At 39.0% G+C, this 72089-nt stretch overlaps 2 non-coding genes across 2 annotated transcripts; one reads left to right on the forward strand and one right to left on the reverse strand.

The window, feature by feature from the left end:
• Positions 1-12514: 12514 nt before the first annotated feature.
• Positions 12515-12618, reverse strand: LOC130938216 (small nucleolar RNA R71). The gene has a single exon (XR_009069390.1). It is a non-coding gene; the product is annotated as a small nucleolar RNA R71 (small nucleolar RNA).
• A 20929-nt stretch (positions 12619-33547) lies between these two features.
• LOC130938238 (small nucleolar RNA R71) lies at positions 33548-33655 on the forward strand. The gene has a single exon (XR_009069411.1). It is a non-coding gene; the product is annotated as a small nucleolar RNA R71 (small nucleolar RNA).
• Positions 33656-72089: the final 38434 nt, after the last annotated feature.

The following is a 72089-nucleotide window of genomic DNA, read 5'->3' on the forward strand; positions in this document are numbered from 1 at the left end:
CCTCACGTTTTTAGCTACCTATAACCTACTTGTATACAATATTTTTTTTTTCAAATATTCTGAATAAAAATTACATATGTGGCTCAAAAAACTCATTCACTTTTTTACTTTAATTTATCTGACCAATATTGAATTGCATCAAACTAATTTGACATTATAAGCAGATCATGTGGCTTGAGATAAACTAAGAAGACTTTAAAGAAAAAGGCGCAGATCTGTCTTATTCCTATCAAATTGAAAAGGGATGGTGGAATTAATGCAAAACGAGATCCAAATAGCGACCGCTTCATTATTTTTCAACCTCTTTTTCTTGGAGATACATTTCAACTTCTTTTCCCCTCTCTCTGTTTTTTCCTCTCCTTTATACTTTTCAATAAACAAAAGTGGAATTGAATTTGATGAAAAAAAAAAAAGAAACATTTTAGGTTTAATATATATTTATAAAAAAATTTTATTTTTACATCTCAATATTGATAAGTACATTAGATTATATATGTATAGTAATTTTTAAAAGACATAATGTCGCACAAATAGACACAAAATACATATGTTTGACTTTTTTTTTTATTTCTCACTAATATTTTTATCTATAATTACATTATCGGAATATACATAAAATTTCGATTAAACAAAAATTAAATAAATAATTAATTAATTATGGGCCGTCGGGATAGAAAAATTTAAAATTATAATTTAGATATTTAAATATAATATTGGACTTAATAGATTTTTCTGAAAAGAAAAACAGTTTTTTTTTTTTTGCGTAAAAACGTGCGCGCACACACACAACTAAATGAAATTCAGCACCAATGCTCCCATTTTGAGAGAGAGGTTCAGTGGTGAAGAGAGAAGAGAGTGAAAAAATGAAACTCTAGCCATTATCAATTTAAACTTCCGTAACTTTTGCTCTGATGCTCTGATTGAGGAGTCGTTTGCGACCACGCGTCACTCTCCTCATCCTCTTTGATTCAATCTAAGTATTATGGTGAGTATCTTGTTGTCCTTTGTCCAGTTTTATTTTTCTCTCTAAATTCGTGTTTTGGTTTGGATTTTGAAAAAATTTTGTGATTTTGGTTGTTTAGGGGTGCTCTAATATGAGCTATTGATGAGTTTCATCAACAAATTTCATAGATTAAGGTAAGAAATCCTCTAACTCTTGTGATTTATGAGATTTTTTAAACCCTAGGTTGATGTATGTATGAAATTGTGTATATTAGATGATGTGTCACTGGAATTGGTGTTGGGTAGTGAATTATGTAATTATGAATTATATAAGTACTGAATTGATGAATATTGGGCCAGAGGCCGTGTATTTTGTGCTGGAGGCCGAAAAAGATAAGAACGGTAAGTAGATGAATGTATCATGTGAATGATTGTTGAAAAGTTAGAATGACTTGATAGGATATTGGGAATTGAGGCTTGAGATGTGAAATGGATGAAAGTCAGGTTGAAATAAGTAAATGAAGTACATTTGAATTTGGTTGAGTGTGAATAAGTGATTTGAGTTGCGTTAAGGTCCTTTTGATATATTAAAACTAATTTGGCATGTGAATCTTAGGAAAATTGATAAATTCTACTTTTTGGTAAAAATAGATTTTTAGCCAACTTTGGCGGGTTGTAACTTGGTACTCGGAGTTGAAAAACTTTCAAAATTAGATTTTTATAAAAAATTCATTTATCGATCTTTCCAACAGTTCAAAAATAGTTGAATAACAAATTTTGTACCAAAAAATATGGAGGTTTGAAAATTGGGGTCAAAAACTGAATTTTTACACTTATCTGCTTTTTGTAATCCTGCAACATCATGAGTACGCGGAAGTGCCATGCGATGCAGGCATTGGGCGTTGCCCGGTGATCTCGCGTACGCAGATAGAGGCACGTGTCTGCGGACATGGCACAATTGCAATGCTCGTGTACGCGGACATGGTATGAGACACGAGCATAAGTTGCTATTTTCAACTCTTGTGTATGCGGATGGAGTGTCGCGTACACGACATGCCAAATTTTCACATCATGCGTATGCAGACCATGCATGCTATAACACCCTACCACACAGAACTTTACACCTAGGATGTAAAACAGAGGTGGCGAGGTGCCACGACCTCTAAAAATAAAATATAAATATACATAATATAGTTAGAAAGAAGGTTTATCTAGGAGCCTTTGAAAGAAAGTTTTAAAGCAAAGCATTCAATAGAAAAGCGCATTACTCACGACACGTAAGATAAACAGAATAAGATAAGAGAAGTTAACATGGATATAACCGAAAGAGAGTTCCAAGGTGAAAATATCAAAGCTGAAGATTCGGCTCGCGAAGATAAATCGGCCTAAACACATAAGTATATATACATATATATAAGAGAACCCAAAATGAGCCCAAAATACAGACTTACAGAACCTATTTCTCCAAAATAACCTGTAAGAGAAAGTTAAGACATCAAATACATAAGCAGTGGAGATGAAAGTATCTACATATATACATATATATCCAAAATAAAGCCCCAAAGATAAAGATATCTGCTATCAGAAGCTTCCAGCATGCCTCAACGAGGTGCCTTACGTTCTGCATTTGAAAAACCATAAAATATGTATGGGATGAGAACCGAAGGTTCTCAACATGGTAACGGTGCCCACATAACTTACATATAAGGTCCCAGAAAAGTCGAAGGCGATCCTAGAACTTTCGACAGTAGATTCAAACTTAAAACTAACACTGTAAACCATAAATAGGGTGAGATATCAAAGGATTCTTGGTTCTATCTCAATTTCTAACTTAAATTCTAAGCTCATCACCTTTTCTCCAATCTTTTGAAACACCGATGCACAAACAAACAATACATACAAAGAAAACACAAGTAGTTTACAGTTACTGCACACAGAACATATAGCAATTAAACATAGATTATCAATTAGGCAATCCCAAGAAATACAGATTCAAACAAAACAGACAAATGCATATGATGAATGCATGTCCTATGGCTGATGAGTCTCATCTATCGGTTATAAAGCCAACCCGACATGTCCTGATAGCTAACCATTGGACAGAACACCAAACACGGAGCAAGTCGGACAACGCTGCAACCCTTGTATCTTACCCGCGTACCCGGAGCAAGGGACAACCTCACCACTGCCTCTTACCCAGGCAGTGTTATGGTTCTCAACTCGGAGTAAGAGGCGATAGAATTCCAGCCCTTACATCTTACCCAAAGCCTTGAACTCTTTTGGAGCAAGTGGATAACTCCACTGCATTTTACTTGGCTTATTGACTCTTACCCAGATCAAGTGGATAATACCACTGCATTTTATCTGGAGTCACATTCAGAAATTCATTCTCATTATTATTATAATTCACTCATATTCATTGAAATTTATAATCAAACTCAACTATTATCATTCTTCTTTCTCATTTCTTTCCCAGAGATTCAAACCCTCAATTGGAGCAAGTGGATAACACAACTGCATCTTACCCGGCAAATCTCGCCTCTTACCCGGAGCAAGTGGATAACACCACAGCATCTTACCCGGAGGCATATTACAATCAAATTCAAGTTCATTTTTATTATTATTCCAATTTATTAGTTCATCTTCCATACATTCTCAACATCTCTACACTTTCTTAACATATACTCGAAGCAAATGGTTAGTGCCACTGCCTCTTACCCGGTCACCTTTATCTCAAACATAATCATTACCAGTCATAAATCATAATTTAACATGGCCTTAAAGCTCATTACATAAACAGTACTTTCACCACCCTCATCATTCACTTTATCGCATTACTAAGCATACAACTAAGGTTTAGGGACTAAAAGAGTAAAATTAGAGGTTTAGATGTTCAAAATTAGGTTTTAAAACATAAAATTTAACTTTGCTGAAAATAGGGGTCATGCGTACACATGGGTAGGTTTTTCCCTGCTCGCGTACACGAGATTCCTAAATCGAAAAGGTTGGTCGCGTCGCGTGCAGTGTCGCATATGCAAGTTCTGCAGAATGGGTAAAAATGATATGTGTTGTGAATTTCTCCTGGTTAAGCTCCACAATTGTCATACCACTGATTTCTAACCGCCTCTCTAACTTTTGACTTAATAGACTCTCTAACTTTTCAAACTAACCCTTTCACATTCTTTTGGGGTATGATAATTTTGGTTGCTTAACAAAGAAGTACTTTAGTGTTATTACATGAATTTATTGGTTTGTATGAGGTCTAATTGTTATTTGAAATCTGTTTGCTTGCATTCCAAGATTTTATCTCTTTGACTCACTTCATGAGAATATGTCAATCCTCTTGTTACCTATTTTCTGTATGTGCTTAATTCCTTACTTTACATCCCTCTACTTGGCTTAATTATTTATATCCTGTCATATCTATTTTTCAGGATGTCTGACAGGAAAAGCAAAGGTTATCTCTAGAAAAAGGAAGAAATCTCAATCTTTCGCTGCTTCTCCCTTTACGGATTATGCCAAGAACCCTCTTTCAGAGAAGGAAAAAGAAGATCAGTTACTACCTCCTACTAATGCAGACAGGTTTCCTAACTTGTACTGTGAGCTTCGCTTCCCGACCATTCGGCAGAAGAATCTCAACATGGAGAAGAAGCTGGCCATTTCCACCGATCTGAGGCAATCTATTGAGAACCGTATTGAAGGGATGGGTCTAGCTTTTGTAGATAGGGAGCTGGGTAGGGTGAACACGTCATGGGTCCGGGTGTTTTATTGTAATTTCTTTAGACCGACCCTTAAATCGGTTTACCTGAGAAGATGACAACTTTTGATGAAGGAGGTTGACATTGAGCAGGCACTCCCCTGTCGGCCCAAAGTTAGTGAGAAAGATGCGTATCAGCTGGCTAAGGAGAAGATACATTGCCTGACATATGACTATGATGCGTTGAGGAGTTTAGTTGCCACCCCGGATGCCCCTTGGGACATGGATGCTGATACCAAGAAACCCAAGGGGATGCTATTTGTCCATATGACACGGGAGGCTAGGACATGGCAGCAGATCCTTGCCCACTATGTCATGCCGACCACGCCTTTTACTGAGATTTTGGTGGACATGCTCGTTTTGATCGGATGTATTCTGGAGGGGAAGGAGGTGAACTTTCTCCGATTGATCTGGAGATTTATGTGGCAAGCACATATCCGAGGCACACTCCCATTCCCGACTTTGGTTACTGAGATGGCTCGGCGAGCCGGTGTCCCATGGAGCATGGATGATAAGTCATCGCCCGGCGTCAATCTAGAGCTAGAGCCTCAGCAGCAGCGACACCTGTCCCTTTATCTTCTTCAGCTGTAGCAGGACCATTTACAACACTAGCAGTACCTATTGCACCAGCACCACCAGCACCCCAGCAAGTGAATTTCACAAATGAATTCTCGTTGCAAGTATAATTCCTAAACCAAACAATAATCTTTCCATACAAAAAGTTGTTTGTCACTAAAACAAACCCCTAAATTTATAAACCGAAGTATTGAAACCTCGGGTCGTTCTCCCTAGGAATTATAATAAAGTGTCTTGTTATTGGTTGTGAGTTATTTTGGGGTTTTTGAGATTTTAGACAAGAAATATAAATGGCAAAGAAAATAAACTAACAACTAACAAAGCTCTTGGCAATATATGAGAACTAGAAGTCCTATCCTAGTTATCCTCCCCAATTGTGATAACAAATTGTCCATTACTCCCACTTAGTTAACCTCTAACCATGGAGGAAAGTCAAGTGGATGAATCAATTTGATTCCTCAAGTCCTAATCAACTCCTAAAGGAAAGACTAGCTTTAGAGGCATTCAAATCAATTAGCAACTTTTAATTATCAATCAACAAAGGAATTAGATAACTCAAGAGTCACTAATTACTCTACCTAGGCCAAGAGGAACAAAACCTACACTAAAATCCAACCAAGCATTTCATCAAACACTTGGAAGGCACAAAAGAAAAGCATAGTAAATTGACAACAAGAATGAAATCTAACAACAATTATTGAAAGGAATTAACAACAACAATTAAAAGAAACACATTTATTATGAATTACCTTGAATTGAATGGAAAGAAAATGGAAGGAACAATAGTAGATCTACAACAAAGTATAAGAACAACATAAAGGAAATTACAACAAAAGAATAGAAGAATGATGAATGTGACAACAAAGAATTAAGAGGTAACTAGATCTAAGATCTAAGAGGTGATGAAAGCATGAATCTAAATCTAGATCTAAGAACTAAACCTAAACCTAATCCTAATTCTAGAGAGAAGTGAGAGCTTCTCTCTCTAGAAACTAACTCTAACTACTAAACTAAGCTAAACTAAACTAATGGTAACTAGATACCTCATCCCTCTTCAATCCTTGGCTTAAATAGCATCAGAAATGAGTTGGATTGGGCTCACAAGGCTTTAGAATTCGCTGGCCACGTATTGCTTTAAGTGGATCATATGGCAGCAACGACGCGTGCACGTACAATGCACGTACGCATCACCATACGTGTAGCAACTATGGCAAATCTTATATCATTTCGAAGCCCCGGATGTTAGCTTTCCAACCCAACTGAAACCGCATCATTTGGACTTTTGTAACTCAGGTTATGGTCGATTAAGTGCAAAGAGGTCGGCTTGACAGCTTTTGCGATTCCTACATTTCTTCATGAGTTCTCCATTTTTACATACTTTTCCTTCATTCCCTTAATCCAATCTTTGTCTCCTAAATCTGAAATCACTTAACAAACATATCAAGGCATCTAATGGAATCAAGGTGAATTAAATTTAGCTATTTTAAGACCTAAAAAGCATGTTTTCACTCTTAAGCACAATTAAAGGAGAATATACAAAACCATGCTATTTCATTGAATAAATGTGGGTAAAAGGTGATAAAATCCCCTAAAATCAATACAAGATAAACCCTACAAATGGGGTTTATCAACCTCCCCATACTTAAACCAAGCATGTCCTCATGCTTAAACCAAGAATGAAGTAGGGGGCATGGCATTTATCCAATGGAAACTAACTAAATGCAATCTAGCTATATGCAACTATCTAAATGAATGCAATTGCTTGGTCAAAATAAATTAATTCCCAAGAAGCATATATGCACAAGGGCTAAGGACTAGCAAGTCTAATCCACAATTGAATTGAGTTATTAAATATTTTTACAAACTTGCATGAAAATTATGATCATATGTGAAAACATGTAATTGAGCATCAAACCCTCACTGGTAGTGTTTGCACTCTATTCACTCAAGTGTTTAGGGTTGATTCTCTCAATTCTCTCCTAATCATGCTTTCTAAGATTTGTTTTTCTTCTAACAATCGACATATATTTCATGCATGCATACAAGTATCATGAGGTATTTTCTTTGGTTGTAATGGGGCTAGGGTCAAGGTAGGATGCATATATGGTTAAGTGAGCTTGAAATTTGAATCTTTGATAAGCTTAAACTTCCCACCTAACCTATGACATCCTATACAATTTCAAAGCTAGCCTAACTACCCATTTTTCACGTTTTCACATACTCATGCATTTTCTTTTTCATTTCACAACACTTATGCATTGATCTTATTGAGCTTCGCTTTGGGGCATTTTGTCCCCTTTTTATTATTTTTCTTCTTTTTCTTTCTTTTTTCTATTTTTTTCTTTTCCCTATTATTTTTCTTTTCTTTTTCTTTTGTTTTTCTCATTTTTTTCTTTCTATATACAAGAACCTCAATGCATAAGGTTACATTTGATCAATACATGAGTATGTACCCAATTCCCAATATTTTCAATAACAATACAAAACTACCCTTTTATTCACCCAATGTCCCAAGGTTCCCACACTTGAATGATACTCACACACTAGTCTAAGCTAATCGAAGATCCAAATAAGGGACAATTATTATTTTTCACTTTAAGGCTTGTAATGTGCTAAAATAAGAACAAGTGGGTTAAGCGTAGGCTCAAATTAGCTAACAATGGAAGATGAAAGGTAAGGCTATTTGGGTAAGTGAGTTAAATAAAATGATGGCCTCAATCATATAAATGCATGAATACACAAAATAATGGAAATAGAGAATTGAACAAATCAAAGATTACAATCATAGAAAGAGAATAATGCACACAAGAAGGAAAAATAGGTGGTTATAAATTGTAACCACATCAATAGGCTCAAAACTCTCTTGCTTGTGTTCTTAGCTCAAAAACCATGTTTCACAATATATATAATTCAAGCAAGTTCTATGAAAAGTTTTCACTCAAATCAATTGAGATGTCCTATAGATAGAAATCTTGAAAATTTTCATTATTTTGACTAAGCATATGCAAAAATAAGAAAATGCAAGTAAAAACCATAAAATCCTAGAATGAAATGCAAAGTGTTGGGATTAGAAATTTGTCACCCAAAATTGCCGACCGGTCAGACGACCTCCCCACACTTAAAAGTTTGCACCGTCCTCGGTGCATTCAAAGATGAGCAAGGGGGTACGGCGACTCTCCGGATTGCTGCGTGTTCTTAGTCTTGCTTCCGTTTCCATGTTTGCTTGTGGTGCATCAATCATGAAAAACAAAAATATAACACCATAAGATGAGAAGATATAAAAGCAAGGAAGCATACATTGTTGGAATGAGGTAACTCACTAGAAATGAGTGAGTGAATTAGTGTGACATGAATGACAAATAAGTGTGTGAAATCTAAATTGCGCGGTTTAGAACAAACATTAGTATAAAGAGCTATGTCACAAAAGAAGCATGCACTTTACTCAGTCTAGTATGCTTGAGATGCTTTAAGTAAGTGATGAGCGGATAATTTATATGCTTTTTGGCATTGTTTTTAGGTAGTTTTTAGTAAGTTCAAGCTACTTTTAGGGATGTTTTCATTAGTTTTTATGTTAAATTCACATTTCTGGACTTTACTATGAGTTTGTGTGTTTTTCTGTAATTTCAGGTAATTTCTGGCTGAAATTGAGGGACCTGAGCAAAACTCTGAAAAGGAGGCTGACAAAGGACTGCTGATGCTGTTGGAATCTGACCTCCCTACACTCGAAATGGATTTTCTGGAGCTACAGAACTCCAAATGGCGCGCTCTCAACGGCGTTGGAAAGTAGACATCCAGAGCTTTCCATCAATATTAATAGTTTATACTTTATTCGGGAATTGACATCGTAAACTGGTGCTCGACGCCAGTTCCATGTTGCTGTCTGGAGTCAAACGCCAGAAACACGTCACGACCCGGAGTTGAACGCCCAAAACACGTTACAACTTGGCGTTCAACTCCAAGAGAAGCCTCAGCTCGTGGATAGATCAAGCTCAGCCCAAACATACACCAAGTGGGCCCCGGAAGTAGATTTATGCATCAATTACTTACTCATGTAAACCCTAATAGTTAGTTTATTATAAATAGGACTTTTTACTAGTGTATTAGACATCTCTGGACGCCTAGTCCTTAGACCATGGGGGCTGGCCATTCGGCCATGCCTGAACCTTTCACTTATGTATTTTTAACGGTGGAGTTTCTACATACTATAGATTAAGGGTGTAGAGCTCTGTTGTACCTCAAGTTTTAATGCAATTACTACTGTTTCTATTCAATTCTCTTTATTCCTATTCTAAGATATTCGTTGCACTTCAACTTGATGAATGTGATGATCCGTGACACTCATCATCATTCTCACCTATGAACGCGCGTGACTGACAACCACTTCCGTTCTACCTTAGGCCGGGGGCATATCTCTTGGATTCCTTAATCAAAATCTTCGTGGTATAAGCTAGAATTGATGGCGGCATTCATGGGAATCCGGAAAGTCTAACCTTGTCTGTGGTATTCCGAGTAGGATTCCAGGATTGAATGACTGTGACGAGCTTCAAACTCCTGAAGGCTGGGCATTAGTGACAGACGCAAAAGAATCAAGGGATTCTATTCCAACCTGATTGAGAACCGACAGATGATTAGCCGTGCTGTGACAGAGCATTTGGACCTTTTTCACTGAGAGGATGGGATGTAGCCATTGACAACGGTGATGCCCTACATACAGCTTGCCATGGAAAGGAATGATGTAAGAAAACTGTAATTTGAGCAGTAGGAAAGCAGAGATTCAGAAGGAACACAACATCTCCATATGCCTATCTGAAATTCCCACCATTAATTTACATAAGTATTTCTATCCCTTTATTTTATTTATCTTTTAAATATCTAATCCGATTACCTATGAATTTACCTGACTGAGATTTACAAGATGACCATAGCTTGCTTCATACCAACAATCTCTGTGGGATCGACCCTTACTCACGTAAGGTATTACTTGGATGACCCAGTACACTTGCTGGTTAAGTTGAACAGAGTTGTGTCCACACATAGCCAAGAGCCATTATTATCTCGAATTAAATTTCATACAAGTACAAAGAGTCCAACTTTGAGGATCACAATTTCGTCCACCAAGTTTTTGGCGCCGTTGCCGGGGATTGTTGAGTTTGGACAACTGACGGTTCATCTTGTTGCTCAGATTAGGTAATTTTCTCTTCAAAAAATTTTCAAAAATCTTTTTCAAAATTCTTCTTTTCTTTTTCGTTTTTCCAAAATTTATTTTCAAAAAAAAAAATTAATAAAAATCCAAAAAAAAAATTTAATAAAATCATAAAAATAAAAAATATTTTGTGTTTCTTGTTTGAGTCTTGAGTCAACTTTTAAATTTGGTGTCAATTGCATGCTTTAAAAATTTTTTTTTCTTGCATTTTTCGAAAATTCATGCATTCATAGTGTTCTTCATGATCTTCAAGTTGTTCTTGGTAAGTCTTCTTGTTTGATCTTGATGTTTTCTTGTTTTGTGTTGTTTCTTGTTTTTCATATGCATTTTTCGTTTGTTAGAGTCCATGCATTAAAGATTTCTAAGTTTGGTGTCTTGCATGTTTTCTCTGCATTAAAAATTTTTCAAAAATGTGTTCTTGATGTTCATCATGATCTTCAAAGTGTTCTTGGTGTTCATCTTGACATTCATAATGTTCTTGCATGCATCATATGTTTGATCCAAAATTTTCATGTTTTGGGTCATTTTTATGTTTTTCTCTCTCATCATTAAAAATTCAAAAATAAAAAAATATATTTTCCTTAATTTTCTCATAATTTTCGAAAATTTGAGTTGACTTAGTCAAAAATTTTTAAAATTAGTTGTTTCTTACAAGTCAAGTCAAATTTTCAAAATTTAAAAATCTCATCTTTTCAAAATCTTTTTCAAAAATCATATCTTTTCCAATTTTTCCTCTTTTTCAAAAATTTCAAAAAAAAAATCTTTTTCAAACTATTTTCAAAATCTTTTTCCTATCTTTACATCATATTTTCGAAATTACAGTAACAATTAATGTGATTGATTCAAAAATTTGAACTTTGTTACTTTCTTGTTAAGAAAGGTTCAATCTTTAAATTCTAGAATCATATCTTGTAGTTACTTGTTAGTTAAGTAATTAATTTTAATTTTAAAAAATTAAATCTTTTTCAAACATATCTTTTTATCACATCTTTTTATCTTATCTTTTTATCATATCTTTTTCAAAAAAAATTTTGAATTCAAAATATCTTATCTAACTTCTTATCTTCTTATCTTTTCAAATTTGATTTTAATATCTTTTTCAACAAACTATTTGACTTTTTGTGTGTTTCTTATCTTTTTCAAAACAACTTAACTACTTCTCATTCTCTATTTTTCGAAAATACCTCTCTCTTTTTCAAAATTTCTTTTTAATTGTTTTAAATTTTAATTTTAATCATATCTTATCTTTAATTTTCAAAATTACAAACTCCTTTTCAAAAATTAATTTTTGAATTCTCCCTCTCTTTTCTTATTCTATTTAATTATTTATTTACTAAAACTTCTCTTCACCTCTCTTCATCCAAAAATCCGAACTCACTCCTCCCCCTGTGTTTGGATTCTTCACTCTTCCTTCTTCTATTCTCTTCTTCTTTTACTAACATAAAGGAATCTCTATACTGTGACATAGAGGATTCCTCTTCTTTTCTTGTTTTCTTCTCTTTCATATGAGCAGGAGCAAGGAAAAAGGTACTCTTGTTGAAATTGATCCAGAACCTGAAAGGACTCTGAAGAGGAAACTAAGAGAAGCTAAACAATCCAGAAATAACTTTTCAGAAATTTTCGAACAAGAGAAGGAGATGGCAGCCGAACCCAACAACAATAATGCAAGGAGAATGCTTGGTGACTTCACAAAACCAACGTCCAAGTTTGATGGAAGAAGCATCTCCATTCCTGCCAGTGGAACCAACAATTTTGAGCTTAAACCTCAACTAGTTGCTTTAATGCAACAGAACTGCAAGTTTTATGGACTTCCATCTGAAGATCCTTACCAGTTTTTAACTGAGTTCTTGCAGATTTGTGAGACTGTTAAGACAAATGGAGTAGATCCTGAAGTCTACAGGCTCATGCTTTTCCCTTTTGCTGTAAGAGACAAAGCTAGAATATGGTTGGATTAACAACCTAAGGATAGCCTGGACTCCTGGGATAAACTGGTCACGGCCTTCTTGGATAAATTCTTTCCTCCTCAAAAGCTGAGCAAGCTTAGAGTGGATGTTCAGACCTTCAAACAAAAAAATGGTGAATCTCTCTATGAAGCTTGGGAAAGATACAAGCAGTTGACCAAAAGGTGTCCATCTGACATGTTTTCAGAATGGACCATATTAGATATATTCTATTATGGTCTATCTGAGTTTTCGAAAATGTCATTGGACCATTCTGCAGGTGGATCCATTCACCTAAAGAAAACACCAGCAGAAGCTCAAGAACTCATTGACATGGTTGCAAATAACTAATTCATGTACACTTCTGAGAGGAATTCCGTGAATAATGGGACGCCTCAGAGGAAGGGAGTTCATGAAATTGATGCTCTGAATGCCATATTGGCTCAGAACAAAGTGTTGACTCAGCAAGTCAACATGATCTCTCAAAGTCTGAATGGATGGCAAAATGCATCCAACAGTACTAAAGAGGCAGCTTCTGAAGAAGCTTATGATCCTGAGAACCCTGCAATAGCAGAGGTAAATTACATGGGTGAACCTTATGGAAACACCTATAACTCATCATGGAGAAATCATCCAAATTTCTCATGGAAGGATCAACAAAAGCCTCAACAAGGCTTTAATAATGGTGGAAGAAATAGGCTCAGTAATAACAAGCCTTTTCCATCATCTTCTCAGCAACAGACAGAGAATTCTGAACAAAGCTCCTCTAATTTAGCAAATTAAGTCTCTAATCTGTCAAAAGCCACTTTCAGTTTCATGAGTGAAACAAGATCCTCCATCAGAAATCTGGAGGCACAAGTGGGCCAGTTGAGTAAGAAAGTCATTGAAACTCCTCCCAGTATTCTCCCAAGCAATACAGAAGAGAATCCAAAAGGAGAATGCAAGGCCATTGATGTAATCAAAATGGCCGAATGCACAAGGGAGGAGAAGGACGAAAATCCTAGTGAGGAGGACCTCCTGGGATGTCTCTCAAGCAAGAGGGAGTTTCCTAGTAAGGATCCAAAGGAATCTGAGGCTCATATAGAGACCATAGAGATTTCTTAAATCTCCTTCTGCCATTCATGAGCTCTGAAGACTATTCTTCCTCTGATGAGGATGAAGATGTGACTGGAGAGCAAGTTGCTCAATATTTAGGAGCTATCATGAAGGTGAATGCCAAGTTGTTTGGTAATGAGACTTGGGAAAGTGAACCTCCCTTGCTCATTAGTGAACTAGATACCTGGATTCAGCAAATTTTACCTCAAAAGAGACAAGATCCTGGCAAGTTCTTAATACCTTGTACCATAGGCACCATGACCTTTGAAAAAGCTCTATGTGATCTGGGGTCAGAGATAAATCTTATGCCACTCTCTGTAATGTAGAAGCTAAGGATCATTGAGGTACAACCTGCCTTGTTCTCAGTATAATTGGCAGACAAGTCATTAAGACAAGCTTATGGAGTAGAAGAGGACGTGTTTGTAAAGGTTGAAGGCCTTTACATCCCTGCTGATTTCATAATCTTAGACACTAGGAAGGAAGAGGATGAGTGCATCATCCTTGGAAGACCTTTCCTAGCCATAGCAGGAGCTGTGATAGATGTCAATAGAGATGAATTAGTCCTTCAATTGAATGGAGACTACCTTGTGTTTAAGACACATGGCCATCCCTCTGTGACAAAGGAGAGTAAGCATGAAGAGCTTCTCTCAGTACAGAGTCAAGAAGAGCCCCCACAGTCAAACTCTAAGTTTGGTGTTGGGAGGCCACAACCAAACTCTAAGTTTGGTGTTAAGACCCCATATCCAAACTCTAAGTTTGGTGTTGGGACTATACAACATTGACCTGATCACCTTTGTGGCTCCATGAGAGCCCACTGTCAAGCTAATGACATTAAAAGAGCGCTTGTTGGGAGGCAACCCAATTTTTATTTATCTAATTTTTATTTTATTGTTATCTTGTGTTTTATTAGGTACATGATCATGTGGAGTCACGAAAAAAATATAAAAATTAAAGACAGAATCAAAAACAGCAAAAGAAAAATCACACCCTGGAGGGAGGACATACTGGCGTTCAACGCCAGTAAGGAGCATCTTGTTGGCGTTCAACGCCAGAACAGAGCATGAATCTGGCGCTGAACGCCAGAAACAAGCAACATTCTAGTGTTTAAACGCCAGGAATGTGCCTTGAGGAAAGCTGGCGCTGAACGCCAGTAACAAGCATGGAACTGCGTTCAACGCCAGAAACATGCTACACATGGGCGTTGAACGCCCAAAGTGTGCATCATCTCGGCGTTTAAATGCCAGAATGGTGTGCAAAGGCATTCTACATGCCTAATTGGTGCAGGGATGTAAATCCTTGACACCTCAAGATCTGTGGACCCCACAGGATCCCCACCTAACATATTCCCACCTTACCTCCTAATCCTATAACACTCTTCCCCAAAACACACTTCCCAACAACTTCAATCTCTCTTCCCAATTACCTCCTTCACCACTAACATCCATCCACTCTTTCCCATAAACCCCACCTACCTTCAAAATTCAAAAACACTTTCCCACCCAAACCCACCCTAAATGACTGAAACTACACCCTCTCCCCTCCCTATATATACCTTTCCATTCTACTTCATTTCCACACAACAAAACCCCCTTTTCTATACCTTGGCCGAATCCATCTCCCCTCACTCTCCTCTATATTTTCTTCTTCTTCTTCTTCTCTTCTTTCTTCTCTTGCTCGAGGGCGAGCAATATTTTAAGTTTGGTGTGGTCAAAGCATAATCTTTTTTGTTTTCCATTACCATCAATGGCACCTAAGGCCGGAGAATCCTCTAGAAAAGGAAAAGAGAAGACAAAAGCTTCCACCTCCGAGTCATGGGAGATGGAAAGATTCATCTCCAAAAGCCATCAAGACCACTTCTATGATGTTGTGGCAAAGAAGAAGGTGATCCCGGAGGTGCCTTTCAAGCTCAAGGAAAATGAGTATCTAGAAATCCGACATGAAATCTGAAGAAGAGGTTGGGAAGTCCTAACCAACCCCATGCAACAAGTCGGAATCTTAATGGTTCAAGAATTCTATGCCAATGCATGGATCACTAAGAACCATGATCAAAGTATGAACCCGAGTCCAAAGAATTATCTCACAATGGTTCGGGGGAAATACTTAGATTTTAGTCTGGAAAATGTGAGGTTGGCGTTCCACTTGCCCATGATGCAAGGAGATGAACGCCCCTACACTAGAAGGGTCAACTTTAATCAAAGGTTGGACCAAGTCCTTATGGACATATGTGTGGAAGGAGCTCAATGGAAAAGAGACTCCAAAGGCAAGCTAGTTCAACTAAGAAGACTGGACCTCAAGCCTGTGGCTAAAGGATGGTTGGAGTTCATTCAACGCTCCATCATTCCCACTAGTAACCGATCTGAAGTTACTGTGGATCGGGCCATCATAATTCATAGCATCATGATTGGAGAGGAAGTAGAAGTTCATGAAGTCATCTCCAATGAAATCTACAAAATAGCCGAAAAGCCCTCGACCATGGCAAGGCTAGCTTTTCCTCACCTTATTTGCCATCTATGTTACTCAGCTGGAGTTATCATAGAAGGAGACATCCCCATTGAAAAGGATAAGCCCATCACCAAGAAGAGGATGGAGCAAGCAAGAGAGACCCTCCACAGATCTCAAGAGATGCATGAGGAAGCTCATCATCAAGAAATTCCTGAGATGCCTCAAGGGATGCACTTTCCTCCCAACAACTATTGGGAACAACTCAACACTTCCTTAGAAGATTTGAGCTACAATATGGAACAATTAAGGGTGGAACATCATGAGCACTCCATCATTCTTCATGAAATAAAAGAAGATCAAAGAGCAATGAGGGAGGAGCAATAAAGGCAAGGAAGGGACATAGAAGAGCTTAAGGACATTGTTGGTCCTTCAAGAAGAAGACACCACTAAGGTGGATTCATTCCTTGTTCTTATTTCTTTCTGCTTTTCGGTTTTTATGTTGTGTTCATTTATGTTTTGTGTCTCTACTTCATGATCATTAGTGTTTAGTAACTATGTCTTAAAGTTATGAATAATTCCATTAATCCTTCACCTATCTTAAATGAAAAATGTTTTTAGTTCAAAAGAACAAGAAGTACATGAATTTCGAATTTATCCTTGAATTTAGTTCAATTATATTGATGTGGTGACAATACTTTTTGTTTTCTGAATGAATGCTTAAACAGTGCATATTTTTGATCTTGTTGTTTATGAATGTTAAAACTGTTGGCTCTTGAAAGAATGATGAACAAAGAGAAATGTTATTGATGATCTGAAAAATCATAAAATTGATTCTTGAAGCAAGAAAAAGTAGTGAAAAAGTAAAAAGCTTGCGAAAAAAATAGAAAGAAAAAGAAAAAGCAAGCAGAAAAAGCCAATAGACCTTAAAACCAAAAGGCAAGGGTAAAAAGGATCTAAGGCTTTGAGCATCAGTGGATAGGAGGGCCCAAGGAAATAAAATCCAGGCCTAAGCGGCTAAACCAAGCTGTCCCTAACCATGTGCTTGTGTCATGCAGGTCCAAGTGAAAAACTTGAGACTGAGTGGTTAAAGTCGTGATCCAAAGCAAAAAGAGTGTGCTTAAGAGCTCTGGACACCTCTAACTGGGGACTCTAGCAAAGCTGAGTCACAATCTGAAAAGGTTCACCCAGTCATGTGTCTGTGGCATTTATGTATCCGGTGGTAATACTGGAAAACAAAGTGCTTAGGGCCACGACCAAGACTCATAAGTAGCTGTGTTCAAGAATCAACATACTTAACTAGGAAAGTCAATAACACTATCCGAAATTCTAAGTTCCTAGAGAAGCCAATCATTCTGAACTTCAAAGGAAAAAGTGAGATGCCAAAACTGTTCAGAAGCAAAAAGTTACAAGTCCCGCTCATCTAATTAGAATTAATATTCATTGATATTTTGGAATTTACAGTATATTCTCTTCTTTTTATCCTATTTGATTTTCAGTTGCTTGAGGACAAGCAACAATTTAAGTTTGGTGTTGTGATGAGCGGATAATTTATATGCTTTTTGGCATTATTTTTAGGTAGTTTTTAGTAAGTTCAAGCTACTTTTAGGGATGTTTTCATTAGTTTTTATGTTAAATTCACATTTCTGGACTTTACTATGAGTTTGTATGTTTTTCTGTGATTTCAGGTAATTTCTGGCTGAAATTGAGGGACCTGAGCAAAACTCTGAAAAGGAGGCTGACAAAGGACTGCTAATGCTGTTGGAATCTGACCTCCCTGCACTCGAAATGGATTTTCTGGAGCTACAGAACTCCAAAAGGCGCGCTCTCAACGGCTTTGGAAAGTAGACATCCAGGGATTTCCAGCAATATATAATAGTCCATACTTTATTCGGGAATTGACGACGTAAACTGGGCTCGACGCCAGTTCCATGTTGTTGTCTGGAGTCAAACGCCAGAAACATGTTGCAACTTGGCGTTCAACTCCAAGAGAAGCCTCAGCTCGTGGATAGATCAAGCTCAGCCCAAACATACACCAAGTGGGCCCCGGAAGTGGATTTATGCATCAATTACTTACTCATGTAAACCCTAATAGCTAGTTTATTATAAATAGGACTTTTTACTAGTGTATTAGACATCTCTGGACGCCTAGTCCTTAGACCATGGGGCTGGCCATTCGGCCATGCCTGAACCTTTCACTTATGTATTTTCAACGGTGGAGTTTCTACACACCATAGATTAAGGGTGTAGAGCTCTGCTGTACCTCAAGTTTTAATGCAATTACTACTCTTTCTATTCAATTCTCTTTATTCCTATTCTAAGATATTCGTTGCACTTCAACTTGATGAATGTGATGATCCGTGACACTCATCATCATTCTCACCTATGAATGCGCGTGACTGACAATCACTTCCGTTCTACCTTAGGCCGGGCGCATATCTCTTGGATTCCTTAATCAGAATCTTCGTGGTATAAGCTAGAATTGATGGCGGCATTCATGGGAATCTGGAAAGTCTAACCTTGTCTGTGGTATTCCGAGTAGGATTCCAGGATTGAATGACTGTGACGAGCTTCAAACTCCTGAAGGCTGGGCGTTAGTGACAGACGCAAAAGAATCAAGGGATTCTATTCCAACCTGATTGAGAACTGACAGATGATTAGCCGTGCTGTGACAGAGCATTTGGACCTTTTTCACTGAGAGGATGGGATGTAGCCATTGACAACGGTGATGCCCTACATACAGCTTGCCATGGAAAGGAATGATGTAAGAAAACTGTAATTTGAGCAGTAAGAAAGCAGAGATTCAGAAGGAACACAGCATCTCCATACGCCTATCTGAAATTCCCACCATTAATTTACATAAGTATTTCTATCCCTTTATTTTATTTATCTTTTAAATATCTAATCTGATTACCTATGAGTCTACCTGACTGAGATTTACAAGATGACCATAGCTTGTTTCATACCAACAATCTCTGTGGGATCGACCCTTACTCAGGTAAGGTATTACTTGGATGACCCAGTACACTTGCTGGTTAAGTTGAACGGAGTTGTGTCCACACATAGCCAAGAGCCATTATTATCTCGAATTAAATTTCATACAAGTACAAAGAGTCCAACTTTGAGGATCACAATTTCGTCCACCAGTAAGCTTGTAAGGTAAGACAAGCATTAGAGAAGCATGAAAGCATTCAAGTCAAATATATATAGATGCATATAATCATGAAACACCATGCATTAAGGTAAATGCTCAACATCCATCAAGAAGTTGCCTAATCACAAAATAAGGCTCAAATCACATGGTGGCCAAATCATGTAATTCAAAAAGAGTTACAAGCTCGAAGGCAATTCTCATCACTTGGTATTCTTAAAAGGTAAGCATGAAAAACTCAAAACAAAGTAGCAAAATATAACCTCAATCATAGAATCCAACAAAGATTATAAACATAATGATGTTAAGATAACATCCCTTTTTAATACTCAGCAGCAAATAATGGTAAACAAGAATAACAATCTAACACTTACAATGAAAAAGAAAAAATGAAATGAAAACTAACTAAAACTAACTAACTAATCAACAAACTAACTAACTAAAATAAATGGTTAACAATGGTGTTTGGGAGTGTTAGATGGGGGGTAGAAGAAGGGAAGAAGAAAGGAGAAGGAAAGAAATGGAAGGAGGAGAAGAAAAAATGTAGTGAAGGAGGGGCATCCGCGCGTACGCGCGCATGGCGCGCGCGCGTCGATGGCGTATTTCGAGAGTGGCGCGTATGCGTCATGTGCGCGTGCGCGTGAATGGGGTTTGTGCCAGAGGCACAACGTTGGCGCGGCGCAAGCACAACTCTCTGGAAAATGTATGGAGGGTGGAACTTCTCAATCCACGCGTACGCACGCATGGCGCGCGCGCATGGATGGTCGAAAACGCTTGATGCACGCGTACGTGCGCGGTGCGCATACGCGTGGATGGTGCTCTGTTTTTTCAAAAACTTTTGCTATGTTTTTGCACCAATCCAAGCATTTCAAACCTCCAAACAGCTACCAAAATACCATAAAACCTTATTTAACATACTAAACTACCAATCAAACTCAACAAATCAACCAAAAACATGAATTTAAACTAATCGCTAATATGTACAAAAAGAGAAAATGAAAAGAATTTACCATGGTGGGGTGTCTCCCACCTAGCACTTTTGTTTATTGTCCTTGAGTTGGACTTATGGGGAGCTCCTCATTAAGGTGGTTTGTGCTTGTACTCATCTTGGAACTTCTACCAATGCTTGGACTTCCAATAAGCTCCATCATTTAGGATCAATATCTCCAAGCTTTGATGGAGTTCTTCACAAACCATGGGCTCCCAATGTTGATCCTCTTCTTGTAATCCAGGATCCCACACTTTATTTTCACACCCATCTCCAAGTTGATTATCATTAGTGCATGTGGGTGGTGAGCAAAGTGAATTCTCAAAGAAATGACCAAACATCATCCTAGACCCAAGCAATCTAGTTCTACACCAACTCTTGCTATTAAGCTTTTTACTCTTAAAGCCACAAATATATCTAAGTTGACCATCCGTTTCAAGCAAACCATATTCAAGGGGAATAATAAAGCTTGAGTATAAGGAATTTACCCACTTGAATTGATGTTGGAATTGTGGTGGCTCTATATGTGGTTCATGTGGCTCATATGGTTGTTGGTAGGATGGATATGGATTAGGGTCATATGAAGGTGGTTTGTAAGAAGGGGCTTGTGAGTATGGTTGAGAGTTATGTTGAGGATATGGTTCATAGGCATATGGTGGTGGTTCTTGAAAGTCACAAGGTGATTCACCATAGCCATTGGATTGATATGCATCATAGAATGGCTCTTCTTCATAGTGCATTGGTGGGGGTTGTTGCCATGAGGATTGATCATAAGCATATGGCTCTTCCCACCCTTGATTATCCCATTTTTGATACACATTCTCATTGAAGCTCTCATTACCTACAACATAGTTGTAACTACACTCATAGCCAAAATGAGAATTCATGATAGCAAGAGAAGGCAAAAACAAAAAAAATAGTAACAAATAAAGAGAACAAACTAAAAACTAACAAAGAAGCAAAAAGCAAGCATATTCACAATATTCACATATATACAATAACCAATAACACAACACCATTACAATTCCCCAGCAACGGCGCCATTTTGATGATTGGATTTTTGATGGTTTAGAATTTCACAAAAGAATTCTCGTTGCAAGTATAGTTCCTAAACCAAACAATAATCTTTTCATACAAAAAGTTGTTTGTCACTAAAACAAACCCCTAAATTTATAAACCGAAGTATTGAAACCTCGGGTCGTTCTCCCTAGGAATTACAATAAAGTGTCTTGTTATTGGTTGCGAGTTATTTTGGGGTTTTTGAGATTTTAGACAAGAAATATAAATGGCAAAGAAAATAAACTAACAACTAACAAAGCTCTTGGCAAGATATGAGAACTAGAAGTCCTATCCTAGTTATCCTCCTCAATTGTGATAACAAATTGTCCATTACTCCCACTTAGTTAACCTCTAACCATGGAGGAAAGTCAAGTGGATGAATCAATTTGATTCCTCAAGTCCTAATCAACTCCTAAAGGAAAGACTAGCTTTAGAGGCATTCAAATCAATTAGCAACTTCTAATTATCAATCAACAAAGGAATTAGATAACTCAAGAGTCACTAATTACTCTACCTAGGCCAAGAGGAACAAAACCTACACTAAAATCCAACCAAGCATTTCATCAAACACTTGGAAGACACAAAAGAAAAGCATAGTAAATTGACAACAAGAATGAAATCTAACAACAATTATTGAAAGGAATTAACAACAACAATTAAAAGAAACATATTTATTATGAATTACCTTGAATTGAATGGAAAGAAAATGGAAGGAACAATAGTAGATCTACAACAAAGTATAAGAACAACATAAAGGAAATTACAATAAAAGAATAGAAGAATGATGAATGTGACAACAAAGAAGTAAGAGGTAACTAGATCTAAGATCTAAGAGGTGATGAAAGCATGAATCTAAATCTAGATCTAAGAACTAAACCTAATCCTAATCCTAATTCTAGAGAGAAGTGAGAGCTTCTCTCTCTAGAAACTAACTCTAACTACTAAACTAAGCTAAACTAAACTAATGGTAACTAGATACTTCATCCCTCTTCAATCCTTGGCTTAAATAGCATCAGAAATGAGTTGGATTGGGCCCACAAGGCTTTAGAATTCGCTGGTCACGTATTGCTTTAAGTGGATCATATGGCAGCAACGACGCATGCGCATACAGTGCGTGTACGCATCACCATACGTGTAGCAACTATGGCAAATCTTATATCGTTTCGAAGTCCCGGATGTTAGCTTTCCAACCCAACTGAAACCGCATCATTTAGACTTTTGTAGCTCAAGTTATGGCGGATTAAGGGCAAAGAGGTTGGCTTGACAGCTTTTGCGATTCCTACAATTTCTTCATGAGTTCTCCATTTTTACATACTTTTCCTTCATTCCCTTAATCCAATCTTTTCCTCCTAAATCTGAAATCGCTTAACAAACATATCAAGGCATCTAATAGAATCAAGGTGAATTAAATTTAGCTATTTTAAGACCTAAAAAGCATGTTTTCACTCTTAAGCACATTTAAAGGAGAATATACAAAACCATGCTATTTCATTGAATAAATGTGGGTAAAACGTGATAAAATCCCCTAAAATCAATACAAGATAAACCCTACAAATGGGGTTTATTACGCGTACGCATGACTGATGCATACGCGTGACATGCGCCATGTGCAGAAAACGCTGGGGGTGATTTCTGGGCCCCATTTTAGCACCAAAGTTAGGTGCGGATCCAGTGAAGCCAAGTGGTCCCCACGTTACAAAACGCGGAGTAGTTAGTTAATTCTGATTTAAATTCAAATTTGATTTTAAAATAGGAAAAGATATTATCTTAATTTTAGATATTAGATCTTAAATTAATTAGGATTAGTTATAAAAAGGTGAGACTTCTCTTCTATCGACATTCCTTGAAGGGGATTCCATTAGAGAATTCTATACAAATTTACATTCCACATTCCATGAGCAACTAATCCTCCATTGTTAAGGTTAGGAGCTCTGTCTATTTGTATGCATTGATTCATTTGATCTTTCTAATTTAATTCATGTTTTGATTTATATTCCAATAATTGTTTTCGTTCTTTATTTTATGAATTTGGGTGGAACGGAAGTATGACCCATGTTCTAATTGAGTTCTTGTATAACTTGGAAAAGCTCTTTACTTGAACAACAGCTTGAAAACATATTATCCTAAATTTCTAATTGTTTGTATTTAACGTGATACGTGACATCTAATCCCCTTATTTTTGGATAATTAGGATTCTTGTGGCATATAAACTGGAATTTGATCATCACCTTCTAATTGGAATTAATTGACCAAAGAATTAGTAGTTAATGAATTTTAGAGGAGACTAGGAAGGTCTAAGGAATTAGGGTCTAGTCACATATAATTTGCCATGAATTAAATCTTGCATGATTAAAATAGTTAGTAAGAAAAATCAATCCGGAAAAATAGATAACTCTGAAGCGTTAACTGCTTTCTCCATATTTTATTCCTCACCTATTCACCTGCCTGTCTTCAACTTTGAATTTACTTTTTAATGTTTTTGAACTTCCAAACGCTATTTTCTGTTTGTTTAACTAAGCCTATCAAATACTATTGTTGCTTAATCCATCAATCCTCGTGGGATCGACCCTTACTCACGTAAGGTATTACTTGGTACGACCCGGTGCACTTGCCGGTTAGTCTGTGGTGTTAAATCACTGCACCAAGTTTTTGGCGCCGTTGCCGGGGATTGATAGTGATTAACAACTATTCGTTGTTTGATTGCTTAGATTAGATAATTTTTTTATTTTATTATATTTTTCTTTTTTTAATTTTATTTTATTATTAATTTTTATTTTGCATTTTACATTATTTTTTTCTTTTTTTTCCTTTACGTAATTTTTTTTCCTTTTACGTCTCTTTCGTTTACTTCCCCTCCCCTTTATGCCGTATTCTTATTTTTTTATTATTTTATTTATTTATTTAATTTTTATTATTTAATAAAAAAATTTTAAATAAAAAAATAAATATAACATTAATATTTTTCTTTAATTTCTGAAATTAAGTTTGGTGTCTTCTATTTATTTTTATTTTAATTGTTCCTATTTATTTTTCTAGTTACCTTCAAATATTTCTATCTTAATTCTATTTATTTTATTTAGTACCTTTATTTTATTATTTTACACAGGTTACCTCACAGGGACTTCTCTACACTCTAACGTAGAGAGTCTCATCTTTTCATGTTTTCTGTTTGTTTATGTGTAGGAACTGAGACAAAGAATATTTCTTAGACTTTGATCCTGAACCTGAAAGGACTTTCAGGCGGCGTTTACAACAAGCAAGACGCTATAAGGCTGCAAAATCCACTATGGATCCTAATGATGCTGATAATGCCAATGTGGCAAACCCGAATGGGAATGAGAAACAAAGGAGAGTGCTTGGCTCTTTTTCTGCTCCTACTGCAGATTTTTATGGAAAAAGTATTGTGGTGCCTCCTATAGCTGCGAACAACTTTGAGCTGAAGCCACAACTAGTCACCTTGGTGCAACAAAACTGCCAGTATCATGGTCTTCCCCACGAAGACCCAAATCAATTTATTTCAAATTTTCTGCAGATTTGTGATACTGTGAAGACAAATGGAGTGAACCCAGACGTGTACAAACCCATGCTCTTCTTGTTTGCTCTGAGGGATGGAGCAAAGCTGTGGCTAGATTTCCAACCCAAGGAGAGTTTTGATACTTGGAACAAGGTGGTTACTGAGTTTCTCACCAAATTTTTCCCACCAAAGAAGCTGACTAAGCTTAGGGTGGAGGTTCAGACTTTCAGACAGAAGGATGGTGAAACTCTGTATGAAGCTTGGGAGAGATACAAGCTACTGACTAGGCAATACCCTCCGGACATGTTCTCCAAATGGACCCAACTAGATATCTTTTATGAAGGTTTGGACGAAATATCCAAGATGTGCTTAGACAATTCTTGATAAACCACTATTTTATGATAAATCTTGTACTTAAATTGAATGATTTTATCAACTCTTCACCTACTTATTCATATGAATTTGCATGGTTTTGCAATTCCTTCCTTAGGATATGACATATGAGAAAACATGTTTCCTATGCTTTAAAATAATCAAAATTTAATTATCCTTTATTACCATTCGATGCCGTGATTTGTGTGTTGAGTACTTTCAAGTTTTATAGGGCAGGAATGACTTAAAGGATGGAAAGGAAACTTACAAAAATGGAAGGAAAGCACAAAATTGGAGTTTTGGAGAAACTGGCAGTGACGCGCCCGCATGGACGATGCAAACGCGTGCTTTGCACAAGTTAGCATCAACGCGAGCGCATGGACAACGCGAACGCGTGACGTGCGAAACACAACTGACGCGACCGCGTGGAAGAGCAAAACTCCAAATGACGCGACCACGTGACCCACGCGGACGCGTGACGTGCGCGATTTGCAGAATTTGCGGAAGTCGGCCCGAGCGACTTCTGGGCCCTTTTTGGCCCAGATCCAAGCTCAGAGAACACAGATTAATGGGTTATAAATGGAGGAATCTATCCATTCATAGATGGATATAGACTGGATACCGAATACTTCATATAATAGACATTCATAGATAGTTTTAGATGTAGCTTTTAGAGAGAGAGGTTCTCTCCTCTCTCTTAGGATTAGGATTTAGGACTTAGAATTTCTTTTAACCTTAGGATTATCTCATCTTCATATCAGGTTCAATATTCCTTTATTTTGACTTCTCTTATTTGTTAATTTTATATGTTGCCAAATTGGCTTATGGACCATTCATGTTATGATTTTCTTAATTAATACATATTGAGGTATTTCAGACTTATGATTGCTTCCCTTTCTTTATATAAATAATTTAGATTTTTCCCTTTTGGCTTTGATTGATTAGTTGCTAACTCTTGAGTTGTCAAACTCATCGTGATTGATAATTATTATTCTTGCTGATTAATTTAGATTCCTATAACTCTAGTCTTTCCTTAAGGAGTTGACTAGGACTTTAGGTGTTAAATTAATTTGTCCACTTAATTGACCTTCATAGTTAGAGGTTGACTTAGTAGGAGCAAAAGTATAATTCTCATCACCATTGATAAGGATAACTAGGATAGGACTTCCAGTTTTCATACCTTGCCAAGAGATTTCTTCGTTATTAGTTTATTAATTTCTGCAACCCATTTCTCTTCCTCAAAATCTTTTCAAAACCCAAAACACTGTTTTCCATAACCACTAATAAAACACACCTCCCTGTAATTCCTTGAGAAGACGACCCGAGGTTTGAATACTTCGGTTTATAAATTTTATTGGGTTTGTTACTTGTGACAACTAAACGTTTGTACGAAAGGATTTTCTGTTGGTTTAGAAGCTATACTTACAACGCGATTATTTTTATAAAATTCTTTACTAGCAAAAATCTGATCGTCAATTCTGTAGGAGGTTCATTGCACAAGAAGGCACCGGAGGAGACTATTGAGCTTATTGAATTGGTTGCTAGCAACCAATATTTATACTCATTTAACAGGAATCCTGTAAACTCTGAGGCTCCTCAGAAGAAGGGTGTCATGGAAATAGAAGCTCTTAATGCTATTCTGGCTCAGAACAAGCTTATGTCTCAGCAAATAAGTCTACTTACTCAACACATGGGTGGCATGCAAGTCTCAGCTATCAACACCCAAAATCCACCTCAAGAGGTCTCCTATGACATGGCAGGAAATTTAGTGCAAAATGATAACTATGATTATGCTCAATCCTCTTCCGAACAGGTCAATTACATGGGGAGTGGTTCTAGAAATCCGAATAATGACCCCTATTCTCAGACATACAATCAAGGATGGAGAAATCACCCAAATTTTGGGTGGAGAGACCAACCTCAGAGACCTCAGAACTTCAACAATAATTCTCAGGGCAGCTTCCAACAGAACAATTACAATAACCGCCAATTTTAATCTCATCAACAAAAACTACCTCTACAGGCAAATTCTAAATCCCAAGAATATTCTAATTGGGAAATGATGAAGAGTTTTGTGCAGGAAACCAGAGCATCGATCAAGAATTTGGAGATTCAGATGGGTCAAATAGCCACCAGAGTTAATAAAATTGATCAGAGGACCACTAATAGCCTTCCTGGTAACACAATTCCAAATCCAAGAGAAGAATGCAAGGCTATCACCTTGATAAGTGGGCAAGTGGCATGTATGAAAGCACAAGTTGATAAGGAGCCAGTTGAAAAATATTGCAAGGTTATTCAACTAAGAAGTGGTAAAGTAGCTGGCTCTGAGACCAAGGTTAATGAAGAGTTAGTTGAAAAAGAAGCTCCAGAGGAGAAGAAGGAAGAAGTAGAGAACGCCCCTCCAAAGCGTGTGGATAATCCATTCCCAGACTCTCTTGACACTTATCCTACATTGCCAAAGGCTCCTGAGTACAAGCCTAAAATGCCATATCCTCAGAAACTTCAAAAAGAGACCAAGGACAAGCAGTTTTTAAAGTTCTTGGAAGTCTTCAGAAAGTTACAAATCAATATTCCTTTTGCTGAGGTTTTGGAGAAAATGCCTATCTATGTCAAATTTATGAAGGAGCTGTTGTAAAAGAAAAAGCGTTTAAAGGGAGATGAGACAGTAGTCCTGACTAAGGAATGTAGTGCTGTAATTTAGAATAACTTGCCAAGGAAGATGCCAGATCCAGGGAGCTTTCAAATTCCATGCACCATTGGGAGCACAACTTTTGAGAAATCCCTATGTGATCTGGGGGCAAGCATAAATCTAATGCCCTTATCTGTGATGAAGAACCTGCAAATCCAAGAGGCACAACCCACAAAGATAGCATTACAGATGACAGAAAAATCTATGAAGCCTGCATACAGATTAGTGGAAAATATCTTGGTTAAAGTGGGTAAATTCTTCCTCCCAGCAGAGTTTGTGATTCTTGATACAGGGGAGGATGAGAATGCCTCTACAATTCTAGGAAGACCATTCCTAGCCACTGGAAGAGCTCTGATAGATGTCGAAGAAGGTGAATTAGTGCTTAGAGTGCATAATGAGTAACTGGTCTTCCATGTCTTCAAGGATGTACATTTAGCAGGTGAAGAAGAGAGGTGCATGCAAACTGAGCTTATTGATCCAACCCTTCAAAAAACCCCCTGATGATACACAGCAGAATCTGCAGCTAAAATCTCCCTTGGCAACAATCAATAAAATTCCTCCTGACATCAAACCTAAGTTTGGTGTTGGGAATGCATCATCTACCAAGGAGGAGGTTCCCAAAAAGAAGAAAGTACCCAGAGGATGGAGAAACAAAAAGATCCACACTGAAGGTTTCTCCCCAGGAATGAAGGTGGTGTTGACTAGTAATCCAGCATAGGTTTATACAGTAATCAGAATCCTCTCTCTGGACCATATTGAGCTACGTTATGGAGACACATAAAAGAAGTTCAAAGTAACGTGTGAAGAGCTGAGCCCCTATGATCCTTGGTGCACGAAATTGTGATCACTACAACTTCGCACAACTAACCAGCAAGTGCACTGGGTCGTCCAAGTAATACCTTACGCGAGTAAGGGTCGATCCCACGGAGATTGGTGGTATGAAGCAAGCTATGGTCATCTTGTAAATCTCAGTCAGGCAGACTCAAATGTATAATGGTGATGAACGAAAATAACATAAAGATAAAGATAGAGATACTTATGTAATTCATTGGTAGGAACTTCAGATAAGCGCATGAAGATGCCTTCCCTTCCGTCTCTCTGCTTTCCTACTGTCTTCATCCAATCCTTCTTACTCCTTTCCATGGCAAGCTCGTGTAGGGTTTCACTGTTGTCAGCAGCTACCTCCCATCCGCGCAGTGAAAGCTAATGCTCTTACACTCTGTCACAGTGCGGCCAATCACCGGTTTGGTTCCCTCCCCTACCGGAATAGAATAACTCTTTTGCGTCTGTCACTAACGCCCAGTAGGTTACAGGTTTGAAGCACGTCACAGTCATTCAATCATTGAATCCTACTCAGAATACCACAGACAAGGTTTAGACCTTCCGGATTCTCTTGAATGCCGCCATCAGGTCCTGCCTATACCACGAAGATTCCGATTAAAGAATCCAAGAGATATTCACTAAGCCTCAGATGCTTGTAGAACAAGAATGGTTGTCAGTCACCTTGTTCATGAGTGAGAATGATGATGAGTGTCACGGATCATCACATTCATCAAGTTGAAGAACAAGTGATATCTTAGAACAAGAACAAGCGGAATTGAATGGAAGAACAATAGTAATTGCATTAATACTCGAGGTACAGCAGAGCTCCACACCTTAATCTATGGTGTGTAGAAACTCCACCGTTGAAAATACATAAGCATAAGGTCTAGGCATGGCCGAATGGCCAGCCTCCCAATGATCTAAGATAGCATAAAACTCAAAGATAGCTACCAAGATGTCAAATACAATAGTACAAGGTCCTACTTATAGAAAACTAGTAGCCTAAGGTGTACAGAATGAGTAAATGACATAAAAATCCACTTCCGGGCCCACTTGGTGTGTGCTTGGGCTGAGCAATGAAGGAATTTCGTGTAGAGACTTTTTCTGGAGTTAAACGCCAGCTTTTATGCCAGTTTGGGCGTTTAACTCCAAGTTTTATGCCAGTTCCGGCGTTTAACGCTGGAATTTCTGTAGGTGACTTTGAACGCCGGTTTGGGCCTTCAAATCTTGGGCAAAGTATGGACTATTATATATTGCTGGAAATCCCAGGATGTCTACTTTCCAACGCCGTTGAGAGCGCGCCAATTGGGCTTCTGTAGCTCCAGAAAATCCACTTCGAGTGCAGGGAGGTTAGAATCCAACAGCATCTGCAGTCCTTTTCAGTCTCTGAATCAGATTTTTGCTCAGGTCCCTCAATTTCAGCCAGAAAATACCTGAAATCACAGAAAAACACACAAACTCATAGTAAAGTCCAGAAAAGTGAATTTTAACTAAAAACTAATAAAATATAATAAAAACTAAACTAAAACTACCAAAACATACTAAAAACAATGCCAAAAAGCGTACAAATTTTCCGCTCATCACAACACCAAACTTAAATTGTTGCTTGTCCCCAAGCAACTGAAAATCAAATAAGATAAAAAGAAGAGAATATACTATAGACTCCAAATTATCAATGAAACATAGCTCCAAATTAGATGAGCGGGACTAGTAGCTTTTTGCCTCCAAACAGTTTTGGCATCTCACTTTATCCTCTGAGGTTCAGAATGATTGGCTTCTTTAGGAACTCAGAATCCAGATAGTGTTATTGATTCTCTTAGTTAAGTATGATGATTCTTGAACACAGCTACTTTATGAGTCTTGGCCGTGGCCCAAAGCACTCTGTCTTCCAGTATTACCACCGGATACATACATGCCACAGACACATAATTGGGTGAACCTTTTCAGATTGTGACTTAGCTTTGCTAAAGTCCCCAATTAGAGGTGTCCAGGGTTCTTAAGCACACTCTTATTGCCTTGGATCACAACTTTATTTCTTCTTTTTCTTTCTCTCTCCCCTTTTTTCGTTTTTTTTCCTTTTTTTTTTGTATTCACTGCTTTTTCTTGCTTCAAGAATCATTTTTATGATTTTTCAGATCCTCAGTAACATGTCTCCTTTTTCATCATTCTTTCAAGAGCCAACAATTTTAACATTCATGAACCACAAATTCAAAAGACATATGCACTGTTTAAGCATACATTCAGAGAACAAAAGTGTTGCCACCACATCAAACTAATTAAGCTAGTTTTAAAGATGAATTTGAAATCCTGTACTTCTTGTTCTTTTGTAATAAAACAGTTTTCATTTAAGAAAGGTGATGGATTCATATTCATAGCTTTAAGGCATAGACACTAAGACACTAATGATCATAAGACACAAACATGGATAAACATAAAGCACTAAAATTCGAAAAACAGAAGAATAAAGAACAAGGAGATTAAAGAACGGGTCCACCTTAGTGATGGCGGCTCTTTTCTTCTTCTTGAAGATCCTATGGAGTGCTTGAGCTCCTCAATGTCTCTTCCTTGTCTTTGTTGCTCCTCTCTCATGATTTTTTTGATCTTCTCTAATTTCATGGAGAATGATGGAGTGTTCTTGATGCTCCACCCTTAGTTGTCCCATGTTGGAACTTAATTCTCCTAGGGAGGTGTTCAGTTGCTCCCAATAGTCTTGTGGAGGAAAGTGCATCCCTTGAGGTATCTTAGGGATCTCTTGATGAGAGGGGTCTCTTGTTTGCTCCATCTTCTTCTTAGTGATGGGCTTGAGGTCATGCCTTCTCAGTTGAACCGGCTTTGGATGCCATAAATGGTTATGGAAAAACAAAAAGCAATGCTTTTACCACACCAAACTTAAAAGGTTTGCTCGTCCTCGAGCAAAAGAAGAAAGAAGAGAGTAGAAGAAGAAGAAATGGAGGAGAGGGAGATGGCTTTGTGGTTAGGCCAAAGAGGGGAAGAAGTGGTGTTTTATGAAGGATGGATGTGAGTGGTGAAGAGAAAGAGATGTTGAGGTGATTGATGAATGGGTGAAGAAGAGAGAGAGTGGTGGGGTTGTTTGGGGATCCTGTGGGGTCCACAGATCCTTAGGTGTCAAGGATAAGTCATCCCTGCACCAAATAGCATCAAAATCCACGTTTTGAGCCATTTCTGGCGTTAAACGCCGGGCTGGTGCCCATTCCTGGCGTTTAACGCCAGGTTCTTGCCCTTTCCTGGCGTTTAACGCCAGTCTGGTGCCCCTTTCTGGCGTTAAACGCCCAGAATGGTGCCAGACTGGGCGTTAAACGCCCAACTGCTAGCCTCACTGGCGTTTAAACGCCAGTGAGTTCTTCCTCCAGGGTGTGCTGTTTTTCTTCCTGTTTTTCATTCTGTTTTTGCTTTTTCAATGGATTTTGTGACTTCTTATGATCATCAACCTACAAAAAACATAAAATAACAAAAGAAAATAGTCAAAATATAACATTGGGTTGCCTCCCAACAAGCGCTTCTTTAATGTCATTAGCTTGACAGAGGACTCTCATGGAGCCTCACAGATACTCAGAGCAATGTGGGAACCTCCCAACACCAAACTTAGAGTTTGAATGTGGGGGTTCAACACCAAACTTAGAGTTTGGTTGTGGCCTCCCAACACCAAACTTAGAGTTTGACTGTGGGGGCTCTGTTTGTCTCTGATTTGAGAGAAGCTCTTCATGCTTCTTCTCCATGGTGACAGAGGGATATCCTTGAGCCTTAAACACCAAGGATTTTTCATTCACTTGAATGATCAACTCTCCTCTATCAACATCAATTACAGCCCTTGCTGTGGCTAGGAAAGGTCTGCTAAGGATGATGGATTCATCCATGCACTTCCTAGGATCTTGTCTCCTTTGAGGTAATTTCTGCCTAGACAAGTCATCCAGTTCTTTGGTGAGCAAGGGAGGTTCATCTTCCCAAGTCTCATTTCCAAATAACTTGTCATTTAGCTTCATGATTGCTCCAAGGTATTTAGCAACTTGCTCTTTAGTGACATACTCATCCTCTTCAGAGGGAGAATACTCATCAGAGCTCATGAAAGGCAGAAGTAAGTCCAATGGAATCTTTATGGTCTCATTTTGAGCCTCAGATTCCCATGGTTCCTCATTGAGGAACTCAGAGGAGATTGGTACACGCCCATTGAGGTCTTCCTCAGTGGCGTCCTCCTCCTCTCTTTCCTCTCCATATTCGGCCATGCTTATGGCTTTGCACTCTCCTTTTGGATTTTCTTCTGTATTACTTGGGAGAGTACTAGGAGGGAGTTCAGTAACTTTCTTACTCAGCTGACCCACTTGTCCTTCCAAATTCCTAATGGAGGACCTTGTTTCAGTCATGAAACTTTGAGTGATCTTTATTAGATCAGAGACCATTGTTGCTAAGTCAGAAGTATTCTGCTTAGAACTCTCTGTCTGTTGCTGAGAAGATGATGGAAAAGGCTTGCCATTGCTAAACCTGTTTCTTCCACCATTATTGTTATTGAAACCTTGTTGAGGTCTCTCTTGATTCTTCCATGAGAAATTTGGGTGATTTCTCCATGAAGAATTGTAGGTGTTTCCATAGGGTTCTCCTAGGTAATTCACCTCTTCCATTGAAGGATTCTCAGGATCATAAGCTTCTTCCTCAGATGAAGCCTCCTTAGTACTGCTTGGTGCATTTTGCATTCCGGACAGACTCTGAGAAATCAAATTGACTTGTTGAGTCAATATCTTGTTCTGAGCCAATATGTTATTCAGAGTGTCAATCTCAAGAACTCCTTTCTTCTGACTAGTCCCATTGTTCACAGGATTTCTTTCAGAAGTGTACATGAATTGGTTATTTGCAACCATTTCAATTAATTCTTGAGCTTCTGCAGGCGTCTTCTTCAGATGAAGAGATCCTCCAGCAGAGCTATCCAAGGACATCTTAGATAGTTCAGAGAGACCATCATAGAAAATACCTATGATGCTCCATTCAGAAAGCATGTCTGAAGGACATCTTCTGATTAATTGTTTGTATCTTTCCCAAGCTTCATAGAGGGATTCTCCATCCTTCTGTCTGAAGGTTTGGACTTCCACTCTAAGCTTACTCCATCTTTGTGGTGGAAAGAACTTTGCCAAGAAGGCATTGACTAGCTTTTCCCAAGAGTCCAGGCTTTCTGTAGGTTGAGAATCCAACCATATTCTAGCTCTGTCTCTTACAACAAAAGGGAATAGCATCAGCCTGTAGACCTCAGGGTTAACCCCATTAGTCTTGACTGTGTCACAGATTTGCAAGAATTCAGCTAAAAACTGATGAGGATCTTCCATTGGAAGTCCATGGAACTTGCAATTCTGTTGCATTAGAGAAACTAATTGAGGCTTAAGCTCAAAGTTGTTTGCTCCAATGGCAGGGATAGAGATGCTTCTCCCATAGAAGTCGGGAGTAGGTGCAGTAAAGTCACCCAGCACCTTCCTTGCATTGTTTGCATTGTTGTTGTTTTTGGCTGCCATGTGTTCTTCTTCTTTGAAGAATTCGGTCAGCTTCAAGAATGCCTTTGTCTTTGTTCCTGCTCATATGAAAGAGAAGAAAACAAGAAAATATGGAATCCTTTATGTCACAGTATAGAGATTCCTTGAGGTGTCAGAGGAAAAGAAAAGTAGAAGACATAAGTAGAAAATTCGAACTTATCAAAGAAGATGGAGTTCGAATTTTGCATTAAGAGATAGTGTTAGTCCAAAAGTAGAAGGATGTGAGAAGAAGGGAAGTAATTTTCGAAAATTAAGTAAAAGATTTTGAAAACATTTTGAAAAACACTTAATTGATTTTCGAAAAACAAAAGTGGGAAAGAAGTAAAGTGATTTTTGAAAAAGATTTTGAAATTAGAAATTAAAAAGATTTGATTGAAAACTATTTTAAAAAAGATGTGATTAAAAAGATTTGATTGAAAAGTTATGGTTTTAAAAAGATGTGATTGAGAGGATATGATTTGAAAACAATTTTAAAAGATTTTATTTGAAAATAATTTGAAAAGATATGATTTTAAGAATTAATGACTTGCCTAACAAGAAAAGATATGAATCAAACATAAAACCTTCCTTAACAGAATAGGCAAAAAATGTTCAATCAAATCATTAATTGTTAGTAAGTATCTTTGAAAAAGGAAAGAAATTGATTTTGAAAACATTTGATTGAAAAGATATGATTTGAAAAAGATTTGATTTTGAAAAACTTTGAAAACTTGAAAAAAAATTGATTTTGAAAACAAAATCTTCCCCCTTTGCCATCCTGGCGTTAAACGCCCAGAATGGTGCACATTCTGGCGTTTAACGCCCAAACTACTACCCTTTTGGGCGTTAAACGCCCAACCAGGCACCCTGGCTGGCGTTTAAACGCCAGTCTGCCTTCTTCACTGGGCATTTTTGACTGCTCAGCTTTTTCTGTGTAATTCCTCTGCAGTATGTTCTGAATCTTCAATTCTCTGTATTATTGACTTGAAAAGACACAAATTAAAAATATTTTTGGATTTTTAATAATCAAAATGCAACAAGAATCAAATAACAATGCATGCAAGACACCAAACTTAGCAGTTTGTATACTATTGACACTAACTACATGAGAATGCATATGAGAAACAACTAAACACTCAAGTCAATAGAATTCAAAGATCAAAACAAGAAAATCATCAAGAACAACTTGAAGATTAATTAAGACACATGCATAAATTCGAAAAATGCAAGAAGAACAGAAACATGCAATTGACACCAAACTTAACATGAGACTCTAGACTCAAACAAGAAACATAAAATATTTTTGGTTTTTTATGATTTTGTAATTTTTTTGTGCTTTTTCGAAAATTTAAGTAAAAAGGAAAATAAAAGTATCAAAGTTCTTAATGAGAATTCCAGGAATCCTGCAATGTTAGTCTAAAGCTTTAGTCTAAAGGAATTAGACATGGCCGGCTAAGTTTCAGCAGGACATTGCATTCAAGAGCTAAATTGATGAGAATCAATCAGCCTTGGTGATGATAAGAACATCACCTTGAAACACTAGAATTCATTCTTAAGAACTTTGAAGAAAAATACCTAATCTAAGCAACAAGATGAACCGTCAGTTGTCCATACACAAGAACAATCCCCGGCAACGGCGCCAAAAACTTGGTGGGCGAAATTGTGATCACTACAACTTCGCACAACTAACCAGCAAGTGCACTGGGTCGTCCAAGTAATACCTTACGCGAGTAAGGGTCGATCCCACGGAGATTGGTGGTATGAAGCAAGCTATGGTCATCTTGTAAATCTCAGTCAGGCAGACTCAAATGTATAATGGTGATGAACGAAAATAACATAAAGATAAAGATAGAGATACTTATGTAATTCACTGGTAGGAACTTCAGATAAGCGCATGAAGATGCCTTCCCTTCCGTCTCTCTGCTTTCCTACTGTCTTCATCCAATCCTTCTTACTCCTTTCCATGGCAAGCTCGTGTAGGGTTTCACTGTTGTCAGCAGCTACCTCCCATCCGCGCAGTGAAAGCTAATGCTCTTACACTCTGTCACAGTGCGGCCAATCACCGGTTTGGTTCCCTCCCTACCGGAATAGAATAACTCTTTTGCGTCTGTCACTAACGCCAGTAGGTTACAGGTTTGAAGCACGTCACAGTCATTCAATCATTGAATCCTACTCAGAATACCACAGACAAGGTTTAGACCTTCCGGATTCTCTTGAATGCCGCCATCAGGTCCTGCCTATACCACGAAGATTCCGATTAAAGAATCCAAGAGATATTCACTAAGCCTCAGATGCTTGTAGAACAAGAATGGTTGTCAGTCACCTTGTTCATGAGTGAGAATGATGATGAGTGTCACGGATCATCACATTCATCAAGTTGAAGAACAAGTGATATCTTAGAACAAGAACAAGCGGAATTGAATGGAAGAACAATAGTAATTGCATTAATACTCGAGGTACAGCAGAGCTCCACACCTTAATCTATGGTGTGTAGAAACTCCACCGTTGAAAATACATAAGCATAAGGTCTAGGCATGGCCGAATGGCCAGCCTCCCAATGATCTAAGATAGCATAAAACTCAAAGATAGCTACCAAGATGTCAAATACAATAGTACAAGGTCCTACTTATAGAAAACTAGTAGCCTAAGGTGTACAGAAATGAGTAAATGACATAAAAATCCACTTCCGGGCCCACTTGGTGTGTGCTTGGGCTGAGCAATGAGGAATTTCGTGTAGAGACTTTTTCTGGAGTTAAACGCCAGCTTTTATGCCAGTTTGGGCGTTTAACTCCAAGTTTTATGCCAGTTCCGGCGTTTAACGCTGGAATTTCTGTAGGTGACTTTGAACGCCGGTTTGGGCCTTCAAATCTTGGGCAAAGTATGGACTATTATATATTGCTGGAAAGCCCAGGATGTCTACTTTCCAACGCCGTTGAGAGCGCGCCAATTGGGCTTCTGTAGCTCCAGAAAATCCACTTCGAGTGCAGGGAGGTCAGAATCCAACAGCATCTGCAGTCCTTTTCAGTCTCTGAATCAGATTTTTGCTCAGGTCCCTCAATTTCAGCCAGAAAATACCTGAAATCACAGAAAAACACACAAACTCATAGTAAAGTCCAGAAAAGTGAATTTTAACTAAAAACTAATAAAAATATAATAAAAACTAAACTAAAACTACCAAAAACATACTAAAAACAATGCCAAAAAGCGTACAAATTTTCCGCTCATCAATCCTCCTCCTTAGAGGAGCTGACCATCAAGCTAGTGACGATAAAGAAGCGCTTGTCGGGAGGCAACCTGATAATTTCGTATCCTTAGTTATTTTTCGTAGTAGTAGTTTTCTTACTTATTTGATTTTTATTGAGTTTTCACTATTTTTCTGATCATGCAACTATTTTCGAACAGGAACTAGATAATTTAAAAAAAAAAAGAAGAGCACCCGACGCGTACGCGTCAGATGGGTGTGCGTGAAAAATAAAAATGCACAGAGAGTTGTGCGGGAGTGGGGCCAGAATGAAGCCTTTCGCACAAAAAAGCTCACGCGTACGCGTCATTGGTGATTTTAGCGTACGCGTGACCTAGAAAAACGGCGTAAATATGTGTTTGGGCAGAGAGTTGTTCGTGCACGCGGCTGGCTTCGCGCGAATCGCACAAAACCCAGGGCACGCGGATGCGTGCCTGACACTTACGCGTCATTAAGGAAATTTTGCGCCCCACGCGTACGCGTGCTGCACGCGTACGCGTACGCGTTGTAACACCCTAACTACCAAAGCTCACGCTTCCGGCTGCGGAACTCTGATAGCTCGGACATTACGACGACACTTATACTATTTAATAATAAAATATGAGCCTGTTTTAAAAAAACTTTAAACTGCAATACCATTTCCAAAAATACTTTCGCCATACAACGTACGTCCATACATACCATACAACTTACAGAAACTCATAAAGAGTACATCCATATATATATACGTACATATATATATAAATAATATTACAGACATTAACCAATACAATTCCTATCCCTCTTACAGAATATAATAAGATAAAGGCGAGGGTACAAAATAATAATCTAAAGCAATACAGAGCATCTCAATACAAATAATTAAACTCTTCATAACTTCTGCGCCCAAATCCTGAAAGGGGGAAAAATTTAAGGGGTGAGAACATCATCCTCGAAAGGGTTCTCAGTAGAGGGTTTTTGGGAATTACTGTAATAGGATACATGAAGATAAACCGTATCAGTGATTATTGACCATCTTATGCCTCTTTTCAAAAACAACAGTTTACAATAAAAGTAAAGTCAGAAGTCTTTTCTGAAAGAGGAACCGTTCAATTTTCAAAACATCAAAAGCCTTTCAAAAATGTTTATCTAAACTGAACCAAAATAGCCTTTCATATTTTATTACAAATCAGAAACACAAAACCGAAGTCAACCATCGGTTCATCTCATTCCAACCACGGCCTTAGGCCCAAACAATCCAACCATCAACCAATCACCACAATCCAACCGTTAACCAATCACCACAATCCAACAGGGTCCCAGATGCAAACACAGATAGGAAGTTCAAGCACCAACAAACAGTTACAGCAAGTAGAACAATTAGCAGTTAATCACAAAGGCAAACCAAATACAATATGCACACTCAAACAATGTCACATAGATGCATATGATGCATGCCTGTCCCTAGTGGCTGATGATATCATCTGTCGGTTACCAAGCCAACCCGACGTGTCCGGTAGCTAACCCGGATACAGTCTCTCTGTTGCGCATTATTATCATTAGAGGGTATCTGCGCCCTGTCGCCATTAGAGGGTATCTGCGCCCTGTCGCCATTAGAGGGTGTCGGTGCCCTGTCACCCTTACAACCAGAGAGAAAACACAAGCATACTCGCTTACAACTTTCATCTCAGCCATTCGGCTTAAATTTACAAATCATTCAATTGCATACATGCACATATATTCAACCATGGATCACCATCCATCTCAGCCATCCGGCTCACGGTTCAATCCAGAACCAATCAACTTATCAATAAATACAGCCCTTCGGCTTAAATTCATAATTCATAATCGGCCTTACGGCTTATAGCTCATTCGATAATCAGCCATAAATCAATATCACACACAGCCATTCCGGCTCACGGTTCAATCCAGAACCACCCAATATTTATAATCATACATAGCCATTCTGGCCCATAACAAAAACAGTACTTCCATCATTCAATATCATCAAATTCATAAAACCGGCATTTAAGCCATAACTCACTTTTCTCAAGCCATTTCACTTTGAAATCAACTTTTTAACTCTTTTCAGCCTTGGCTTTAAAGATCTCATTTCTCAAATCATCTCAGGCTCACAAGCCACTTTTACTCAAAGTGAGTTTCCTTTTTAAAACAAAGCCACTCTCGGCATTCTCTTTCCAAAACTTCCAAAACCATGGCAAGTTAAGGATTTATTTCAAAGTACCCAAAATCACCCACCCAACAGTGGAATTTCATAACAAAAGTTTTTCGGCAGAGTCCCAGAGTCCCAAGTCTTTAGGGGAAGGTCAACTTACATCAATTCCTTAAAATTCATTGAAACTCTTAAAATCATATATTCTCGGTTCAAGTAAATAAAACTGAATTTACTATATAAAACCGGCCATACAAAATCACAAGTTCCAACCCGGTCCAAAAATCAACTCATTTGAAACGGAACCGGTTCATTTGAATCAAACCACTTTCAGGTTTCTTTTTGGAAATCCATTTTTCTAACTCTTCCAAAATGCCTCAAATTTAATTACTCAATTAAAAGTCTAGATTCCTTTGAAATCGCTAAAAACTCCTTTTTCATATTGAAATCAATATTAGAGCATCATTCTTTCCTTCAGTGATTCAAACGGTACAAATAGTTCATTTCTAAATAAGCCGAACTCAACGCATAAAGTTCATTAAATAAGTTAAGCTTGAAAACATAAATATTCTCTTAATAAATCAAATAATACAATTTCTCAAATCCAACCCTTTTTAAATAACTTTTCAAACAAGAATAGGATTTTGCAGAAATTTCGGCAGCACCTCCCCTAAAACTTGGACTTTTGCCACCCGGTTCGGGTCCCAACTAAACCATTTCTCATTCCTTTTCAACAGCTCAAAACCAGAAATCAATTTAAAGCAAGCTAAATCCAACAATCGCCTCAGTGGCGTATCTCAAGGATACCATTTAAGAATCAATTCAATATCAATCGATATAACTCATTTCCCAGGCTTTAAAGAAACGGTTCAATAACAAATCATTTGTCCAAAACCAAATCAATTAAAATAAACCAGGCTGAATTCAAAAGTGCACTCGACTTCTCACATCATTGAAATAATTGACTCAATTCTAACCAATCATCAACGGTTTAATCTCAGATTTCAAATCTTTAAAGAATCAACTTCAAATCACTATATTTCACAAAGCCGCACAACAACTCAGCCAAACCAACATCCATAATCATTCAAGTCAATCAAATAATACATAAGGCAGATACAATCACCAAATACACAATATCTCACATCAGTATCCATATGTAATAATTCCAATACATAAAACATAGTTTTTGGAAAGCGCCCCTACCTCAAAACGCAAAACCATATCCCAAACGCCTCATAGAGTCCTTTTCGCCTCAACCCGAAATCGATAATCAAAATCCCAGCAGCCAAAGCCTCGGTTCCAAGCCACTTTCGCAACAGTCTCAACAACTCTAATCGCAACATACAACAACCGAAACTCAATCGTATAGTAATTAACTTCACAAACCTCAGCGTAAGATAACAGAATAGTAGCTAAAGGGCTTTCAAATCGGAACGCTTACCAAACCGAAGGAGGAACGGTTGAACCGAAACAGCGACGGTCTCCGGGCCGGCTCGGCAGCAGCCCGGCAGCCACCTCAAGCGGCTGCGGCGACAAATTCCGATCACGACATCTGAAACCAACACGCGGCGACTATAGTATTCCCGGAATTCAAAAAGGACAGAAACCACAATTAAAACCCTTACCGGCAAACTTTTTCGGCGACGGCAGTAGGGTCTCAAGTGGCAGAAACTCAGCCCGAAGCTCTGGCGGTGATCCCAGAAGCCACATAACCACTCCCGGTAGTCAGAAACACAGAGATGCGGCTCCTTTCTCTGGCAGCTTGTGCCGCAGCGACCCAGGCAGCGGCATCAACCGAACAGCAACCCCGATGATGGCAGAGGCTCCGACAGCTTCAACAAGGCATGGTAGAGGTAGAAACGGAGTAGTACAGCAATAAAAACCCAACCTCCATCCCTTCTCACTCATCGAGCACGCTCTCTGTTCTTCATGGTGCTCAATCGGCGGCAATGGACTGCGAGGAGGTCAACGGCAGCGACACAAGGCGCGGTGATGATGCAGCTGACGATGGCGGAAGGCACAAACGTCGACGGCTACTTTGGTGGCGCCAGGGAGCGACGGCGATGCACGAAGCATCTCCAGTGACGGCAACGGCGCGGTGGCGGCTTCCTCGCAACCGTGACGGGCTGGGACGAACGGGTCGACGGCGACGGGTCAGACCCGCATTTCCCCTTCCCGCGGCCGAGCTCTCTCTCACGCTCGTTTCTTCCTCTCTCTTCCTCAGCCTGGTTCGGTGGCTTCATGGTGGCAGGGACGGCAGGACGCGGTGGCGCGGCGATGAGGCGACGACAACGCGATGAGCTTCCTTCCGCCTCTCCTCTGCCGCAACTCAGTCTTCCTCTCCCTCTCTGCCTCAATTTCTTTCTTTCATGGAAAATGGGAAGCCGTGTGTGTGCGTGTGTTTTAGGGGAAGGGAGGTTTGCGGCTGCTGCTGCAGCTTCTAAGTGGGTGGGTTGTTGATGGGGAAACGGGTAACGGGTTAGGGTTTCATTTTCAAAAAAAATTAGGGTTAGGGGCATTTTAGTAATCTTACTTAAAAATAGGGATAATATAGTAATTAGAAATAAATTCTAATTCAACAATGATAATGTATAAAAATACTATTCGCTCATCAATTTCACAAATTACTTTCAATAAAATGCCCAAATCTAAAAATTAGAAATAATATAATCAATTTCTCTATTTTCCAAAATAGCAGTACTAATATTTAAAATATTAGTTATTTAGTCCAAAACATATAAAATCCTTATTATTTCACAACGGCTAAATTTATAATTTAAATGTAGAAAATAATCCAATAATTATAAAATTGGATAATAATTATAACTCATCTCAAATCCAATAAATCAAAACTTGCCAGAATTATCTTTAATAAAATAAATCTCCAAAATTAAGGCTATAAATAACTGTAGGATTTGAGACTTGATCATAATAAGACTTTTCAGAAATTTTGGGTCTTACATTCTACCCACCTTATAAAAATTTTCGCCCTCGAAAATTGATACAAAATGAAAGAAATTCCATAACAGTTCACCCTTGAACACATTTAAGGAAGAAGCAAAAATATCTCAAAATATAATCATATATACGATTTTCAAATACTTTGATTGTCATAAGCATAAGGATGTAAAGGTAGGAGTGTGATTGCAAAGCAAACGTTTCAAGGTAGGCTCAATGCAAAAGATAACATGGGTCAATCATGTGATAGAAGGGCAAGGCATCAAAGGCTATCAAACAGGATGGAGTTAAAACGACGTGCTTAACCTCCGTACACTAATCTCATATCAACCTCAAAGTTTCAACTTTCCAACTCCATCAAGCACTTTACAAACCCCAATTTCGATCATAAGCCTGACAACCACAAATCCATACGCATGGAACAAAACGCCCACAACTCATACGTTGCACACCTACCGCTTCAACTTCCGTATACGCATCACGTCTTAAAGAACTAACGTATCGCGTTACTACGTCTACAAGTCGCACGTGATATCAAAATAATTCTTGAGACCACTCAGAAGGATTCAAGATCATAGAAAGGAGAGACATATGTCAAGAATAATACTTATAGATTTGGGAGAATGTATCCAACAAAGGTAAACAAAGATACTCAACTAATGAAGTTTGCTAGAAACAATTCAATTGACAACCTCAAAGATAACTCTTGAATCAAAGAAATCCAATAGGATCAATGAAAAGACCAATGCATCAGTTTGAAACAAACTCAAGCTGAGTCAAAGAAATAAGAGGTTCACAGAAAAGAATATCTCAAACCCAAGATAAAACTCACAGAACTCAAGAGCATGATTAAAATACTTCCGAATGCATTGTTCACAAAAGGATCGAAAACTTGCAAAAAAAAATCACTTCGCAATTTAGAAGAAAAGTTAAGTAACAAACATTCTCCAAGAGAATAACAAAAGCAATAACGTGGCTTTGTTGTAATACAAATTTAGGTTGAAGCATATCATGCAAAATTTTAAAAACAAAATGCACACCAGTTTGGCTAAGAGCTAAAATATTTTCTTAAATATTTTAGAAAGATAGTTAGGTGCACAACTCGACCAAAAGTAATTCATAAAACTCAAAAGAAATCAAATGTTTGTTCAAAAATTTCCAAAGTTCATATTTAAACAAGCGTGTATAACATTCATAGCAAGATTGAAAGAGGAAGTTAAACTCCTTTTAGAAAAGAAACTCCGAGACACCAATTTGCTTACAATTTGATAAAGGAGATAAGTGGTGTGTTACAAACGAACATGTTTCCATTAACGAGGAAACCTTTCTAAACTTCATTTAAAATAGCGCACGTCAACTTTAAATCATCTTTGTCAAAATTGAACAATGGCTTCAATTTCAATCAAGCAACAGAAAAATAAATTCAGTTTAGAACCTTTTCAAAGAGAGTTCAAAAGTTCAAAAAGTTCGAAACAAGAATCCAAAGTATACTTGAATTCACCATCTCAGAAGGATATTCAAGAAAATTAGGATGTACTTAAAAAGAGTCAAGCCATGCAAGAGAGGGTTTTAAGTCAAGGTAGTTCAAACAAGATTCACTAGTCGTGAAACATCCAACAAGCTTCCAATTGACCCAAAAGAAAAGTCGTAGGAAAAGACAACTCAATCATTAGTAATTTCTCAAGGATAAATCTTTGACTAAAAACTTTTGTAAAGATAATGAGAGGATATATAAATGATGCACTATTTTGAAACGAATCAAGCTAACTCACATAAGAATGAGATTCACAAGATTGGAAAAACCAAGATCAATGGTAACGTTCACAAATTGTAAGAGATTAGTTAAAAATAACGTCAAGTATGATATTCATATAGATGGAAGGTTTAGTAGAGAATTTAGTCCGTTCATAAGAAGAAAGCTATGAGTCCAACATTTTCAAAAGAAGTAGCAACGGCATAAACAATGTGGTATGCTAAATCAAACTCAATTCAAAATAAGTTAAGTAAAGCTCATCAACCGAAACTCAACCGAGATAAAAGTGAAAAAGCTTTCATTTCCAAAATTTTGAAAAATATCCAAATATATAATCAAATGAAGATGTGCATTGGAACTATAGTAAAATTGCTAGAAAGTCAAATTGTAATTTAAGGTAAATGCAGTTCCATAAACCAGTAAAAATACAGCCGAGGTATAAAAGATAGATAGTTGCTAAACGGTATGAGTAATCTTCAAAATTTCATGTATAGATAAGTATATATCTATTAAATAGCAATTTTCATAAAATCTCAAAATTGGCTGTGCTCACTGTCAAATAAGAGAAAAACTGAATCAACAATTTCTCTAATAATGGACTCGGAATCCCGGAGTTAAAATGCACAGCGCATTAGGACAAGTTCAAAGCTATATCAAAGAATACATGAATCAAGAAGAACTCAAATAGAGGAAGATAGATGCAACAAGAATTTTAAATAAGCATATGCACTTAAGATCAACAAGAATGCATATGAATAGAGACACAGAGTGGAAACATCAAATTACTTTTCAGGAGGAGTAGCAACAAGAACTTCAAGTTAGGATATGAAAGAACAAGTCGACTCGAACAAAATCCAAGATACACAACTGAATAGCCTCGAGAAATAGCTTCTAACGTTCCCAAAACCCGCGATTCGCTTTACTCAAAACTCGTATATTATCTATGATAACCCATTAGCGCTTTCATATACATAATTCACTAGTATTAAGCCGGCCAAACTTAATATCAGAAATTATGCAACGCAAGACTAATGGCGTTAATCAATAGATCGTCATGTGCATAAAGCTCTAATTCTTGTCATTCGACAAGGCCTAATACATGACAAACGCTCAGAGTATGCAATTGAAGCATAGTCAGTCCATTCCTCAGGCTCTACAGGAAGAACTGCTCTGATACCATAATGTAACACCCTAACTACCAAAGCTCACGCTTCCGGCTGCGGAACTCTGATAGCTCGGACATTACGACGACACTTATACTATTTAATAATAAAATATGAGCCTATTTTAAAAAAACTTTAAACTGCAATACCATTTCCAAAAATACTTTCGCCATACAACGTACGTCCATACATACCATACAACTTACAGAAACTCATAAAGAGTACATCCATATATATATACGTACATATATATATAAATAATATTACAGACATTAACCAATACAATTCCTATCCCTCTTACAGAATATAATAAGATAAAGGCGAGGGTACAAAATAATAATCTAAAGCAATACAGAGCATCTCAATACAAATAATTAAACTCTTCATAACTTCTGCGCCCAAATCCTGAAAGGGGGAAAAATTTAAGGGGTGAGAACATCATCCTCGAAAGGGTTCTCAGTAGAGGGTTTTTGGGAATTACTGTAATAGGATACATGAAGATAAACCGTATCAGTGATTATTAACCATCTTATGCCTCTTTTCAAAAACAACAGTTTACAATAAAAGTAAAGTCAGAAATCTTTTCTGAAAGAGGAACCGTTCAATTTTCAAAACATCAAAAGCCTTTCAAAAATGTTTATCTAAACTGAACCAAAATAGCCTTTCATATTTTATTACAAATCAGAAACACAAAACCGAAGTCAACCATCGGTTCATCTCATTCCAACCACAGCCCTAGGCCCAAACAATCCAACCATCAACCAATCACCACAATCCAACCGTTAACCAATCACCACAATCCAACAGGGTCCCAGATGCAAACACAGATAGGAAGTTCAAGCACCAACAAACAGTTACAGCAAGTAGAACAATTAGCAGTTAATCACAAAGGCAAACCAAATACAATATGCACACTCAAACAATGTCACATAGATGCATATGATGCATGCCTGTCCCTAGTGGCTGATGATATCATCTGTCGGTTACCAAGCCAACCCGACGTGTCCGGTAGCTAACCCGGATACAGTCTCTCTGTTGCGCATTATTATCATTAGAGGGTATCTGCGCCCTGTCGCCATTAGAGGGTATATGCGCCCTGTCGCCATTAGAGGGTATCTGCGCCCTGTCGCCATTAGAGGGTATCGGTGCCCTGTCACCCTTACAACCAGAGAGAAAACACAAGCATACTCGCTTACAACTTTCATCTCAGCCATTCGGCTTAAATTTACAAATCATTCAATTGCATACATGCACATATATTCAACCATGGATCACCATCCATCTCAGCCATCCGGCTCACGGTTCAATCCAGAACCAATCAACTTATCAATAAATACAGCCCTTCGGCTTAAATTCATAATTCATAATCGGCCTTACGGCTTATAGCTCATTCGATAATCAGCCATAAATCAATATCACACACAGCCATTCCGGCTCACGGTTCAATCCAGAACCAGCCAATATTTATAATCATACATAGCCATTCTGGCCCATAACAAAAACAGTACTTCCATCATTCAATATCATCAAATTCATAAAACCGGCATTTAAGCCATAACTCACTTTTCTCAAGCCATTTCACTTTGAAATCAACTTTTTAACTCTTTTCAGCCTTGGCTTTAAAGATCTCATTTCTCAAATCATCTCAGACTCACAAGCCACTTTTACTCAAAGTGAGTTTCCTTTTTAAACAAAGCCACTCTTGGCATTCTCTTTCCAAAACTTCCAAAACCATGGCAAGTTAAGGATTTATTTCAAAGTACCCAAAATCACCCACCCAACAGTGGAATTTCATAACAAAAGTTTTTCGGCAGAGTCCCAGAGTCCCAAGTCTTTAGGGGAAGGTCAACTTACATCAATTCCTTAAAATTCATTGAAACTCTTAAAATCATATATTCTCGGTTCAAGTAAATAAAACTGAATTTACTATATAAAACCGGCCATACAAAATCACAAGTTCCAACCCGGTCCAAAAATCAACTCATTTGAAACGGAACCGGTTCATTTGAATCAAACCACTTTCAAGTTTCTTTTTGGAAATCCATTTTTCTAACTCTTCCAAAATGCCTCAAATTTAATTACTCAATTAAAAGTCTAGATTCCTTTGAAATCGCTAAAAACTCCTTTTTCATATTGAAATCAATATTAGAGCATCATTCTTTCCTTCAGTGATTCAAACGGTACAAATAGTTCATTTCTAAATAAGCCGAACTCAACGCATAAAGTTCATTAAATAAGTTAAGCTTGAAAACATAAATATTCTCTTAATAAATCAAATAATACAATTTCTCAAATCCAACCCTTTTTAAATAACTTTTCAAACAAGAATAGGATTTTGCAGAAATTTCGGCAGCACCTCCCCTAAAACTTGGACTTTTGCCACCCGGTTCGGGTCCCAACTAAACCATTTCTCATTCTTTTTCAACAGCTCAAAACCAGAAATCAATTTAAAGCAAGCTAAATCCAACAATCGCCTCAGTGGCGTATCTCAAGGATACCATTTAAGAATCAATTCAATATCAATCGATATAACTCATTTCCCAGGCTTTAAAGAAACGGTTCAATAACAAATCATTTGTCCAAAACCAAATCAATTAAAATAAACCAGGCTGAATTCAAAAGTGCACTCGACTTCTCACATCATTGAAATAATTGACTCAATTCAAACCAATCATCAACGGTTTAATCTCAGATTTCAAATCTTTAAAGAATCAACTTCAAATCACTATATTTCACAAAGCCGCACAACAACTCAGCCAAACCAACATCCATAATCATTCAAGTCAATCAAATAATACATAAGGCAGATACAATCACCAAATACACAATATCTCACATCAGTATCCATATGTAATAATTCCAATACATAAAACATAGTTTTTGGAAAGCGCCCCTACCTCAAAACGCAAAACCATATCCCAAACGCCTCATAGAGTCCTTTTCGCCTTAACCCGAAATCGATAATCAAAATCCCGGCAGCCAAAGCCTCGGTTCCAAGCCACTTTCGCAACAGTCTCAACAACTCTAATCGCAACATACAACAACCGAAACTCAATCGTATAGTAATTAACTTCACAAACCTCAGCGTAAGATAACAGAATAGTAGCTAAAGGGCTTTCAAATCGGAACGCTTACCAAACCGAAGGAGGAACGGTTGAACCGAAACAGCGGCGGTCTCCGGGCCGGCTCGGCAGCAGCCCGGCAGCCACCTCAAGTGGCTGCGGTGACAAATTCCGATCACGACATCTGAAACCAACACGCGGCGACTATAGTATTCCCGGAATTCAAAAAGGACAGAAACCACAATTAAAACCCTTACCGACAAACTTTTCCGGCGACGGCAGTAGGGTCTCAAGTGGCAGAAACTCAGCCCGAAGCTCTGGCGGTGATCCCAGAAGCCACATAACCACTCCCGGCAGTCAGAAACACAGAGATGCGGCTCCTTTCTCTGGCAGCTTGTGCCGCAGCGACCCAGGCAGCGGCATCAACCGAACAGCAACCCCGATGATGGCAGAGGCTCCGACAGCTTCAACAAGGCATGGTAGAGGTAGAAACGGAGTAGTACAGCAATAAAAACCCAACCTCCATCCCTTCTCACTCATCGAGCACGCTCTCTGTTCTTCATGGTGCTCAATCGGCGGCAATGGACTGCGAGGAGGTCAACGGCAGCGACACAAGGCGCGGTGATGATGCAGCTGACGATGGCGGAAGGCACAAATGTCGACGGCTACTTTGGTGGCGCCAGGGAGCGACGGCGATGCACGAAGCATCTCCAGTGACGGCAACAGCGCGGTGGCGGCTTCCTCGCAACAGTGACGGGCTGGGACGAACGGGTCGACGGCGACGGGTCAGACCCGCATTTCCCCTTCCTGCGGCCGAGCTCTCTCTCACGCTCGTTTCTTCCTCTCTCTTCCTCAGCCTGATTCGGTGGCTTCATGGTGGCAGGGACGGCAGGACGCGGTGGCGCGGCGACGAGGCGACGACAACGCGATGAGCTTCCTTCCGCCTCTCCTCTGCCGCAACTCAGTCTTCCTCTCCCTCTCTGCCTCAATTTCTTTCTTTCATGGAAAATGGGAAGCCGTGTGTGTGCGTGTGTTTTAGGGGAAGGGAGGTTTGCGGCTGCTGCTGCAGCTTCTAAGTGGGTGGGTTGTTGATGGGGAAACGGGTAACGGGTTAGGGTTTCATTTTCAAAAAAAATTAGGGTTAGGGGCATTTTAGTAATCTTACTTAAAAATAGGGATAATATAGTAATTAGAAATAAATTCTAATTCAACAATGATAATGTATAAAAATACTATTCGCTCATCAATTTCACAAATTACTTTCAATAAAATGCCCAAATCTAAAAATTAGAAATAATATAATCATTTTCTCTATTTTCCAAAATAGCAGTACTAATATTTAAAATATTAGTTATTTAGTCCAAAACATATAAAATCCTTATTATTTCACAACGGCTAAATTTATAATTTAAATGTAGAAAATAATCCAATAATTATAAAATTGGATAATAATTATAACTCATCTCAAATCCAATAAATCAAAACTTGCCAGAATTATCTTTAATAAAATAAATCTCCAAAATTAAGGCTATAAATAACTGTAGGATTTGAGACTTGATCATAATAAGACTTTTCAGAAATTTTGGGTCTTACACGCGTCGCCTGCGCCGCACAATTACACTAGTTCGCCGCCCAGTTTTAATTTTCTTTCTCTCTCTCCCAATCCTAATTCTCTCTTGTTCCTTTATCCTTTTATTCTTCTTTCATCTTATTAATTGTTTTTGTTTTCAGAATTTCTTTGCTTGAAGACAAGCAAACATTTAAGTTTAGTGTTGACGCTTCGCTTAAAGCTTTTCTATTCAGCACCAAAGGGAGATGAACATTCTTCATAGAGGAATGATATGGCCACCAACATAACTAAGGTGGTTAAGTTCCTTTCATTCTATTTCTCTTCCATTCCTATTTTATTGTCTTCTGTTTCTGTTGCTTTGATTGCATGCATGATTTTTAGTACATTTAGTTCTTAGATTTAGATTTAATTATAATAAATTGTCTCATGTACCACTCACTGAGCTTGAATCTAAAAAGAAAAAAAAAATTAAATGATGTATTGCATGAGAAATTGAGTTTAATTTTAAGAATAGTCTTATTTACTTAAAGGTGGTTGTATTTTCTGTGATTTTTGAATGCATGATATGAATAGTGCATATTTGAATTTGAACCAAGGGATGTTGATGTATAAGGAGTAAGAATTTAGAGAATTATTATGACTTCTCTAAAATAAACAAAAAATTAATCCTTGAAGCAAAAGAAACAGCAAAAAAAAAAACAAAAAAAATAAATAATAATAAAAGCAAGGTCCAAGGCTCTGAGCATCAATGACTAGAGAGGTCAGACATGATTAAAAGCTCAAAGAGTTGTTTCCCTAGTCATATGCTTGTGGTGTGATTGTGTCAAGTAATCCTTGAGACAGAACACTTAGAGTCGAGACCAGGTGTGTTTAACAGAGTATGCCAAAGGCTTTGAGCACCACTGTCTGGGAGTAATGATACGTAAAAATTAGATTTCACGTACAACCGGCAAGTATACCGGATCGTATCAAGTAATAAGACTCACTAAGAGTGAGGTCGATCCCACAAGGAATGGTAGATTAAGCAACTTTAGTTAAATGGTAAATTTAGTCCAGCAAACATGGTGTTGATTTTATGAGCATTGTGACTTTTGAACATAATTGCAGGAATTTAAATGGCAAGGAATTTAAAGAACAGGAATATAGAAATAAAATGAAAGTAAATAACTGAAACTTAAAATGCAAGAAACTTAAATGACATCAAAGATAAATTGCAAGGAATTAAAGGTTGCAGAAATTTAAAGAGCATAAGAGCAAGAAATAAAGTGACAGAATGTAAATGACAAGAATAATAAATTGCAAGAATGTAGAAGGGAATTGGGTTATGGGTAGTCAAACAACTAGAAGCAAAAGAAATAAGAATTGATGGTGGAGAGGATCATTAGGGATCAGAGATGCAAGTTTTCATGAATTGATGTTAGTCAAATCCTTCTCAATCATGGGTATAGATCCATGGCAAGTGGGTAATTGAATCCCAATCTCTTGGTGATTCAATTTCTCTCAACATAACCAATTGCCACTCTCGTGATCTAGTTGTTCATGAGAGATGAAGCTCAATTCTAATCCAGCCACACAATTCCCATAATCTCAACCAAGGAAAGTTACATCTCACATACCAACCAAGGTGTATTGATTAAGGAAATCATGAAAGGATGAACTCTAAACTGAATTATGTGGCTCATTCCTCAAATTCACCACACAATTCACATAGATTAACCCCTCTCTCGATGGTGGTTGAATCTTTGAAGAACAAGAGTTTCCTCTTTGGATTAACCACTAGAATTGAGGAGGAGAAGAGGAGTTCATCAATGCATTCAAACAAGCAGAGCTCTTCCCCCTAATGAAAGTGGGGTTTAGTGAGTCATAGCTCCAATTTTAACAACAATTGCCATCAACAAAAACTAAACTAAGTGTAGATAAAAGAAGAAGAAGAATAATGAAATGCTTAAAGCTTAAAACTGAAGAAGAAAAGTTCCAAGAAAAACCAAATTAGCTCCCCGGGTATCCTCCCGGAAGTGCTAAAGAGTTCTCAAAGTAAAAGTGCTAAAAGTATAAAATTCTAAGTATCAAAAAGTCCCCCTAAAGTACAAACTCAATCTCTATTTATATTAGTCCCAAAACTCCTTCAAAGATCTTTAATTGGGTTAGTAATATGGGCTTCCTCTTTGTTGAATTCTTGGCTCAATGGAAGAGGTGTTGCTAGACTTGGAAGGAGGAGTTCATTCATCATGTTTCTGGCCCAATGGCTTGGCGTTTTTGCCAATAACGCTAGCCTTAATGCACGTTGGCAACTTGCATCATATTTTCCTGGGAATGAACTTTCAGACTTGGGCGTTGCTAGCCCAAGTTGTTGCTAACAACTTGCTTCTCTCTTTCTTGACTCTACTTTCATGCTAAATGTAGCCTAGAATTTGAGTGTCAATCCTCTGCTTCAATATAGACTATTATACATCATTGGAAAGCTCTTGAAGTCTACTTTCCAATGCCACTGGAATCACCTCATTTGGACTTTCCTAGCTCAAGTTATGCTTCCTCAAAGAAGGTAAGGTCAAGCTGCCAAGTTGTTGCCAAAAACACACCTATCCTCCCACGTTGGCAACGTGCCTAACCTCCCAAGGCAGAGACATGAGGCTGGCGTTGTCACCAAACACGCCCCCTTGTTAGCACGTTGGCAACGTGCTCGTGCTCCCTCCAGGGCTAATCTCTAGCCTTCAATTTTGCTTGTCACGTTGCCTTAGGAAACGCCTTTAGAAGCTGGCGTTGGCAACGTGCTCGAGTGCCTCTTCATGTGAGCTTCCTTGCCTAACTTTGCTTGCTGTGTTGCCCCCAAACACGCCTTTGGAAGCTGGCGTTGGCAACGTGCTCGAGCCTTCCTCAAGGCTCTATTCTTGTTGCTTGGCATTGTCCTTGAACACGCCTATGCTTCCTGGCGTTGGCAACGTGGTAGAGCTCCAAAACTTGGTGCCTAGCCAAGCATTCCTTCCTGGCGTTGCCTTAAAACACGCCAATGAAAGTGGCGTTGGCAATGTGCTCCTATTTGTTGGCCCAGAATCTTGTCCCTGGCGTTGTTGATGAACACGCCAGTTCATTTCCAAGTTAGCAACGCTCTCGTGTGCCCATACTCCTAGCTTGCATGCGTTGCCAAGGAACACGCCCATGCTCTCCCAGCTCAACAACGTGCTCGAGCTTTCCTATGGTACCAAAGTTGCTTGCTATGTTGCCAAGGAACACGCCTTCATAACTTGGCGTTGGCAACGTGCATCTCCCTTTCCTGAGCCAAGTTTTCCATTCAGCGTTGTTCGCCTGCGTTGTCCTCAAACACGCCCCTCATTTTTAGGCTGGCAACGTGCTCGAGGCTCTGAACTAGCTCCCCAAGATTGCTTGGCGTTGCCTTGAATAACGCCTATGGTTCTTGGCGTTGGCAACGCCAGCTTCTCCTCCTCTTGGGCCAAGCTTGCTTGTGTGCGTTGCCAAAGAACACGTCCTTTGTTCCTGGCGTTGGCAACGCCAGCTTCCTCTCCTCCTGGGCCAAGCCTTGCTTGTGTGGCGTTGCCTAGGGACACGCCTATGGTTCCTGGCGTTGGCAACGCCCTCGACACTCTCCTTGGCTCAACTCTTTGCTTGCCTGCGTTGCCCATAAAAACTCACTCCTTTCTCCAAGTTGGCAACGCCCAAGTGTGCTCTCCAGGGCTGCCTTGGCGTTGCCTTCAACAACTCACCCTTTTCTCCAAGTTGGCAACGTGCAAGTCCTCTGCCTCCTTGCCAAGCTTGATGTATTCTCAAGGCTTCTTGCTCCAATTCTTGCTTCATGACCTTCTTGCTTCATTACCTATCATTAACGAAAGAATTTGCTTCAAAGTTTTGCCATTCTATGCAACAATTTTCAAGAGATTCATTCATGCTAATTCATTTGTCAACTCCTTGAATTCTTTGCACAAATTTGGCTAAAATCACATGTTCCTTGGTATTCTCATGCATGAAGACAAAACTCATAAAAAGACTTGTTTATTTAGAGAAAATGAATGAAACAAAGCTAAAACCAACTAAACTAACTAGCTAATATAGTAAATATGCAATTGCATCACAACACCAAACTTAAAGTGTTGCTTGTCCTCAAGCAAAATATAAGAGACTTTGTCACAAGAATCTAAGATGTAAGACTTGAATGTTTTACCAGAGAGTATTTTTTTTCATTGAGCATGTCATCCTCACTTGTGTGATCATTAATTTATTGTAATTGAACACGGCTATTCAACTTTTTCAATTAAAATGCTTGCTTCAATACTAAATTGGTTAACTTCACTAGACCTTTTCTATACCGTAGCACATGATCCTTGAACCATTCTTTACTTGATGCTTTTCTCTTTTTTTTTTTATATTCCTTCTTATTTCAAATGAGCTCGAAATCTTGTCTTAAGGCGGCTCTTTAGCATAAGCTTTCAATCAACAATCCCAAACCAGTTGGTTCAAGTTGTTAAATGTTGAGACACTCTTAAAGATTTACTAACTCAAGCCTCTCTCCTTAACACATTCAATCACAGGCACATAACATTGAAACTTTATTTGGATAGTGGTGTCCAGCACCTCTTTGGGTTGCTAAATGTTCTGTTATAGAGCTACTCTTGATTGTGAGTTTTCAATCGATAATCCCGAGTTAGTTAACTCAAGTTATCGGGTGATGAAGCACCCCTCGGATTTACTAGCCCAAGTATGTCTCCTAACATCAATCACCACAGACACATATCCAAATTTTGTCATTGATGCCTAGCCTTCCATTCTTTGTCTTCTGTTTTCTTTATTGTCAAGGTTATTTGTGCTTTTACTTATAAAGTCTTGTGACCCTTAACCGACTAGTCTTGTATAAGCAAGCATTCTTTTGAATTCTTGAGCCTTGATTCTTTCACAATAAATGTATATATGCTAGCACTTTTCTTATGGACAACATGATTCTTTTTAAGCTAGAATTCTCTCTGTTCTTGCTCAAACTACATCTTTTATTCCATTGACAAGTAAAAGTACTTAAGACAAGCAACCATTCCAAACCTGTGAGTGATGATGCATGGAATGGGCAACATAAAAGAAAATGCTTCAAACAGAAAATGCATCCTAGAAGGTATACCATATTTCAGACATACATCTTCTTTATTTATTAAAGCATAAAGAAAAACAAAGGAACTTCACCACCTTTAGTCTTCATGTCCCTTTTTCTTTGCTTGATTCTCCTTGATTTCCTTTGCCCTTTGGGTCTTCTTTCTTTTTCTTTCTCAGCTCTCCTTGTTGTTTCGTTGTTGAGTCCCCCTTTGGATCTTCTTTCTTTTTCCTTCTTAATTCTCCTTGTTGTTTTGTTGTTGAATCCCCCTCTTCTCTTTGCCATACTCCTGTGCTTATCATTGTTTCCTTTAGCCTCTGAGCATTAAATCTCACCCTTGCAAGTTCCTGCTCTTCAAATATCTTGCGAGCTTCATTAAAACTTTTAATTTGTGGGTTGAGTAATGGGGGTGCTCCACAAAGGTAACTGAGCTTTTCTTGAGTGCATATATCATAGTCAAGTCTGTCCTTATGCCTGGCTTCCCTGAACATTCTGCTCTCATTGAACTCTTTGTGAAATGTATCATGTCTAGCATCCAACCTATGGAGAAGCTCCCTTTGCTGAGCTTGCTCTTTTCTTAGTTGAGCTTGTTCTTGTATTACTTTCTCCATGGCTTTTTCATATTCAGCAGTTGAATTTTTGATGGCTTCATGCATCTTGGCATATTGTTCTTGTTGTAGTTCCATCATGTGTGTTTGGTATTCATTTTGTTGGTTCATCCATTGAACTTGAATCCCTCTTTGTTGATCCATCAACTGCCAAAGGTCCCTTTGTTGTTGAGCTTGTTCCTCTTGGCTTCTTTGAATTTGTGAGTATTGCCCAGAGATTCCTTCCAAGGCGACTTGGAGTTGATTCATGTTTAAGGTATGGGATTCTTCCATTTCTTGAGGCTCCTCCTCTTGTCTTGCTTCTTTCCTTTTCTTCCTTCTTGCTAAAGGTTGCCTTTCCAATTGGGTTGTGGTGACAAATTCCAACCTTTCTCGGGTGAGAGGTTTTCCAACAGAGACCACATCAGTTTCTTCAAATTCTTCCAGAGGCACTCCAGCTTCTTCACATAGGCGCAGAATTGTACTAGGATATCCTAGCCAGCTGTCCTGTTTGACCTTTTGAGCTATGTCAATGATGTTCTTGGCTATAATTTCTCCAACATTGATTTCCCCTCCTTTCATTATACAGTGGATCATTATTGCTCTATTCACTGTCACCTCAGAATTATTTGAAGTGGAGATCAATGATCTCCTCACTATATCATGCCATCCTTTTGCTTGAGGTATGAGATCACCTCTCCGAAGTTTGAGTGGTTGTCCATGTGAATCCAACACCCAATCCGTGCCTACTCTGCATAAGTCACTTACCACATCCATATATCTTGGGTCATTTTCAACCCTTTCTTCATAGCTAGCTTGTTTGAACCGTTTTGGCTTGACTTTTAGCACCCTGTTGATGGTGTCCGGACTAAAATCAACAGTCACACCTCTTACATAACTCATGTATGGTTCTTCATCATCAAATTCTCTTATCACATTAGTGTAGAACTCATGGATGAGAAGCATGCTCACTTCTTGAGGTTGGTTACAGAGAAGCTCCCATCCCCTTTTCCTGATTATTTTTTGTATCTCAGAGTATTCATCTTTCCTTAGCTTGAAAGGTAACTCCGGAACAACATCTTTGCTTGACATCCAACTAAAGATGCGCTCATTGTGTTTGGATTTGAATCTTCTTTGATCAAAGGTGTTTTGTCCTCCACCTTCTATGGGTTGCTTGTCCCTCCTATCCCTTGATGATGAGGCCATTGAGATTCACTTGCAAGGGTTGAATCTCCCACACCAAACTTAGGTGAATGCTTGTCCTCAAGCATAAAGAAAATAATTGTGAATGAGAGAGGTATATGACGACAAGGTGAATTAGATAAGCTAGAGAATGATGGTGAGGGCGGTGGAGTGTTTCGGTTATGTGGAGAGATGTAGTGCTTCATGAGTTTTGTTGGGTAAGGATGAGGTTCAAGGCTAGAATTTGTGAAACATGGAATGAGTTGGAGGTTGAGTGTGAGTTCGGGTGATGAAATGGGGTGATGGAGAGGTATAAGGATGAGTGAGGAGAAAGTGAGGTTTGATGAATATGGTTGAAGTATTTAAAGATGTTTGTGGGGGGGGGGGAAACGGTTTTTGGTGATTTCCGTGGTGGGATGCATGGTCCTAGTGGTTCGGTCATAGCATGGGGAGCATGCTTCCTTGTGCCCAATGCATGTTGAGTTGTTTTTTTCAATACACAAAGTTCAAGACTCATGTGACATTCTCTTCCTTGTGTATCCGTGACCTCCCTCCCAGATTCCCCATCACTTCTTTCCTTCTTTCCTGCAACAAAATTCCAAAATCTTGAGATTCTTAAAGTGACATTACTAGCTAACAACTTATGATGATATTCCTATGTAAAGTTGACTAAACAAAATTTAAAATTTATGAATTGATTTCCTACTCTACTTTTTCTAGCATTATTGATGTATGTAAAGACACCAAACTTAGTTTGTGACTAAGTGTTCTTTGGAGTTAACTCCAAAGATGGTCACACCAAACTTAGTATCTTACCTACATTGTATGCTATTTCAATCTCTTTTTCTCGGTTTTTTTTTTTAGTTGCTTTTATATAACTAATCATAGATGATTGCACTTTCATAGTCTAGCATTTTCGTGTATGTACGGATACCAAGCTTAGTTTGTGGCTAAGTGTTGTAGAACAAACTTTTGCCATTACTTCAAGATTGGCCACACCAAACTTAGTGCCTTGCATTCACTATGTGCTAGTCTACTTTTTATTTTCTTAGATGCATATGATGCAACCTCTCATTATTGATTACTAAAGTATGAAAATAAAGGACTCCCTGTGCATGGGTTGCCTCCCATGAAGCGCTTGTTTATTGTCCTTAGCTTGACAATGCAACTTCCTTGCTCATGTTAGCATTTGCACACTTTCTTCCTTGCTCCAGGGGCCACCAAAATAGTGCTTCACCCTATGTCCATTAGCTGTGAAGGTTTGTTTTGAGGCTTCATCAAGTAATTCGACATAGCCATGAGGTGATACTTTGATGATGGTGTATGGGCCAGTCCATCTAGACCTCAGCTTCCCAGGGAAAATCTTCAATCTTGAGTTGAATAACAACACCCTTTGGCCTGGTTCGAATGTTCTTTGAGAGATTTTCTTATCATGCCATCTCTTTGCTCTTTCTTTGTATATTCTGGCATTTTCATATGCCTCCAATCTGAACTCCTCCAGTTCATTGAGTTGTAACAACCTCTTCTCTCCTGCTGCTTGAACATCTAAATTCAGAAGTTTGGTGGCCCAAAAGGCCTTATGTTCAAGCTCCACAGGGAGGTGGCATGCCTTTCCATACACTAGCTGAAATGGAGATTTTCCTATGGGTGTCTTGAAGGCTGTCCTGTATGCCCAAAGTGCATCATCCAGCTTCCTAACCCAATCCTTTCTTGTTGTTCCCACAGTTTTCTCCAAAATCCTTTTTAGCTCTCTGTTGGCAAGTTCAGCTTGCCCATTGGTTTGTGGGTGATATGGGGTAGCTACTTTGTGAGTAACACCATATTTGTGGAGTAAAGAGTTTAGTTGCTTGTTGCAGAAGTGGCTTCCCCCATCACTTATAAGTCCTTTGGGCACTCCAAATCTAGTGAAAATGTTCTTCTTGAGGAATTGCAAGACCACGTTGGTATCACATGTGGTGGTGGCTATTGCTTCTACCCATTTGGAGACATACTCTACTGCTACCAAAATGTACTTGAATGTGTAAGATGGAGGAAAAGGTCCCATGAAGTCTATTCCCCACAGATCAAAGAGTTCCACTTCCAAAATGAACTTTTGAGGCATCTCATTTTTCTTTGACAAACCCCCTGTTCTTTGACATTCATTGCATTGGCTCACAAACTCTCTAGCATCCTTGAAGATTGAAGGCCAGTAGAAACCAATTTGAAGGACCTTTGCAGCCGTTCTTTCAGCTCCAAAATGACCACCATAACTAGAGTTGTGACAATGCCATAGTATGTCCTTCATTTCACCTTCTGACACACATCTTCTTATCATTTCATCTGGGCATCTTTTGAACAAGAATGGTTCATCCCAGAAGAAGAACTTAGCCTCATGTAGCAGCTTCTTGACTTGTTGTTTTGTGTACTCTTGTGGAATGATTCTCCCCGCCTTGTAGTTGGCCATATCTGCAAACCAAGGGACATGTTGGATTTGCAAGAGATGTTCATCTGGAAATTCTTCATTTATTGATGGAAGGTTGTCCTGGCATACATCTTGTGGTAGCCTTGATAAGTGGTCAGCAACTTGATTTTCATTGCCCTTTCTATCTTTTATCTCAATGTCAAACTCTTGTAGGAGTAGCACCCATCTGATTAGCCTTGGTTTGGCATCCTGTTTTGACATAAGATACTTAAGAGCAGCATGGTCAGTATACACTAAAACTTTAGATCCAATCAAATATTGTCTAAACTTATCAAAAGCATATACCACAGCTAGTAGCTCTTTCTCTGTTGTGGTGTAGTTTTTTTGAGTTTCATTCAATACCTTACTTGCATAGTAGATAACATGAAGCTTCTTTTCCTTCCTCTGCCCCAACACAGCACCAATTGCAAGGTTACTTGCATCACACATGAGTTCAAAAGGTAGTCCCCAACTTGGGGGTGTGATGATTGGTGCTGTGGTGAGCTTAGCTTTTAGAGTTTCAAAAGCCTGTTTACACTCATCATCAAAGAGAAAAGGATTGTCTACCACCAGCAAATTACTTAGTGGCTTTGCTATTTTGGAAAAATCTTTGATGAATCTCCTATAAAATCCAGCATGCCCTAAGAAACTTCTAACGGCTTTCACACTAGTTGGCAAAGGAAGTTTTTCTATAATTTCTACTTTTGCCTTGTCAACTTCTATACCCTTTCTTGAAATTTTATGACCAAGAACGATGCCTTCGGGTACCATGAAATGGCATTTCTCCCAATTCAAAACTAAATTGGTTTCTTGGCACCTTTTCAAGACTAAGGTAAGATGGTGCAAGCAAGTATTGAAAGAATCACCAAAAACAGAGAAATCATCCATAAATACTTCAGTAAATTTTTCTACCATGTCTGAGAAGATTGATAGCATGCACCTTTGAAAGGTAGCTGGGGCATTACACAGTCCAAATGGCATTCTCCTGTATGCAAAGACTCCAAAGGGACAAGTAAAGGAAGTCTTCTCTTGATCCATGGGGTCAACCACTATCTGGTTATACCCAGAATATCCATCAAGAAAACAGTAATAGGCATGGCCAGCCAACCTTTCAAGCATCTGGTCAATGAAAGGGAGAGGAAAGTGATCTTTTCGTGTGGCATCATTCAGCCTCCTATAGTCTATGCACATTCTCCACCCTGTCACTGTTCGTGTTGGAATAAGCTCATTCTTCTCATTAATAATGACAGTCATCCCCCCTTTCTTAGGTACTACTTGCACTGGACTGACCCACGGGCTGTCAGATATAGGGTAGATGATCCCAGCTTTACACAACTTCAGGACTTCCTTTTGAACAACCTCCTTCATTGTGGGATTCAATCTTCTTTGGGGTTGTACCACTGGTTTGGAATTCTCCTCTAGAAGTATCTTGTGCATGCATATGGCAGGGCTTATGCCTTTCAAGTCATCAATGGTCCATCCCAACGCCTCTTTGTGAGCTTTCAATACTACAAGGAGCTTTTCTTCTTCCTCTGCACTCAATGTAGAATTTATGATCACTGGGAAGCTGTCCTTTTCACCAAGAAATGCATATTTAAGATGAGGAGGTAGTGGTTTCAACTCTTGCTGTGGTGCCTCTTCTTTCATAGCTTCACTTGGTTCCTCTGATGCTTCCAATTTGTTCTCTTCTTGTCCTTTAACATTCTGGACTTCCTCCTGTTTCACTTGATGGTTTGTGTCAAGTACCTCTTCAACCAACGAATCCACTACATCAATCCTCATGCAACTTTCTTTCTCAACGGGGTGTTGCATTGCTTTGAAAACATTTATGGTCATTTGCTCATCATGCACTCTAAAAATCATTTCCCCCTTTTCCACATCAATGATTGTTCTAGCTGTAGCCAAGAAGGGTCTACCAAGAATAACTGAATTGTTTCCCTCTTCATCCATGTCTAGGACCACAAAATCAGCTGGGAATATGAAGTTTCCCACCTTCACCAAGAGGTTCTCAACTACTCCATTTGGTATTTTGATGGATCTGTCAGCAAGTTGGAGTGACATCCTTGTGGGTTTAAGCTCTTCAATCATCATTTTCTTCATCATGGTAAGGGGCATTAGGTTAATGCTTGCTCCCAAGTCACAAAGTGATTTGTCAATGGCCATGCTCCCAATCGTGCAGGGTATGAGGAAGCTACCAGGATCTTTGAGTTTTGGGGGTAGTCCCTTTTGAATGATGGCACTGCACTCTTGAGTGAGAATCACCGTTTCTTTTTCTTGCCAACTCCTCTTCTTGGTGATCAATTCCTTAAGAAACTTTGCATATAATGGCATCTGTTCCAGAGCTTCTGCCAATGGTATGTTGATTTCAAGTTTCTTGAAGATTTCTAAGAACCTTGGGAATTGTTGGTCCTTTGCTCCTTTATGTATCCTAGTTGGGTACGGAAGCTTGGGTACATAGGCTTTTACTCCTTCATTTTTGTTTTCTTGTTGTGGATTCACACTCTCCTTGCTATCATGGTTGCTTCCTTGACTGGGTGGCTTGCCTTGTGGCTTGACAGCCTCTTTGCCTTTGTTAGATGTTGAATCCTTTTCTTCATCCTGCCTTTCCACTTGTATCTCCACTGTGTCTCGCTCTTTGCGTTTTGTTGCTTCTTTATTCGAACTTTCACCAACTACCTTACCACTCCTTAACTGCAGAGCTTTACATTCTTCTCTTGGGTTGGGTATTGTATCACTTGGGAGAACATTGGTTGGTCGCTCGGCTTGTTTGGCTAATTGTCCCACTTGTCTCTCAATATTCTTCATGGTGACCTCATGTTCCTTTTGTCCCTTAGCTAAGGCTTGAGTGGTTTGAGCAAGTGCTTGCAAGGTTGCTTCAAGACTTGAAATTCTAGTCTCATGATGGTCAATTGGGGATATGATGGGGGTTGATTGTTGTTGAAAGTTGTTGGGTGGATTAGTGTGGTAATTCTGTGCGTTGGATGTTGGTGCAGGAAAGTTGCTTTGGTGAGTTTGTGAGTTATTATGAGGTGGTTGATATGTGTTTTGTGTTTTTCTATATTGGTTAGTGTTGGTGGCATGGTGATTTTGGTTATTTGTGTTACGGGTGTGGTTGTGGCTGTTGTTCTTTTGCCAATGGTTTTCACCCCACCTTAGATTGGGATGATTTTTCCAAGAGGGGTTGTATGTATCACCATGAAATTCATCCTGAGAATTTGAAGTATTTTGCATGTATTGAACTTGTTCTTGTGGCTGTTCAACAGTGGTCCCTTCACCTTGGCTCCATTCAAGTGATGGCTAATTTGTTGTGTTCACTGATGCTAGCTGGAAACCATCCATTCTCTTTGTTATCATTTCCATTTGTTGTTGGATTTGTTGGTGCATTAACTTATTTTGTGCCAAGATAGCGTCAACACCTTCAAGCTCCATTACGCCTTTCTTTGGGGCCGGGTTATGTTGCCTCTCTGATGAGTAATAATACTGATTGTTTGCCACAATCTCAATGAGGTCTTGAGCCTCCTCAGCAGTTTTCATCATGTTGAGTGATCCTCCTGATGAGTAGTCTAGCCCCTTCCTTGCTTCTAAGCTTAAACCTTCATAGAAGTTTTGGAGTTTGACCCAGTCACTAAACATATCAGGTGGACATCTTCTCATTAGTGCCTTATATCTTTCCCAGGCTTCATACAATGACTCCCCTTCCATTTGCCTAAAAGTTTGAACCTCTGTCTTCAACTTGATGATTCTTTGAGGTGGGTAGAACTTTGCTAGAAATCTGCCCATCAGGTCATTCCAATTGTCGAGGCTTTCCTTGGGGAATGACTCTAGCCATTGAGTGGCCTTGTCCCTCAAAGAGAATGGGAATAGCAGCAGTTTGTAGACATCTGGATGCACTCCATTTGTCTTCACTGTGTTGCATATCCTCAGAAAAACAGACAAATGTTGATTTGGGTCTTCAAGAGGTCCCCCTCCATAGGAGCAGTTGTTTTGTACCAAAGTGATGAGTTGGGGTTTTAACTCAAAGTTATTGGCCTGAACACTTGGAGTGGCAATACTGCTCCCACAATGTCTTGGATCAGGGATGGTATAAGAGGATAGCACCCTTCTAGGTGGTCCATCATTGTTGTTGACCCCTCCAGGAGGATTGTGCATCTCATCCTCCATGACTTGATCTTCTCCCTCTGACTCCTCTTCACCAACTATTCCCTTTCCTCTTTCTGCTCTTCTTATCCTTCGGAGGGTTCTCTCGTCGTCCTCAGTATTAAGTCTATTAGCTCCTGACATACACAAACAAAACCAAAATCACAAGCGAAATACTCTTGAACTAGAGTGGAATTGGAGTTAGTGAAACAAAGTATCAAACAGCTAGTGGGCTTAACAAAAACACTAAAAACAATTGCTTAATCTAAACCACCTTTCACTTAATCATTGTCAATCTTTTCCAATCCCCGGCAACGGCGCCAAAAACTTGATACGTAAAAATTAGATTTCACGTACAACCGGCAAGTATACCGAATCGTATCAAGTAATAAGACTCACTAAGAGTGAGGTCGATCCCACAAGGATTGGTAGATTAAGCAACTTTAGTTAAATGGTAAATTTAGTCCAGCAAACATGGTGTTGATTTTATGAGCATTGTGACTTTTGAACATAATTGCAGGAATTTAAATGGCAAGGAATTTAAAGAACAGGAATATAGAAATAAAATGAAAGTAAATAACTGAAACTTAAAATGCAAGAAACTTAAATGACATCAAAGATAAATTGCAAGGAATTAAAGGTTGCAGAAATTTAAAGAGCATAAGAGCAAGAAATAAAGAGACAGAATGTAAATGACAAGAATAATAAATTGCAAGAATGTAGAAGGGAATTGGGTTATGGGTAGTCAAACAACTAGAAGCAAAAGAAATAAGAATTGATGGTGGAGAGGATCATTAGGGATCAGAGATGCAAGTTTTCATGAATTGATGTTAGTCAAATCCTTCTCAATCATGGGTATAGATCCATGGCAAGTGGGTAATTGAATCCCAATCTCTTGGTGATTCAATTTCTCTCAACATAACCAATTGCCACTCTCGTGATCTAGTTGTTCATGAGAAGAGATGAAGCTCAATTCTAATCCAGCCACACAATTCCCATAATCTCAACCAAGGAAAGTTACATCTCACATACCAACCAAGGTGTATTGATTAAGGAAATCATGAAAGGATGAACTCTAAACTGAATTATGTGGCTCATTCCTCAAATTCACCACACAATTCACATAGATTAACCCCTCTCTCGATGGTGGTTGAATCTTTGAAGAATAAGAGTTTCCTCTTTGGATTAACCACTAGAATTGAGGAGGAGAAGAGGAGTTCATCAATGCATTCAAACAAGCAGAGCTCTTCCCCCTAATGAAAGTGGGGTTTAGTGAGTCATAGCTCCAATTTTAACAACAATTGCCATCAACAAAAACTAAACTAAGTGTAGAGAAAAGAAGAAGAAGAATAATGAAATGCTTAAAGCTTAAAACTGAAGAAGAAAAGTTCCAAGAAAAACCAAATTAGCTCCCCGGGTATCCTCCCGGAAGTGCTAAAGAGTTCTCAAAGTAAAAGTGCTAAAAGTATAAAATTCTAAGTATCAAAAAGTCCCCCTAAAGTACAAACTCAATCTCTATTTATATTAGTCCCAAAACTCCTTCAAAGATCTTTAATTGGGTTAGTAATATGGGCTTCCTCTTTGTTGAATTCTTGGCTCAATGGAAAAGGTGTTGCTAGACTTGGAAGGAGGAGTTCATTCATCATGTTTCTGGCCCAATGGCTTGGCATTTTTGCCAATAACGCTAGCCTTAATGCACGTTGGCAACTTGCATCATATTTTCCTGGGAATGAACTTTCAGACTTGGGCGTTGCTAGCCCAAGTTGTTGCTAACAACTTGCTTCTCTCTTTCTTGACTCTACTTTCATGCTAAATGTAGCCCAGAATTTGAGTGTCAATCCTCTGCTTCAATATGGACTATTATACATCATTGGAAAGCTTTTGAAGTCTACTTTCCAATGCCACTGGAATCACCTCATTTGGACTTTCCTAGCTCAAGTTATGCTTCCTCAAAGAAGGTAAGGTCAAGCTGCCAAGTTGTTGCCAAAAACACACCTATCCTCCCACGTTGGCAACGTGCCTAACCTCCCAAGGCAGAGACATGAGGCTGGCGTTGTCACCAAACACGCCCCCTTGTTAGCACGTTGGCAACGTGCTCGTGCTCCCTCCAGGGCTAATCTCTAGCCTTCAATTTTGCTTGTCACGTTGCCTTAGGAAACGCCTTTAGAAGCTGGCGTTGGCAACGTGCTCGAGTGCCTCTTCATGTGAGCTTCCTTGCCTAACTTTGCTTGCTGTGTTGCCCCCAAACACGCCTTTGGAAGCTGGCGTTGGCAACGTGCTCGAGCCTTCCTCAAGGCTCTATGCTTGTTGCTTGGCGTTGTCCTTGAACACGCCTATGCTTCCTGGCGTTGGCAACGTGGTAGAGCTCCAAAACTTGGTGCCTAGCCAAGCATTCCTTCCTGGCGTTGCCTTAAAACACGCCAATGAAAGTGGCGTTGGCAACGTGCTCCTATTTGTTGGCCCAGAATCTTGTCCCTGGCGTTGTTGATGAACACGCCAGTTCATTTCCAAGTTAGCAACGCTCTCGTGTGCCCATACTCCTAGCTTGCATGCGTTGTCAAGGAACACGCCCATGCTCTCCCAGCTCAACAACGTGCTCGAGCTTTCCTATGGTGCCAAAGTTGCTTGCTACGTTGCCAAGGAACACGCCTTCATAACTTGGCGTTGGCAACGTACATCTCCCTTTCCTGGGCCAAGTTTTCCATTTAGCGTTGTTCGCCTGCGTTGTCCTCAAACACGCCCCTCATTTTTAGGCTGGCAACGTGCTCGAGGCTCTGAACTAGCTCCCCAAGATTGCTTGGCGTTGCCTTGAATAACGCCTATGGTTCTTGGCGTTGGCAACGCCAGCTTCTCCTCCTCTTGGGCCAAGCTTGCTTGTGTGCGTTGCCAAAGAACACGTCCCTTGTTCCCGGCGTTGGCAACGCCAGCTTCCTCTCCTCCTGGGCCAAGCCTTGCTTGTGTGGCGTTGCCTAGGGACACGCCTATGGTTCCTGGGCGTTGGCAACGCCCTCGACACTCTCCTTGGCTCAACTCTTTGCTTGCCTGCGTTGCCCATAAAAACTCACTCCTTTCTCCAAGTTGGCAACGCCCAAGTGTGCTCTCCAGGGCTGCCTTGGCGTTGTGGTGCACGAAATTGCAATAACACTTTTGCAATCCCGCACAACTAACCAGCAAGTGCACTGGGTCGTCCAAGTAATACCTTGCGTGAGCAAGGGTCGATCCCACGGAGATTGTCGGCTTGAAGCAAGCTATGGTTATCCTGTAAATCTTAGTCAGGATATCAGAAATTATCAGGATTGATTGTAAAAAGCAAAAGAACATGTAATGGTTACTTGTATTGCAGTAATGGAGAATGGGTTGAGGTTTGGAGATGCTCCATCTTCCGAATCTCTGCTTTCCTACTGTCTTCTTCATCAAACACGCATGTCTCCTTCCATGGCAAGCTCGTGTAGGGTCTCACTGTTGTCAGCAGCTACCTCCCATCCGCGCAGTGAAAGCTAATGCACACACTCTGTCACAGTGCTGCCAATCACCGGTTTGGTTCCCTCCCCTACCGGAATAGAATCACTCTTTTGCGTCTGTCACTAACGCCCAGTAGGTTACAGGTTTGAAGCACGTCACAGTCATTCAATCATTGAATCCTACTCAGAATACCACAGACAAGGTTTAGACCTTCCGGACTCTCTTGAATGCTGCCATCAGGTCCTGCCTATACCACGAAGATTCCGATTAAAGAACCCAAGAGATAACTACTCAATCTAAGATAGAACAGAGGTGGTTGTCAGGCACGTGTTCATGGTTGAGAATGATGATGATTGTCACGGATCATCACATTCATCCGGATTAAGAACAAGTGTTATCTTAGAATGGAAGCAAGCATGATTGAATAAGAAACAGTAGTAATTGCATTAATCCATCAAGACACAGCAGAGCTCCTCACCCCCAACCATGGGGTTTAGAAACTCATGCTGTGGAAGAAAATGTGTACAATGTCATAAGGTCACATCCCGTACTGATACAATGTCAAAAGATCCTATAAGTAGTAAACTAGTGTCCTAAGGTTTACAGAATTGAGTAAATGACAGAAAAATCCACTTCCGGGCCCACTTGGTGTGTGCTTGGGCTGAGCATTGAAGTTTTATGTGTAGAGACGTTTTCTGGAGTTAAACGCCAGCTTTCATGCCAGTTTGGGCGTTTAACTCCAGTTTTTATGCCAGTTCCGGCGTTTAACGCTGGAATTTCTGTAGGTGACTTTGAGCGCCGGTTTGGGCCATCAAATCTTGGGCAAAGTATGGACTATTATATATTGCTGGAAAGCCCAGGATGTCTACTTTCCAATGCCGTTGAGAGCGCGCCAATTGGGCTTCTGTAGCTCCAGAAAATCCACTTCGAGTGCAGGGAGGTCAGAATCCAACAGCATCTGCAGTCCTTTTCAGTCTCTGGATCAGATTTTTGCTCAAGACCCTCAATTTCAGTCAGAAAATACCTGAAATCACAGAAAAACACACAAACTCATAGTAAAGTCCAGAAAAGTGAATTTTAATTAAAAACTAATAAAAATATACTAAAAACTAACTAAAAGATACTAAAAACATACTAAAAACAATGCCGAAAAGCATACAAATTATCCGCTCATCACAACACCAAACTTAAATTGTTGCTTGTCCCCAAGCAACTGAAAATCAAAATAGGATAAAAGAAGAGAATATACTATAGACTCCAAAATATCAAGAAACATAGCTCCAATCAGATGAGCGGGACTAGTAGCTTTTTGCCTCCGAACAGTTTTGGCATCTCACTCTATCCTTTGAAGTTCAGAATGATTGGCATCTATAAGAACTCAGAACTTAGATAGTGTTATTGATTCTCCTAGTTAAGTATATTGATTCTTGAACATAGCTAGTGTATGAGTCTTGGCTGTGGCCCAAAGCACTCTGTCTTCCAGTATTACCACCGGATACATACATGCCACAGACACATAATTGGGTGAACCTTTTTTTGATTGTGACTCAGCTTTGCTAAAGTCCCCAATTAGAGGTGTCCAGGGTTCTTAAGCACACTCTTGTTGCCTTGGATCACAACTTTATTCCTTTCTTTTTCTTTTTCTTTCTTTTTCTCTTCTTTTTTTTTTCGAAAATTTTTTTTTTTTCACTGCTTTTTCTTGCTTCAAGAATCAATTTGATGATTTTTCAGATCCTCAATAATAGTTCTCTTTCTCCTCATTCTTTCAAGAGCCAACAAATTTAACATTCTTAAAAACAACAAATTCAAAAGACATATGCACTGTTCAAGCATTCATTCAGAAAACAAAAAGTATTGTCACCACATCAAACTAATTCAACTAGTTTCAGAGATAAATTTCGAAATCCTGTACTTCTTGTTCTTTTGTGATTAAAGCATTTTTCATTTAAGAGAGGTGATGGATTCATAGGACATTCATAACTTTAAGGCATAACTTTAATTTTATTAATTATGAATTAAGAACAAGACTCAAAAATAAATATAAGATGAAACAAAATAAAAAAAAACGAAAACAATAGGCTACTAATGATAGAGGTTTTCACAGAGTTAGGACTCAACAACCTTGATTTTGAGAAGTGGATGCTCCCTCAGCTTGAGAGGAGAGCTTTTGGCGTTTCAGCTCTTGGAGTTCACGCCCCTGCTTCTCTTGTTCCTTCAGCAATTTGCAGAGCATGCAGTTCTGATTCTGCTGTTCTTCCTTCAGTTGCTCCATAGTCTCTTGCAGCTTGTTAATAGATGCTTCTAGGCTGGACCAGTAGTCAATTCTTGGGAATTCAGGAGGAATTCCTGCTCCCTCCTCTTGATGGAGTTGTCTTGCACTTGTCCTTCCATTGACTTCTTGGTGATTGGGTGTTCAATGGGTATGAACTCATCTACTCCCATCTTCCCCCAGCCTCTTTACAGAGCAAGGAAATCAAGCTTGGGTAAGCCAGTTTGGCCTCAGTGGAATTCTTATTTGCAATGGTGTAGATCTCACAAGCAATCACATGATGAACCTCCACTTCTTTTCCAAGCATAATGCAATGAATCATCACTGCTCTCTTGATGGTGACCTCAGAACGGTTGCTAGTGGGCAATATGGAACGCCCAATGAAGTCTAGCCAACCTCTTGCAATTGGCTTGAGGTCTCCCCTCTTGAGTTGGTTTGGGACACCCTTAGAATTGGTTATCCACTTAGTTCCAGGGAGGCATATGTCCTCTAGAACTTGATCCAACCCCTTATCTACTCTCACCATCCTCCTATTAAAGGAATCAGGATCATCTTGTAGTTGAGGCAACTTGAATATTTCTCTTATTTTGTCCAGATGGAAGTATATAACTTTCCCTCTGACCATGGTTCTATGGGTATGGTAAGCAGTTCCAGTCATTCTCTGCTTATCTGTTAGCCACAGATTTGAGTAGAATTCCTGAACCATGTTCCTTCCAACCTTTGTCTCAGGATTGGTTAGAACTTCCCATCCTCTGTTTCGAATTTGCTCTTGGATCCCCGGATATTCATCTTCTTTCAGATCAAACTTAACTTCCAGGATCACTGACCTCAGACCCATTATTTTATGATAATGGTCTTCATGTTCTTTGGTTAAGAACTTCTCTTCATTCCAAAGATTCTTTGGATTAGTCTCTTTCTTTCCTCTTGAGTTGGTTTGTTTTCCCTTGGGAGCCATGATCTTGATAGATTTTGGCTTAGTGATCACGGAAAAGCACACCAAACTTAGAGGTTTTGCTTGTCCTCAAGCAAAAAAAAAGAAAGAAGAGAAGAGAGAGAGAGAGAGAGGATATTCGAATGGTGTGAGGAAGGAGGGTGAGGAACGTTCATTTATAGAGTGGGGGGGAGGAGATTTTCGAAAACAAAAGAGAGATTTGAAAGGAAATTTGAAAAGATTTTGAAAAAAATTTGAGAAAAGGGTGAGTTTTTGAAGAAGATTTGAGATTATTTTGAAATAGATTTGAAGAATGGTTTGATTTGTGAAGATTTGAAAGTGAATGATGAAAGGTTGAAGTGCATTTATGTAGAAGATTATGGGTAAAAAGAGGAAAGTTTGAAAAAATTTGAGTTGAAAACGAAAATGTGGTCTCCCCACCTTTCTGGCGTTAAACGCCCAGAATGGTACCCATTCTGGCGTTTAACGCCCACTTGGCACCCTTTTTGGGCGTTTAACGCCCAGCCAGGTACCCTGGCTGGCGTTAAACGCTAGAAAACCTTCCTCACTGGGCGTTTTTCTGAACGCCCAGTGATGCTGCACACCTGGCGTTAAACGCCCAGAATGGTACCCATTCTGGCGTTTAACGCCCAAAATGGTACCATTACTGGCGTTAAACGCCCAGAATGGTACCCATTCTGGCGTTTAACGCCCAAAATGCCTCTTACTGGCGTTTTTTCGCCAGTAAGCTCATTTCCTCTGCTTTTTGAGCTGAATCCTTCTGTAACTCTGTGAATTCCTTCATTTTTGATACTTGCCTCTGTAAGAACAATTCATACAACTTCCTAATGAATGGGTTGCCTCCCAGCAAGCGCTTCTTTACTGTCTTTAGCTGGACTTTCACTGAGAATCACTCAAGTCTCAGTTTTGAGCATTCCTGCTCAAAATTTCCGTCAAGATAGTGCTTGATTCTCTGTCCATTAACAATGAACTTCTTGTCAGAGTCAGTATCTTGAAGCTCAACATATCCATATGGTGATACTCCTGTAATCACATACGGACCCCTCCACCGGGATTTGAGCTTTCCTGGAAACAGTTTGAGCCTGGAGTTGAAGAGCAGAACTTTTTGTCCTGGCTCAAAGACTCTGGTTGACAATCTCTTGTCATGCCATTTCTTTGCCTTTTCCTTATAAATTTTTGCATTTTCAAAGGCATTGAGTCTGAACTCTTCTAGCTCATTCAGCTGGAGCAGTCTTTTCTCACCAGCTAACTGTGCATCCATGTTTAGGAATCTGGTTGCCCAGTAGGCTTTATGTTCCAGTTCCACAGGCAAATGACAGGCCTTCCCATATACTAATTGGTATGGAGAGGTGCCTATAGGAGTCTTGAATGCTGTTCTGTATGCCCACAGAGCATCATCCAAGCTCTTTGCCCAATCCTTTCTTCGGGCTATCACAGTCCGTTCTAGGATTCTTTTTAGCTCTCTGTTAGAGACTTCAGCTTGCCCATTTGTCTGTGGATGATACGGAGTTGCCACTTTATGGCTGATTCCATATCTAACCATAGCAGAGTATAGCTGTTTATTGCAGAAATGAGTGCCCCCATCACTGATTAGCACTCTGGGGACGCCAAATCTGCTGAAAATGTTCTTCTGGAGGAATTTCAGTACGGTCTTAGTATCATTAGTGGGTGTAGCTACTGCTTCTACCCACTTAGATACATAGTCCACTGCCACCAGAATGTAAGTGTTTGAGTATGATGGTGGGAATGGCCCCATGAAGTCAATTCCCCATACATCAAACAACTCTATCTCTAATATCCCTTGTTGAGGCATGGCATATCCATGAGGCAGGTTACCAGCTCTTTGGCAACTGTCACAGTTACGCACAAACTCTCGGGAATCTTTATAGAGAGTAGGCCAGTAGAAGCCACATTGGAGGACTTTAGTGGCTGTTCGCTCACTTCCAAAGTGTCCTCCATACTGTGATCCATGGCAGTGCCATAGGATCCTCTGTGCTTCTTCTCTGGGTACA

This window comes from Arachis stenosperma, chromosome 6 (assembly GCF_014773155.1).
Source record: "Arachis stenosperma cultivar V10309 chromosome 6, arast.V10309.gnm1.PFL2, whole genome shotgun sequence".
NCBI lineage: Eukaryota > Viridiplantae > Streptophyta > Magnoliopsida > Fabales > Fabaceae > Arachis > Arachis stenosperma.